The sequence below is a fragment of the Prionailurus bengalensis genome, chromosome B4 (assembly GCF_016509475.1).
Source record: "Prionailurus bengalensis isolate Pbe53 chromosome B4, Fcat_Pben_1.1_paternal_pri, whole genome shotgun sequence".
Taxonomy (NCBI): domain Eukaryota; kingdom Metazoa; phylum Chordata; class Mammalia; order Carnivora; family Felidae; genus Prionailurus; species Prionailurus bengalensis.
The window spans coordinates 135,604,132-135,672,833 of record NC_057358.1 but is presented as its reverse complement, the minus strand read 5'-3'; the positions used below and the strand labels follow the sequence as shown (position 1 = coordinate 135,672,833).

At 54.4% G+C, this 68,702-nt stretch overlaps 2 protein-coding genes and 1 non-coding gene across 3 annotated transcripts; 2 read left to right on the top strand and 1 right to left on the bottom strand.

The window, feature by feature from the left end:
- The first annotated feature begins 12,494 nt into the window (after nucleotides 1-12,494).
- On the top strand, nucleotides 12,495-40,586 carry LOC122472857 (NADH-cytochrome b5 reductase 3). Its single transcript, XM_043562794.1, has 9 exons — nucleotides 12,495-12,617; nucleotides 20,497-20,628; nucleotides 23,965-24,037; nucleotides 24,423-24,529; nucleotides 26,584-26,713; nucleotides 27,207-27,290; nucleotides 27,514-27,599; nucleotides 32,202-32,301; nucleotides 39,442-40,586. Exons 1-9 carry the CDS (start codon nucleotides 12,597-12,599, stop codon nucleotides 39,612-39,614), a joined length of 906 nt encoding a protein of 301 aa, XP_043418729.1. The 5' UTR covers nucleotides 12,495-12,596; the 3' UTR covers nucleotides 39,615-40,586.
- Nucleotides 40,587-44,356: 3,770 nt separating this feature from the next.
- LOC122474079 lies at nucleotides 44,357-44,506 on the bottom strand. Its single transcript, XR_006294780.1, has one exon. It is a non-coding gene; the product is annotated as a U12 minor spliceosomal RNA (small nuclear RNA).
- Nucleotides 44,507-44,784: 278 nt separating this feature from the next.
- POLDIP3 (DNA polymerase delta interacting protein 3) lies at nucleotides 44,785-67,438 on the top strand. Its single transcript, XM_043562793.1, has 9 exons — nucleotides 44,785-44,952; nucleotides 53,326-53,716; nucleotides 54,617-54,703; nucleotides 55,875-55,970; nucleotides 57,891-58,070; nucleotides 58,648-58,725; nucleotides 61,529-61,658; nucleotides 64,037-64,103; nucleotides 65,069-67,438. The coding sequence occupies exons 1-9, from the start codon at nucleotides 44,894-44,896 to the stop codon at nucleotides 65,244-65,246; spliced, it is 1,266 nt and encodes a 421-aa protein (XP_043418728.1). The 5' UTR covers nucleotides 44,785-44,893; the 3' UTR covers nucleotides 65,247-67,438.
- Nucleotides 67,439-68,702: the final 1,264 nt, after the last annotated feature.

Genomic DNA, 68,702 nt, shown 5'->3' with positions numbered 1-68,702 from the left:
CATATATCCAAGCAACAGAATGTTCTTCAGCCAGACCTTGGTTTCTAATGCCATTCTTCAGAAAGAGGAACCAAAGCTCCTTGGAGAAATGGCTGATTCTAAGCCTGGGGAAGGGTTTATAGGAAATAAGCCTGGGGCACCTTGTAGCACCAGGAACCAAGGAAATGTTTAAACACACACAATGCTGTGCTAAAGGGACGCGGGCCAACTGGAAGAGTTACCAATGGCCAAAGAAAGAAGGAGAGAATTGGACGATCAGCCAAAGTAGGAAAATTTCTTTAAAAATATAGCCATGAGGGTCGCCTGGGTGGCTCCGTCGGTTCAGCGCCTGACTTCGGCTCAGGTCGTGATCTCGCGGTTCGTGGGTTCGAGCCCCTCATTGGGCTCTCTGCTGACAGCTCAGAGCCTGGAACCTGCTTCAGATTCTGTGTCTCCCTCTCTCTCTGCCCCTTCCCCGCTCCCTCTCTCAGAGATAAATAAACATGAAAAACTTTTTTTTAAAGAAAAATATAGCCACAAGTCCATACTGTTATAAATCAATGATTGAATAAATAAATGAAAAGGGAAGAGGAGACAAATCTCGCAGATAGAAGAATTCCAAATAACTTATGCAGCTGCCCTGAACTTGGGGAGGTGGGGCATAACTCTCGCTCGAGTGTACAGGTGCATAGAGGCTTCCTCCCAGAGTGTAGATGATCTGATTGGATCCTTTGCAAGAACCCCATTAGGAGCATGTCATTATTGTAGCCATTTTACCGATGATGAAACTGAGACTCGGAGAGGCCAAGCTCTAGGTCACCCAAGTAGTAAACAGGGAACTTTGCAGCTCCTTGAGGGAGTCCTAGCCTGTTCCCCGCCATATGCCCTCGGATCTCACAGGGACTAGGGGTGTGATTGGCACTCAAAGAAATTGTCAAATGAGGGGCGCCTGGGTGGCTCAGTTGGTTAAGCTTCTGACCCTTGATTTCGGCTCAGGTCATGATCTCCCAGTTTTCGGGTTTGAGCCCCGCATTGGGTTCTGCGCTGACAGTGCGGAGCCTTCTTGGGATTCTCTCTCTCCCTCTTTCTCTGCCCTTCCCCCTGCTGTCAAAACAAACAAACAAGCAAACATTTTAAAAAATTGTCAAATGAGTGAAAGGAGAGGACAGGAGAGGGGACTGAGAGATCACAGTAGAGATTGGGTGCTCCTGAAGCCACTGCTGTGGGGCTGTGTGATCCCAGGCAGCTCCTGGACCTCTCTGAGTCTGTCTTGGGATCCTCATCTACAAGAAGGTGATAGGCTTTCCTGCCTCAGAGGTTGCTGTGAGAATAAAGTGAGGTCACTGGTGTGTCCTCATATGAACCTCATTCAAGACTCTAGAGGAAACACAACCTCAGCTCTAGAGTCTTCAGGAGTTATAAGTGGGGGGCTGGGTGGGGCTGGTCCACAGGTTGTGGCCAAGACGCCCATCTTCAGAAATCGGCATAAGGTGGCTGAAAGTGAGCAGCTCCCTGCTGCCTCCTCATCCCTGTGGGGCCCAGGGGCTTTTCTAGACCCACCTGGGTCTGTCCTCTGGCAGTGTGGCCCGCTCAGGAAGCAGATGCCATTAGAAACGTCTTTGTCCCGTTGTCCAAGAACCAAGCAGAGGTGGGAGTGGAAACCCAGCTTGAAACCCGGTGCAGCTGCCCACCAAGCCCTGGATCCCGTGGGGCAGAGAAGGGCCATGTCCCAGAGAGGGACCTCCCTAAGCCTCCCGAGCCTTGCCCCAGCCCTGGGTCCACCTCTCTGGTCAGGGCTGGGAGCCTTTATTCCTCCGTGTGTTCTCAAGGAGCCCTGACCGTGCTGGAAGCCCTCTTCCTCTCACAGACAGGCTGCCGGCTTTCTGCCCCCGCCCGGCCCTTCCCCCGGGGCAGCCAGCGCAGGGAAAGGGAAGGAGGAAAATACAGGGGAAGACAGAGCCCAGATCACCATCTCTGATCCTATCTCTCCACAAAGGCAAAGCGCCTGGCACCCGGTGGCTCCCTTCCTCCTTTGCATAGTCACCCAGCCTTCTGAGGTTCTCTGAGCACCTTGCCATCCTCCCCTTGCCCAGGTCACAAAGTAAGTCAGGAACGCAGTCTTTTCCAGCTCTAGGACCCAGTGGTGACTCCCAGTGGGTGGCAGTCAGCTCACTTCAACTGCCCTGTGGTCACTGGCTTGCTGACCCCTTCTCCTGGGGACCCTCCTGGGCCCACCGCTCACCAGCCCTGCGCTTTCAGTGGGAGTTACCCCGCCTCCAAGCCCGCCCCCACCCACCCCACCCCTGCTTGACTCCACCTCCCTCACCAGAATGGTGGCTAAGGGGAGGCACCTGACCCAAGATGGGCCAATCGGAGAGCGCCAGTCCCCAAAGAAGGCATATGAGAAAACGGACCAATCAGGGCCCTTCCCTAAGATTTCTTTCCTCAAACCAGTCTGGTGGGTGGCGGGAGGCGCGTCCCTGCGGGAAGGGGCCCAGAAGGACTGGAGAGAGGAAGCTCCCTGGATGAGAGAGGGAAAGATGTGCAGGAGCCAAGTCCTGCCAGCATCCAGGCCATTCCCAGCCTCTCCCAGGGCGCCTCCTTTGATTTGTTGAGCTCCTTCAAAGAGCCTTTAGTAAAGCCCTCCCTGGTTAGCGAAGTTTGAATCGGGTTTCTGCTCGGGCGGTAGGTAGCACATCACACGTGCTAAGGTCATGGACTCTGAAGCCAGCCAGCACTTAACCTTGGGTGCGTTCCTGAATAGCTCAGGACCTCAGTTTCCCCCACTGTAGCCCACACTTAACGCGGGGGTTAGCGGAGTTACAATAGCACCTGGCCACACCCGGAAGGCCAGACCGCCCCCCCCCCCCCCCCCCCCCCCCGCCGACAGTCCGCGATGGACACTGTGAGACAGACTCAGAATTGCCCCCTCTCTCAGTGGCTAACTTTGTTTTGGGGTGCAGCTCACCACGTATGGGACCCAGCACAGTGGTGCTGGAAGGTGCTCTGGAAGGGTGAAGGCTGTCATGCCCGGGTGCCCACCTCCTGCTCCCAAGGGTAGCTTCCTCCCAGGGCCTCTGGCTGCTCACACAAACAAACAGCCATTAGCCACGGGGTTGGACAGATCCGCCCAGATCTGCCTGAGCCCCGGGGTGCCCCCAGCTTGGACTCGGGCCGGGAATATCCTGTGCCCAACCTGGCTGTGCCAAGGAGCAACGAAACAGCTCTGTCGTGGGTTGAATAGTGTCCTCCAAAAAGATGTGTCCCCCCCGGGGGCACCTGGGTGGCTCAGTCGGTTAAGCCGCCGACTTCAGCTCAGGTCATGATCTCGCCGTCTGTGAGTTCAAGCCCCGCGTTGGGCTCTCTGCTGACAGCTCAGAGCCTGGAGCCTGTTTCAGATTCTGTGTCTCCCTCTCTCTCTGACCCTCCCCCGTTCATGCTCTGTCTCTCTCTGTCTCAAAAATAAATAAATGTTTAAAAAAAAAAAAAAGATGTGTCCCCCCAGAACCTCAGCCTGTGACCTCGTTTGGAAATAGGTCTTTGCAGATGTAATTATTTAAAGATTTCGAGATTAAATCATCCTGGATTTAGGGTGGGCCCTAAATCGAATGGCTGGTGTCCTTATGAGAAGAGGGGAGGACACAGACGCAGACAGAAGGCGGCGTGAAAATGGAGGCAGAGACCCCAGTGCCACAAGCTGAGAAACACCAAAGAGTTCAGGCAGCCGCCAGCGCCTAGGACAGAGGCGTAGGAACTAACTTCACTCCCTCAGGTCCTCCAGAGAGAACCAAACTCGATTTCAGACTTCTGGCCTCCTGAACTGTGAGCGAATAGCTTTCTGTTCGTGGAAGGCAGCCGTTTGTCGTCATTTGGTAACGGCCACCCTAGAAAACTCTCACCTGCTCACACGATGTGCCATCTGGCAGTCTGGCCGTGTTGCCAGGAAGCTTTGAACTTGGCTCTTTCTTTGCCCACGCAGTTCCACGTCTAAGCACGTACCTTTTACAAAATAATCGGCAAAACAAAGAGGTACATGCAAGGGCATTGCCCACAGTATTGTCCAAAATGGTGACAAACTAGGAAAGAGCTAGATACCTATGCATGGAGCTTAGTCACATAAAGGCTAGTACTCCACACAGTGGGACATCGGGCAGCTGTTAAACACCATTACATGGCACGCCTGGGTGGCTCAGCCAGTTAAGCATGGGACTTTGGCTCAGGTCATGATCTCACGGTTTGTGAGTTTGAGCCCCGCGTTGGGCTCTGTGCTGACAGCTGAGAGCCTGGAGCCTGCTTTGGATTCTGTGTCCCCCTCTCTCTCTGCGCCTCCCCTGCTCACGCTCTGTCTCTCAAAAATAAATAAATGTTAAAAACATTAAAAATATATATATATAGGGGCGCCTGGGTGGCGCAGTTGGTTAAGCGTCCGACTTCAGCCAGGTCACGATCTCGCGGTCCGTGAGTTCGAGCCCCGCGTCGGGCTCTGGGCTGATGGCTCAGAGCCTGGAGCCTGTTTCCGATTCTGTGTCTCCCTCTCTCTCTGCCCCTCCCCCGTTCATGCTCTGTCTCTCTCTGTCCCAAAAATAAATAAACGTTGAAAAAAAAATTAAAATATATATATATATATATATATAAAGTAAAAAATAAGCACCATTATGTGTTAATGTCCAAAGAGATTATGTAGTCATATATGAAAAAAAAAATGTTTCGAAACTGCCTATTCGCACAAAACAGATTTACTGTAGGAAAAGATCGCCAAATTGGACTTCATTAAAATTCAGAATTTCTGGTCATCAAAATACAACATAAAGAGGCTGATTTCGAAGGCCAGTTCTCCCACTAGGGGGCTATGAGACGTTGGGTGAACTATTTCAATCCTCTGCGCCTCAGTTTCTCATCTCTAAAATGGGGAGGCTGTCTTCGTGAGGTTTGTTCCAGTTAACTGTTATTGCGTGACCAACCACTCTAAAACTTAGTGGTGTGAAACAGCAACGGTCTTCTTACTCTCTCGCCTGTGTGAAATTGGAGCAGGGTTTGCAGGGGGTGGCTCAGCTCTGCTCCTCAGGGCGCCGGCTGAGGTGGCCCAACGGGGGCTGGAGGACCTGCTTCCAAGATGGCGTGCTCACATGGCTGGCCAGTTGGTGCTGGCTGTTGACTGGGAGGTCAGGTGAGCGGAGGGTCCGGGGCCCGGGCCCCTCTCCGCGGGGGCTTCTCTGTGGGCTGCTAGGACTTCCTCACAGCATGGTGGCCGGGTTTCAAGAGCAAGCATCTCAGGAGACGGGACGTGGAGGCCACCCATTTCCTATGGGCTGCCCCTCCCACCCTCGCCAATGGTAGAGTGTCACTTTTGCCATATTCTTTTTTTTTTTAAGTTTAAAAATTTTAATTTTTAAATTTGCATCCAAATTAGTTAGCGTCTAGTGCAACAGTGATTTCAGGAGTGGATTCCTTAGTGCCCCTTCCCCATGGAGCCCCTCCCCCCTCCCCCGACCCCTCCAGGAACCCTCAGTTTGTTCTCCATATTTATGAGTCTCTTCTGCTTTGTCCCCCTCCCTGTTTTTATATTATTTTTGTTTCCCTTCCCTTATGCTCATCTGTTCTGTCTCTTGAAGTCCTCATAGGAGTGAAGTCATATGATTTTTGTCTTTCTCTGACTAATTTCACTTAGCATACTACCCTCCAGTTCCATCCACGTAGTTGCAAATGGCAAGATTTCATTCTTTTTGATTGCCCAGTAATACTCCATTGTATATATAGACCACATCTTCTTTATCCATTCATCCATCGATCGACATTGGGCTCTTTCCATACTTTGGCTATTGTGGATAGTGCGGCTATAAACATGGGGGTGCGTGTGTCCCTTCGAAACAGCACACCCGTATCCCTTGGATAAATACGTTTGGTATTTATCCAATCCTCTGGATAAATAGTCGTGCAATTGCTGGGTCGTAGGGTGGTTCTATTTTTAGTTTTTTGAGGAACCTCCATTCTGTTTTCCAGAGTGGCTGCACCAGCTTGCATTCCCACCAACAACGCAAAAGAGATCCTCTTTCTCCGCCATCCTCGCCAACATCTGTTGTTGTCCGAGTTGTGAATGTTAGCCATTCTGACGGGTGTAAGGTGGTACTTCATTGTGGTTTTGATTTGTATTCACTTCTGCCATATTCTATTGGTCAAGAAGTCACAGAACCCAGATTCAAGGGGAGGGGACCCAAACCCCCAATCTCTCAAAGGGTGGAATGTCAAAGAATTTACAGACATATTTTAAGACTGCCAAAGGGCTGCTTATGAGGATTAAGTCAAATCATGTAATCACAGTCTCAAAGGATCATCCCATAGATGACTTCTTAAATGCAATAGGGCTTTACAGAGTAAAGCCTGGCCGTTGGCTGAGCCAAGTGGTCAAAGCTAGCCTCACAGAAATGGAATAAACCGACAGGATTGCTGCTTCTTAAAGAAGCCATGCATACTCCTGCCTCAGGGCCTTTGCACTTGCTGTTCTCACTGCCTGGAATGCTCTTTCCCCAGTTATCCACAGGGCTTGCTTGCTGACTTCCTTCGGGTCTCTGCTTCAATGTCATCACCCCAGGAAGGCCTCTCTGGCCCCTACATAAAATTGCTACCCCCGTCTCCTTCTGGCCCTGCTCTGCCTTTCCTTTTCCACCAGACATTACATGCCTTTTTTTTTTTTTTTTAATTGTTTCTGCTTTATTCTGTTTTCCCCCATGAGAATGCCAGCTCTTCAAAGGCATTTTTGTCTTGCTCACTGCTGGACCCCCAGCACCTAGAATGATGCCTGGAACATAGTAGGTGCTTGGTAAAGATGTGAGGAATGAATACGTGAATCTGGTGGTGGCAGCCCAAATGTCACCTCTTTTGTGAGGTCTCCCTTGATTTCACCCGCAAGTGAAAGGCCTTGACCTGGGGTTCCTCTGGTTTCAGCTTGCTGCTTAGGTGTGTCCCTGGGGACTGAGCCACAGCCATCTCTCAGTCCCCAGCCTGCTCTCAGCATACCAGAGACACTCAGGTAATCACGCTTCCAGCTCTCACTTCCACCTGCCCACAGACCCAGATGTGGGAAGCAGTTCACACGTGGCATCTCAGTTAACCCTCAACATGGCCTTCTGAGATATGCAGATCACCCCTGTTTGTGGACGTGTCCCGGAGAGGAATGGTCACTGGCCCTAGACGGCTGGTTTGGGCAGAGCCAAGCCTACAACCCCCGACTCCTGCTTTCCACGGAGCAGAGTGCGTGAGAATTACACACTGTCGGAGCACCTCGGGAGGACCTGAACCTCAGCCTCATCAGAACCTGAAGGGCCCCCAGGCTGGAAGCTGATACGGCAAGAGCCTCGGATTTATCATAAGAAGCCAGAAATCCTAAGTTGGCAATTAATTCAAATGAAGCCAAAACCCAGAACAGATTCTCCCGTGGGCTGGATGCCACCCTTCGGCCAGCACTTTGCGACCTGGCAAGTTCTATCTAGATTCTAGAACTTGCCTGCAAGTTCTGGCAAGGTTCTATCTAGATTCTAGATGGTCGTCTATTTTGTAGGCAAGAAAACAGGCCTAGAGAGGGGAGTGATTTGCCCAAGGTCACATGGCAAGAGCCAAGATTTTGAAAATTTCTGGTCTAGGGGCACCTGGGTGGCTCAGTCAGTTAAGCATCCGGCTCTTGGTTTCAGCTCAGGTCGTGATCTCATAGTTCATGAGCTCGAGCCCCACGTCAGGTTCCACACTGTGCAGAGCCTGCTTGGGATTCTCTCTCTCTCTCCCTCTCTCTCTGCCCCTCTCTGCTTGTGCTCTTTCTCTCTCTCAAAATAAATACACTTTAAAAACAAAAAAGGAAAGAAAATTTCTGGTCTAGAGAAGGCAGTATTTTATGGGGAGTGACCCGGAGCTCCCCACCCCGGAGTCAGTCCCTGCCATTCGCTGTAAGGCAGCCCAGGCCAACAAGGAAGAGGGAAAACAGATGCCTAATTCCAGGGTCAGGCGGCCATGGGGAGAGCTGAGTTTCAGAAGCAAATAGACCCGGGTTCAAACTCCAACCCAAACCCCCATCAGCTGTTGTGACATGTGGCCTCGGGCAAGGTTCTTCCCTCTCTGAGCCACGCTTCTCCTCCGTAAGCTGGGCACACGATACCCTGGGTAAGAAATGACTGGCTCCCGAGCTCGGCTGGGACTGTGCTTCGAGTACTTCCGAGGAGAACTGATGAGGTTGCCACATAGAATGCACGCCGCCCCGATTCCTGTTTCTTCAACCTCCCTTTGTGCCCACACAAAGACTGTGCCAGAGCAGGCTGCTTGGCTTCCAAAGAGGCCTCGGCAGAACAGGTCTGGTAACCCTGGGGCTGACCTCCTGTCCCAGCACACCCTCCCTGTCCCAGCACTTTCACACACGGAGCAGGCGGCTGGATTCCACCATTAATGCTTCGGCCTCTGGCTAGGTGGCCACCCCAGCTCTGCAGCTGCTGCTACTGTGTTCCTCTAGTTCCTCCTACGGCAGGAGGTAATTAGGGCAGAAATGCCTCCCGGGTCCCCGCTGCACAGCCCCCTGCCCCACCCTAGCCCTGTGTCCCTCTTTCCCCGCCCCGGAGCCATTCTCTCCTCGGGCCTGGCCCCTTCTGAACTCCAGATGCCGGACCCCATTGACTCTCAGGCCTTTCCCGCCCCCTCTCCCACAGCCCCTTAAACTTACCCGGCTCATGCCAAGCCAGAGGCCTCCTGCCCCCCTTCCTGAGCTGGTGGACCTCAGGCCCCATAGGTCCTGCCCCCTGAACGCTCTTTACATCCCCTGAGCATTAGTCTGAACCTTATGGCATGTCACTGGTCACTGCAGCTGCCCCCTGATTGGTCCCTGACCTTCAGTCTTGCTCGCCTCTGCCCACACTCCCCGCCTCCCACAGCCAGAGGAAGCTTTCTCTTTGGGGCTTGGACTCACGACCCGAGATCGACAGTCGCATGCTCTACCAACTGAGCCAGCCAGATGCCCCCCAGAGGGAGCTTTCTAGAACTGTCTGGCAAGGGCCTTCCAAGCTCAAGTCCCTTCTTCCAGGGCTGTCATCTACTCTGACAGAAGGGCAGCTCATCCCAGCATTCAAGGCCCACCAATGTCACCTGCCTCATTTCTTGCATCTGATAACACCTGCCACACGTGCTTTTATTCGCTACATCTGAGTTTAAAAATTATTCATCGGTACCCTGAAATTAGAATTGAACTGGATGTCCTATATCTTACTTGGCAACCCGAGTGTCAGTCCAAACATCCTAGACATCATGAGGTTTTAGTGTAATTTTTGGTGCAGCAACTGGGACATACTTAACTACTAAAAAAAAGTTCATTGTTTAACTAAAATTCAAATTTAACTGGGCACCCTATATTTTTATCTGCGAAATTTGGCAACCTAGAACTTACACAGATAACAGGGACCGGGGAGGGGGGCTGTCAGGGGTCAGAGAGCCCCAACCTGGACCCAGAAACCCTGCCCATTATTCTGCCTGAAAGTCTCCTTCCCAAACGCCCACCCTCGTCCATGGAGCCCAGAGACTCCTCGGGAGGGGCTATTCCACTACTGGCCACTTCTCTCCTCTCCCTGGGCCTCAGCTTCCTCTCCTAGCAAATGAAACTAATGGTTTCTCCATCCTCAGTCTCTCCCAAGGATCAAACACCTGACTAGAGTAGGGGATTCCCAGCTGGCAGGGCGTGCCCAGAAGGCAGGCTTGGGGGGAGTTTCTGTTCTTTGGCTCATGGAAGGACCTTGAGGAATGATTAGGATGGTCTTCCCCCAACCCAAAGCACCTTGTAAACCAGTTAAACCACCTCAGTGATAATTGATTCAGGCAAGCAGCATCCGCACATGCTAAAAATCACTGGATCAAAGTTTGTTGGGGATCAGGGCATTCACATAGCATCCAAGGAGAAGTTACCTTATTGCAGGTAGACCGGGCCGGGCAACAACAGGGAACAGTCCATCACCTGCCCTCTGATCCGAAGGAGACCTGCCAGGTAAACTCCACGCTTAGCCTGGGATTAAACCCTGAACCAGAAAAAAAAATAACAGCCAGAAAGGACATTACATGGGCATCTGGGGCAATGGAACGTGGACCCGGGACTAGGTAACAGTATTGTATTGATGTTAAAGTTCCTGAACTTGATCACTGAACAGCAGTATGTCAGAGAACAGCCTTGTTCTTAGGAGAAATGTGGTGAAGTATTCAGAGGTGAAGGTCACATATCTGCAATTCTCTATGGCTCAGCAAAAGCAAACATAGGGAGGATGGGAGAGAAGAGAGACAGGTCAAATGGTAACAGCTGGGGAATCTGATAGTTCATTGTACGATTCTTGCAATTTCTCTGTCCATTGGGTATTTTTCCAAGCCTGAGGGCACACCCAGAAATAAAATATCAGAATTAGAAGTGGTCTTGGGGCTCCTGGGTGGCTCAGTCAGTTAAGCATCTGACTTTGGCTCAGGTCATGACATCTGACGGTTTGTGAGTTCCAGCCCCACGGCCGGGTCACTGCTGTCAGCACAGGGTCCTTTTCGGATCCTCTGTCCCCCTCTCTCCCTCTGGCCCTTCCCTGAGCACACACACACTCTCTCTCTCTCTCTCAAAAATAAACATTAAAGGGGCGCCTGGGTGGCGCAGTCGGCTAAGCGTCCGTCTTCAGCCAGGTCATGATCTCGCGGTCCGTGAGTTCGAGCCCCGCGTCGGGCTCTGGGCTGATGGCTCGGAGCCTGGAGCCTGTTTCCGATTCTGTGTCTCCCTCTCTCTCTCTGCCCCTCCCCCGTTCATGCTCTGTCTCTCTCTGTCCCAAAAATAAATAAACGTTGAAAAAAAAAATTTAAAAATAAACATTAAAAAAAAAAAAAAAGAAAAAGTCTTAAAGACACCGTGCCCTCCCCCACCTCCCACAGAGGAAGACCCTGAATGGGGAAGGCCTGAGCCTGTCACACCAGTGAATGGCAGTTAAAACTACCCGCTTGATTTGAGTTCTAACAGCAGGAGGGGGCCACCTAATCAATGTCATCCTAGCCCCTCTCTCTGCTCCCCACATACCCCTCGACACTATGACCGCCCTACTGTCCTGCAGGAGGTGAGCAGTTCCCGTGGAGTCTGGGGAGAAATCTAGCCCTCCCTCTCCAAAGAAACAGAACTACTGTGATCTTAAAATTGTGATCAATAATTTTGATCAGCCGGTGGCTGGCTCAGTCGGTGGAGCATGCGACTCTTGATCTCAGGGTTGTGAGTTTGAGCCCCATGTTGGGCATAGAGATTACTAAATAATAGTAATATAATAATAATTAATTTTAAAATGTGACCAATACAACTGAAATCATGTCTAACTGATCTGCTCTCACATTTACCCTTGTAGTCTAAGGCAGCAGATCTCTTTCTCTGTCCCTCTCTCCACTGTCCCCAGTCCTCTTTTAAAACCAGCTGTTCACTCCCCCACAGGCCTAAATCTTCCCCACAGTCCCCCACATTCCGGTTCTCTCCACCCAGGCCCCCATACTGCCTCATCCCAACTTCACATCACACCACTGTGCCCCCAGCTCCGCTGTTCCAGTCCCTCTGGCTTTTGTGACCTTGTGTCTGTCCACCTTGTTCCTACCTCCAGGCTCTGCCCAGTTCCTTCTGCCTGGAAGGCCCAGTTCTCCGCCTGGCCAGAACCATGCTGCAGGAACACATCACCTGGCAGCCTGACCAAGTCAGATTATCGGGAGCTCACATCCGGGTCCAAGACCATTCCAGGAGGCTAGGGCCAGAGAGCCCCCCAGGGACCATCGTGGGCCTACACAGAGGAGATACTGTTAAATTCACTCATTCAACAAGTATTGAGCACCTACTGTATGCCAGGCTCTGTGCTAGGCTCCGGGCATGCATGCAAGGGACTTCAGAGCAGAGTCCTGCCCCCAGGGAGTACACAGTCCACTGGGATGCGGTGGGGCTGGGGGCAGACCATCCCCGATACAACACACGGGATGACTTCAGCTCCAAGCGAAGTGCTACGAAGACACAGGGTCAGCCTGGTGGGGGGGGGGGGGGAGGGGGCAGGGCAGGACTTGAGTAGGGAACAGCTGACCTGACAGCCAAACAGTAAGCCAGGGCTGGCCCTGGGGCAGCTGGGGATAGTGTCCCGGAGAGAGAGAACAGCACGTTCACAGGCCTGGAGGGGGCCTGAGCTAAACCGAGTCGGGAATATGGAGGCCTGTGAGGCCCAGCACCGCGCTCAGGGCCACCCTGCGAAGTTAGGCCAGGCGTGGCCTGGTGGTTTCCGGATTTTAAGTTCCGGATCCCATCGGGGGAGGGCGCCACCTTCCCCCTCTCTGGCGACGAGCGCGAGGGGAGAGGGGGGCCCTGGGAAGGCCGACGTCCCACCCGAGGCCGCCCAGCGGGCCCGGGCCCGGCCGAGCGCTAGCGGGGCGACCCCTCCGCGGGCCACGTGCCGTGCGCGGGGTCCCCGCCGCCGCCCCTTCCTCGCGGCGGCGTGAGGGGCGGGGCCGCCCGCTCGGCCCCGCCCCTCCTCCGAGGGTGACGCCGCCAGGGGGCGGGCCCTGGGCGCGGCGGCCCGACTGTCTCGGCGGCGGCGGAGCGAGCGAGGAGCGGCGCCACCATGGGGGCCCAGCTGAGCACGGTAGGCGGGGAGGGGGCGCGGGGGGCGCGGGGGGCGCGGGGGGGCAGGGACGGGGCCGCGGGGTCGGGAGCACGGGGCCCCCCCATCCGCCCCGCGCGTGCCCGGTGGGCGCCGTGACTCACGCCCCGGCCCTCCATGGCCGGGACCCAGCCCTCCTCCCGAGGGGCGTGCGGGCGGCGGGCACCCGGCTGACGGGCACTGGGGCGCCCGGCCGCCGCCCGCATCCCTCCGGGTCCCGCCCCGTGGAGGGCGGAGCGGGCTGCGCGTGAGCCCTGCGAGCGAGGGTGGGAGAGAGGGTGTGGCTGGGAAAGTTGGCGTGTGCCCGAGTGTGCGAGTGTGCACGAGAGTGCGTGTGAGAATGCGAGTGCGCGCGAGTCGGTGAGTGCACGTGTGTGGCCAAGTGTGACCATGACACGGCGGGGTGTGCTGTGACCTGTGAGCGTGCACGAGAGTGCGCGAGCGCCCACGGGTGTGTGTGTGTGTGTGTGTGTGTGTGTGTGTGTGTGTGCAGATGTGTGGCTGAGTGTGAGCATACGGAGTGGGTGTGGTGTGAGGTGCGAGTACAGGAGAGTATGAGTGAGAGGGTGTGTGGCCGAGTGCACGTGCGTGAGAGTTTCTGCGAGCGCGTGAATGTGGGAGGGGGCGCGTGCGGGCGATGCGGCTGCATGGCAGGGTTCGTGGCTTCTCCGGACACCGGTGACCACGCTGCACCCCCTGCCTGCTGCTGCGGGGCTGCAAGACTTGTGAGGCCCTCGCGAGGAACCCGGTTTCACAGATGAAGAAACTCGACTCACACTTGGCCGCCTTCCCATGCTGGGGGGGGTGGTGCTGAACTTGTGGGGCTCCAAAGTCCACCATCATGCTGTCACTTTTGGGACTCCCGGTGCCTCCCTCCCCCTCCTCCCCTGCCCGCCTCCTCTCTGGGATTTCTCAAAAGCCACAGTGGAGGGCCTGGGGATGGGTGCTCCAGCCTCCCTCCTGCCCCCCACCCCCGGACGTGCTCTGGTCCCGGGAGCTGGCTGGGCACCGGGAGCAGTGGCAGGGCGGGCGTCAAGAGGATTAGGCCCAGAGCCACTTGCGTCCGCAGCCACCTCCACCCCAAGCGCCTGCCTCTTCCCTCTGGCTCTGTGAGGCTCCTGCTCAGGATGAGGCAAATGGTTCTCTTGGCCCCCGGGTGTTTGTTCCTGCAGTTGTGGCCCAGCCCAGGACTCTGGGGGACATCCAGACCTAGGAGCAGCCTTGCCCAGGGCAAACCTGTGGGCATTACTGAGGGTAACGTCCTGACCCTCCTCCTTCGTTACTCAACCCCGCCCCCGGACCCCCACCCCTGCTGTTTTCCCACAGTGCTTCTCACTTTCTAGCTGGTGCTGGTTGGATTTGTCACTGTGCCCCCAGCAGGTGGCCGCTCCATACATTTTGCCAAGGCCCCCTTGCAACCCCCTTGTGAGTTAGGAGACTCACCAGCTCCACGGCCCCCTCTGTCCAAGAGGTGGGCAGGGATTGACCTGCTGGGGTCCCCACGTAGCCCAAAATGCCCACAGCAGACCCTAGCCGGGCCTCCTGGCACACCAGCTCCACAGGGTCTGCGGGAGGCTGGCTCAGGCTCTGGGCACCAGACTCTTATCTGGGGTGTACAGGCTTTGCAGGAGGCCTCCTCCTATACTCCAGGGGGCCCCAGCTCAGGGACTGGCACTTGGGGGAACATCGGGGGTTTGGCCTGCCAGCCGGGACCGTGGCTCCCCTGCCCCCGGCACATCCGTGAGTGCTCAGTGGGCCCCGATAGACCGCCACGACAGGTAGAGTCCCAGGCTCCCTCGCTGCCCCCGCAGCTCTGTGGCTCTTCCGTGGCCCTTGCCCCTAGCTCCAGGGGAGCGGGACTGTGTCTCCTCCACGGAAAGTGGCTCTGCTGTCCACCTGCCCCTCCTCCTGGGTGCACTTCCCCCACGGTTCCGAGCCAGGAGCCCCCCGCTGCAGAACTTCCTCCACTCCCTCCCACTTCCTCCCACTTCCTGAGAAGGGGACCCAGAGGGAGGTGGACACTCAGATCCCAGCGGGGCGGCTGGCGGGTGGCAGGCAGGTAAGCCTCAGCACCGGGAGCCGGCCCCCCGGGAGGGCTAGGCCTGTGCTCAGACCCCACCTGGGTAGAGCGGGTGCCCGGGTCCCAGTAGGGAACTCCACAGAGTGGGGCAGCTGGGCAGGGTGCCGTGTGGGGGGCAGCAGGGTTGCCCATCCCCTCAGCAATGGTGGGTGAGCTGGGGGCGCCCTGGAGACATCCTGGGACTCTGGCTGCCCCTTTCCCTCTCTCTTTCTGTGTCAGCAGAGGTGAGGAAAAGCAGGTGGTGGGTTCCCCGGTGGGCCGAGCACGGCCTGCGGGGCACCAGGTCAAGGCCTGGGGGGCAGCTGTCCCCTAGATCCCCCCGAGGGGCTGTGGTGATTGTGTGTGTGCGCGTGTGTGTGCGCGCATGTGTGCATACACATGTGTACGTGTGTGTGTCTGAGCAGCAAGGCCGAGGAGGAGCTGGGGTGGGGCCTTGGCTTCCACCATCTGCCTCCTGTTTACTCTGTCCACGACTTGCAGGGGTGGGGGTGGTACCGTGGACTAGGAGGGGCTGCAGAATTCATTCTGCCCCCAGGTTGTAGGAACAGGGCATCCCTACCCCTTGTGAATCTGGTAGAGCCTCCACCTTTAACTTTCCCCGGACTCCCTTTCCCCGGACTGTGTCTGTCTTCCCCACTGGCTTGAGCTCCTCAGGGGCAGGGTCCCCTGGCTGGTGTTCCCCGAATCCCCCGTGAGTCCCGATAGGTGTGCTCACTGGGGTTTATGGCCTGAAGGACTGACTGACAGCGAGGGTCTGCCCACAGCTGCCTCCCCAGGTAGGAGTTCGTACATATGCAGAGTCCACAGGCGCAGAGAGGCAGGGCGGTACGGTGACTCAGTGCGTGGACTCGGTCACGTGCCTGGGTTCACATCCCGGCCCTCGGGCCAGGTCTTTCACCCAGGCCTCTGTTTCCTCGCCCGAAATGGGGGTGGTATCAGCTCCCGTCGCCTAGGCTTGAGGATTATGTGAGATAATGGGAGCAAAGCAGCTGTACCTCGCTCTGCATAGCCCAGTTTTGGGGACCGGAGGCTGCAAGGAAGGCTGCTGCTGACATTTATCAGCTGCCCACACGGGCGGCTCCTTCCGGCCATGGCTCTGATCCTAGCATCCCTCCACGCGGTAGGCGTGCCTCACCAATGTGGAGCTGCCAGGAAGCCAGGATCGAAGCGAGGATCATAGCCACCCCGGCCTGTGCTCTGTGGAGGACTTTGGGTCTTCAAAGGGACAAGATGAGCTGGTGCCCCGCCCTCACCCGGGAGGGATCTGGCCTCTTGCCCTGACTCCTGAAACTTCCAGGCAAAATAAAGAGTCAGACAGAGACTGGGGTGGGGGGGAGGGGGAGGTTGTTGCTGTCCCTTCACGAATTTATCCACACATGTTTATTGAGTGTCCCTGCTCTGAGCTCTGGGGATGCAATGGTGATGAGACCACAGATTCCCCCACCCCCCCCCCCACCCCTGCCCCTTCTGGGGCTTCTGATCTAGGATCTGCTGTTTCACGGCGACTGTGACCACACGTAGGCTCTGGCCCAGCCGTTTGAGCCACGGCTGGCATCCCGGGTATGCAAGGCTGGCACTTGGAAGCTGGAAGGTCTGGTCTAGGGCTGCGGCCTCCACCCAGGGCCTCCCTGAGCCTCGGTTTCCTCATTTGTTAAATGAAGAATGCAGTTGGCCTATTTCCTACCGCTGTGGGTCAGTGAGGAAATGCAGGGGAAGGTTCTCTGCAGATTGTACAATGAGCTACAGGCCAAGCGGCTGTGTTGGGGGAAATCGAAACCCCGGGGAGCACCAGACAACTCCAGCTGGCTCTCACTGTCCTTCAAGTTCATCTCCAGGGCTCCCTACGATGCAAACCTAACTTCACTCCACTTTCTCCCTCACCAGTGTTCCCCATGGATATGGCTTCTCCGCTTGACATGGCAGGGCCCGTAGCAGAGGAATCTGCAGAATAGTCCTCAGTCCCAGGGGAGTTTAGAGAGGGGAGCAGGGGCTATGGGAGTCTGCTGAGGGCCTGATGAGCTAGGGAGGGGCCAGTCAGGGAAGATTTGACATTTAGACTGGGGTCTGAGGATGAGCAGGAGCTTCCTGGCTGGATGAGGGAAGAGGAAGGGCATCTGGGGCAGAAAGAAGAGTGTGCAAAGGCCTGAGGAAAGGCTTTTGGCCAGTGTTACGGCCACATAGCAGGGGCCTTGAGTGGAGGCAGGCAGCGGGGAGCCATCGTGGGTGCTTGAGGAGGGGACGGGTGGCCTGTTGGTTTGGCAGTTGGGGCCTCATCACGAGAGGCAGGGTATGAGGCTGTGGGATTCGGGCCTTGGGCTCTGTGGCTGGGGCACAGAGAGGGCACCTGTCCTGGGAGGTGGCTCGGGAAGGGCTAGACGGGCCTGGGGTTGAGTCCTGGCTCCACCCTTGACTTGCTGTAGGACCACGTGCAAGGCACTTAACGTCTCTGAGAAACAGGGACAGTAGTATCACTTGTGAGTGTGGTCCCCCAAGGATCGGCTGTGGTGCACCTGGGACAAGACACTGACCTTCTCTGGGCCTCAGTTTCCTTATCTGTAACCTGGTGATAATCACAGCGCCTACAGCCAAGGCGAAAACGAGGATTATCTCAGGGAGCTCACGTCCCACTCCTGGAGCCGTGCCAGCTTGGGAACGTTTGCTGCGTCCGCTCTGTGCACGGCCCTCTCACCTGTCTTCCTGTCCTCCCCAGCCCTGGAGGAGACCGTCCTCTTGCAGTTGAGGGGGGTGGGGCCTGGAGAGGCCAGGATTCTCTCCTGAGGTCCTGAGCTGGGGCTTTAACGAGGGCCTTTAACGAGACCCAGGATGGGTAGAACGCTGTGCGGTGCCTGGGACGCGGTAGGTGCTGGTTAAATGTGCGGCCGCCAGAGACCCCTGCCGCGTGGTGGGTGGGGCTGGAGAGGGGAGCCTTGGCTGGCTCCCACAGCCCGTTCCTTCGGACCCATCAATCACAGACCAGGGGCTCTGTGGGGTGAGACCTGGACCGCACTCAGCCTGGAGGCCCTGCCTGGGAGAGAGGCACCTTGTTCTAAGCCCGACAAAGCGCGCCTGTAACCACAGCCCACAGCCGCAACAGGGTAACTTGAAGCCGCCGGGCCGGTTTGGGGAGCAGGGGCCAGGCCTGGCGCGGGATCTTGGTGCTTCTGCCCTTCCTTCACTTGGGTATTCCGTCTCCCCAGTGGTAGAGGCCCACCGAGGGTGTCAAGAGAAGCTCCTGTGTGTGCGCCCACATCCCTCTGTGGCCTGGGTACCCTTGTCTCATCTCATATCTTGACTCCCCCAGGAGGTGGGCCGAGCGGTAGGCCTTACCTTCCTTCTACAGATGAGACACTGAGGCTCAGGTGCTCGGCCAGAGCACCCTCCCTGGGTTGACACAAAGTGGGAATCCCGGCAAGGCTTCCAGGAAGCCAGGGAGCAGTAGGGTGGGCCTTGAGAGAGCAGGGTCCTCTCACCCAGCCCCGAGTAGGGCAAGGACCACCTCCAAGTCTATTCACTACCTCAGGAAGCCCACAAAGGAAGCAGAGAGGCCTCCGTGCCAGCAGAGAACTTGGCTCTGAGCTTCCTGGCAACCAAGGCAAAAAAGGGATCCAGTAGGGTTATGATAAGAAGAACACATGGTCGTTTGGTGAGAGAACCGAAGTCAGGGAGGTGTACTGGTCATGGGTGCCGAACAAAACCTAAGACAGCTTTCTGGAGAAGCAGTGTTTTGTGCTCCCAGCCTCACTGTTTGAACCACCGTTGTGGCCTTCTCCCCACCCCAGCCCTAGTTTTATTTTGAAGTTATTTCAAACTTACAGTGAAGTTGCAAGAATGCACGAAGAATTCTTGTAAACTTTTTGCCCAGATGGCCCAACTGTAAACGTTTATTGTATTTGCTTTGTTAGGTGTGTGTGCATATTTTTTTTTTTTTTTAATTATCTGAGAGTAAGTTACAGACACAGTGTCCCTAAGTACTTCAGTGGGTGCCTCCTAAGAGCAAGGATGTTCTGTTGCCTAATTATAGGGCAGTGATCAAATCAGGAAAGTAGCATTGATCCAATGCTCGTGTCTAATCTGTGGGTCTTAATTCATATTTTGCCAATTGCCTCAGTATTGACGTTTATAACTATTTTATTTTTGGCCCAGGATTCAATCCAAAACCACACATCACATTCCGTTGTTCTGTCTCTCTGGCCTCTGTGTTGGTTCCCTAGGACTGTGTAAAAAATCACCACAAACTAGCGTAAAAGAAATGACTCCCTTACGGTTCTGGAGGCCAGAAGTCTGAAATGAAGGTATTGGCAGATCACCTGTCTGTCTGGAAATCTAGGGGAGGGTCCTTCTTGTCTCCTCTTGCTTCTGGTGGCTGTCGGTGACACTTGTCACGGAGTTTAGGGCCCACCAGGGTATTCCAAGATGATCTCGTCTCAAGACCCTTAGTTGAGTTGCATCTACAAAGACCCTTTTTCCAGGTGAGGACACATTCCCAGGATCTGGATGGATTTATCTTTTGGGGCCACCGTTCAACCCACTAGAGCTTTCTTTAATCTGGACCGGTTCTCCACCCTTTCTTTGTTTTTGTTTTTTTTTGTGTGTGTGCCATTGACATTTTTGAGGAGCCCTGGCCAGTTACTCTGGAGAATAGCCCTCACTGTTTCCTCATGGCTGTAGACAGATGAAATGATCCCAATTCACAGACGGAGAAGCAGCTCGGAGAGGCTAAGTGATTTGCCCAGGGACAAAAAAACAGCTAGAAAGTACAGGTGGCCAGTCGTCTTTCTTTGCAAGGTTGTTCTCTCCAAATGAACCTAAGCAGTGAGCTATCTGCCGTGAGATTTGGGTTTTGTCTGTTTTTCAAAAATCGAAACCACCTCTTAGGGTCTTTCCGAGGTTGAGATGTGGGGGGCAGGGCGTTGGCAAGGAGGAGCCTCTGAGGGTCACACAGCACGGTGAGCGTGGGCCGGTAGTTGAAGAGTGTGACCGAGGAAGCAAGTGGACTCAGGTTCAAATTGCAGCTCCCCACCCACCAGCTGTGTGAGTGTGGGCAAGTTGCTTCACCCCTCTGAGCTGTTTGCTCATCTGCAACCCTCTGAGGGTTGTCCTGGGATGAACACCTGTGTGGGGCTCAGCGTGGTGCTGAGCAGTAGACTCTCAGAGCTTCAGGGGACCTTGCAGGTCACCTGGTCCAGTTCAGAGAGGGGAAGGGACTTACCTAGGATCACACAGCCAACAAGGAGCAGAGCTTCCCAGTGTCCAGTTCAGTGCCTCAGCTGTCCCCCACACCTGAAGGCGGAATCCTGGGGCTCAGGGGTTTGTCCGTCTAAATAGAGCTAGCACTTGAGATCACTTAGTAGGACCAGGGAAACTGACTAAAGGAAGGGAAGGAGGGAGGGAGCACAGGCACACAGTGCTCAAGGTTAAGCATAGTTACTTGTGAGCTTTACTCTGAGCTTCCTAGCAGCCAGAGTGAAAAGGGATACGTGCCCAGTTAGGTAGCTTTCTTTGTCCTGGTTCATCTGGGAAATGGAGCTTTTCCAGTGACTTAGGAATAACTGATAGGTTTCACGTGTCTTGTTTTTGTAACTTCTCCCAGCCGACGCCAAAGTAGGTGATGGGGTTCCCTGGATGAGGATGGTGGGGGAGAGGGTGCTCCTGGAAGAGGGGACAGCATGAGCAGAGAGAGGCCTGGAGGTGTGAAACAACTGGTGTGTTTGTGGGAAAGACAGGCGGCAGGCCCCTCCCCGTGCCCACGCTGACCTCGTGGGTCTGTCACTGTCATTTCAGTTGGGCCACGTGGTCCTCTCCCCAGTCTGGTTCCTCTACAACCTGCTCATGAAGCTGTTCCATCGCTCCACCCCGGCCATCACCCTCGAGAGCCCGGACATCAAGTACCCGCTGAGGCTCATCGACAAGGAGGTGAGTGCCAGTCACCATAGGGGCAGGGTATGGGCCCCCGGAGGCTCCTCTGTCTCCCTGCCTGCATCACAGTGTTTGTTGGCACCTGCTGTGTGCCCAGGGCATGCCCCCCTCCCCCCCCCCCCGAAGTAGGTCCTATTGTCTGCCCATCTCACAGATGGGAAAATTGAAGTGATGTCCCTTTCTTTTAGATGTTATTTTTTTAAATGTTTATTCATTTTTGAAAGACAGAGAGACAGAGCACAAGCAGGGGTGGGGCAGAGAGAGAGGGGGACACAGAATCCGAAGCAGGCTCCAGGCTCCGAGCTGTCAGCACAGAGCCGGATGTGGGGCTCAAACCCACGAACCATGAGATCATGACCAGAGCTGAAGTTGGACACTTAACTAACTGAGCCTCCCAGGTGCCCCGAAGTGATGTCCCTTTCTAAGGCTACTAGTAAGCGGCAAAGGGATTTGAACCTATGTCTCTGACCACGGAGCCTGTTCTCTGAACCACACTCTCTATCCCACAGAAGGTCAGAGCAAGAGGGACCCCTCAGGACTTTTGGGTCTAAGCACCCATTGAACAGATGGGAAAACAGAGGGCAAAAGAGGAGTAGGGGGGTATCGGAGGTCACACTGTGTGTTAGGGGAAGGACCAGGACTCAGGCCTGCCCCTTGCCTTGGTCCCACGTGCTTCCCGTCCCGGTGCCCCTTTCCTTAAAGCTAATGACTCCTCCTCGCCCCCACGGCCATCGACTCGGGGCCTGGTGCTTCTTGGACTCAGATATCTTTTGCCTCTGTGCAGATTCCCTGCGTGACCTCACGATCCCTCTGTGTGGCTCCCCCTGCCTCTCTGGAGGGCTTGCTCCCGCCCTCCCTGTTGGACGCTTTTCCGTTTCAAACTTCTGATCATGATTTAAAACCACCCTCTCCCTCCCTTGCCCTGCCTCCCTTTAGCGGCTGCTCTTCTCTCCCTCATCAGAACCCCTCCCTTGTGCTATTTCTGGCCACCCGCAGCTGCCTCGGAAGGGGTGTGACAGGGAAAACTGAGTCATGGAGCAGAGAAAGTCACCTGCAAGGCCCTGAACCCTGGGCCCCTGCTCCACCCTAGGCTCCACATCAGTCCCAAGTCCCCGAGGCGCAGAATTGGGGCTTCCTGAGCGGCTTTCGTACCAGGAGTTCATTGAAAAGTCAAAAACCAAAGAGGAAAAAAAACCCGCCACTTCCCAGATGAGACCAGATTTACCCTTTCAATAGGTTTTGTAGACATTTTAACAATTAAAAAAAAAAAATTTTTTTTTAACGTTTATTTATTTTTTTGAGACAGAGAGAGACAGAGCATGAACAGGGGAGGGTCAGAGAGAGGGAGACACAGAATCGGAAACAGGCTCCAGGCTCTGAGCTGTCAGCACAGAGCCCGACGCGGGGCTCGAACTCACGGACCGCGAGATCATGACCTGAGCCGAAGTCGGCCGCTTAACTGACTGAGCCACCCAGGCGCCCCATCATTTTAACAATTTTAATTCCAGAAGTAATGTATGATTTATATGTGTTCACTCTAAAAATCCTGTTTATAAAGTATGAATGCCCCATCTTTCCCATCCCCCCCACACCACCCCTGTGCAGAGGGTCCCATTCATGGGCCAGTGTGAGCCTTCTTCTGGACATCACATTCACGTATATATGATGTATGGAGTTTTAGGTGTGTACTTACTTTCTCTTTCTTTTAATAGCCTGATTAAAAAAAATTTTTTTTTCATTATTTTTGAGAGAGAGAGAGAAAGCACGTGAGCGGGGAAGGGGCAGAAAGGATCTGAAGCGGGCTCTGTTGATAGCAGTGAGCCCGACATGGGACTCGAACTCACGGACCGCGAGATCATGACCTGAGCTGAAGTTGGACGCTTAATCGACTGAGCCCCCCAGGCTCCCCTGGTTCATTATTATTATCTTTTAAATTTGTTTATCTTTGGGAAAGCACAAGCCGGGGAGGGGAAGAGAGGGGGACAGGAGATCTGAAGCGGGCTCTGTACTGAGAGTGGAGAGGCTGATGTGGGGCTCGAACCCACGAACTGCGAGACCGTGACCTGAGCCGCAGTTGGGCGCTCAACTGACGGAGCCGCCCAGGTGCACCCCTAGTTCATTGATGACTGTCTCGTATTTCCTCATAGGGACGTCATACAGTGGACCCCCCCAGTTCCCTTTGACCGGGCCTGTGGCAAATGTCCTAGCAGTTAAATCTGCCCCCACGCCCGTTATAGCCTAGTGGTGGCTTTTTGGGGTCAGCAGGTGGGTCGACTTTGGGAAACTTTCGCCGAGCTCCCCCACAGGCACAGGGAGGCCCCCACCGCCTGCCCTTCCTGGGCCCACTGACTTGCACGGTCCCCTTGAACCTCTGGGGCTCTACTGCTCAGCTCATCATGGCCAGCAGCCGAATGCCGGCACCGTGCGGAGCTCTGCACCGATGTTCGCGTGCGACTTCTGCTGTGCCTTGCTAGCGTTGGCCGGCACAATAATTATCGGTGTTTTTCCCTCGTTTCTGTTCTTCTTCCAAAAACTGGCATGTGGGTTTCTGACCTGGAGCCCCAGGACCAGTTGAGAACGCTGGGCTCCGTTCCCAGGAGGCCTGGGGCTCAGTTTGCATGGAGTGCAAGGTTTCCGGGGGATGCGGCTTCGGGCCTGGGCTGCTGGGGCGGGGAGACCGCTGGCTGCCGAGCCCAGTGTCCTGAGAGGTGGCTGGGCTCTGGCTTCCTGAGATCAGACCCCCGGGCTCTGCTTGCACACTTCAGGGACGCTCAGAGTGATGCTCCGTGCCTTCGGAGAAGTCTGTTGTCCCCAGTGATGACACCGTGTCCACGAGCGCACGTTGCCACATCGCCTAGTCTCACGTGGGCGTGAACGTGTGCCCGACAGCTGCCTGCCGTCCGGACGGCCCCTCCACACCCATGCTCCTGGCTGCACCGGGTGCAGGGGAGACCCCACGGAGGCCTTGTCTCGGCCCTGCCCCTAGTTTGCCAGCCCGGGGCCCGAGCTCTTCCTGCCACCCCAGGACACTGTCCAAGCCGACGGCAGCCTTGGGTCCTCTCTCTTGCCCCCAGAATTTCCTGAGCCATCTGGCAGCCTTCCTTTGGGATCCGAGTTCATTCCTTACCCCGACCACCTTGCTGTGTGGCCCCGGTTGGGTCCCTGCCCTTCTCTGGGCCCGTGAGAGCAGAGGCACACCCAGCGTTGGCACACGTGTGTGCAGCTTGTGAGTCCACGTGAATCAGCATCGCTTCTCACACTGGGCGCTGGGAGCTCGGCGGTCGGGGGTCCCCCTGCCCCGGGTGCCGTCTAACAGCTCGGGCCTCCCTGCAGGTTATCAACCATGACACCCGGCGGTTCCGCTTCGCCCTGCCGTCGCCCCAGCACATCCTGGGCCTCCCCGTCGGTGAGCGCAGCCCTGACCCAGCCCGAGTGGAACCGGGTGCTGGGCCGCAGGGGTGGGAGCTTTGCCCTTGAACTAGGGAGAGTGGGGAAGGCTTCAAGGAGAAGGTGACAGCCATGGGGGCCTCCAGGGATGAGCGTCAGCCGGAGAGGGGAAGTCGCTGCCGTCCCCGGCAGCGGTACCAGCGTGAGCAAAGGTGTGGCTGCAGGAACTGGGACGTCGTGGGAATCCCCGTGGGGGCGGGAAGGGGGTCGTGGAGCCGAAGCCAGGCCAGGCTTTCAGTACGGGGTGGGGCAAAGGGCGGTGGGTTGACTAGCCTCAGTGGACCCCGCAGAGACAGTTGGCGGCCCCTCCAGAACTCCCAGAATCACCCCTCCTCGTCCTGCAGGCCAGCACATCTACCTCTCGGCTCGAATCGATGGAAACCTGGTCATCCGGCCCTACACTCCCGTCTCCAGCGATGACGACAAGGGTTTTGTGGACCTGGTCATCAAGGTGAGGTCTCAGGGCCATGACCGCGTGGGGGCAGGGGTGACCTGGTCTCTGAAGGCCCAGTGCCCCCTTGCACCTGGTTTCTGAACGATTGGCAAACTCTGGCTCCCCAGCAAAAGCCAATATGGAGGCCTTGGCAGAGGGCAGGCACTGGGGCTCAGGATGAGTGTCTTCAACTCAGGACAGATCGTCTGCAGAAGAGAAACCAGGAAGGTCAAGCAGCTCGTGCAGGGCTCACCTTCCCGCTCTTGGACGGGCAAAGCCTGGGGCGCTGGGTCCCTGGTGGTGGCCCCAGGGTGCTCGCTTCACTGCACTCGGTCACGCGGTCTTGTGACCAGCAGGTCCTTTCCTGAGCACACTTTCCTGAGGAAACGGCCCACGGGCCCCTCAGGAGCAGTGTGAGGAGCTTGGGGCTGTTGTCTGGAGACCTGGGATCCATCGTGGGTCAGGGCGGAGCACACACTGTGGAGACGCAGCCTTTAGAACCAGAGAGGCACAGAATAACCAACAAGGATCTTAAAAATCATCGTATTGAGTGGAAAAAGCAATGCCAACCACAGCACAGTACACTTTTGTGAAAGTTAGAAGCACAGGCTTTCCAGAATGATCCATGTTCTTGGATTACACGTCCAACTACTATGAACCAGCCCAGGCCTGGATGTGGGCTGTCGGAGGCCCTCCCGGTATGGGCCCCAACCCCCATGGCCACCCCGGCTCAGCGTTCCTGTGGACCAGGCTTACTGTCCTACCTCTGCTGCGTGGGTCCCCTCACTAGGCGCTTCATGGTGGAGGGACCGGCAGAGACCCCCCTCTGGGCCAGAGCTGAGGCCCAGGGGCTGTGAGGGCAGGAAGGGAGCAGGGTCTGTCAGCCCAGGCTGTGGCCTGGGTCCCTCCTTAGCTTGGGGTCATTTTGATCCTGCTGGGTGCCCAGGCCTAGCCTCGGGAGCCTGTCTTTGCCTGGAGAGCGGACCCCCTTGCTCCAGGGGACAAACATGTGAGACTGAGCGCCTGGAATGGCACCAGAGGTGAGGCAGGTGGGGTGATGGGCGCTGCTCCCCTGGGCAGGCAACAGGGGGGTGAGATGTGGGGGCCGAGGACGCGTTGCCCAGACAGAGAGGAAGGAAAAGGACCTTCCCGGTGCAAAGGCCCTGAAGTCAGAAGGAGGCTTTTAGACTGACGCAAAGGGCGGGGGCTTCAGAGGACAAGAAGGGGGAGGTTGGGGGGCAGGCAGAGCCTTGGGGGCCCGGTAAGGTTTGGGCCTTTATCCAGAAGGAGAGGGAAGGCGGTCCGGTTCGGACCTCTGTTCTTGTTGGAATCACTCTAGCCGGATGTGGAGAAGGTGTCGGTGGGGGGGATCCAAGTAGAGGATGGGAGACTCAGGAAGACCAGACCCTCCTGCCTCAGAGACCTTGCTCCCTGCTCCCCGTTGGCCAGAGTCCTGGCCCACATGCCTCTCCCTGTCCCCGCACCCTCCCCAGCCGCCCCCTCCCTGCCCATCACTCCTGCTTGCCCCCCGAGGCCCAGCACCCTCAGCCCTGGCCAGGGCGAGGTGCTCACCCTCGGTCTCCCCGTGTCTTTCTTGTAGCCCTTCCCTTCTTCCAGAGGGGAAGTCCCAAAGGGCACGGCGGGGTGGGTGGTGGCGGTGGGGAATTGTCCCAGGAGCGCTGTCTCTATGACAGCACAGAACGGAAAGAGCTGAGGACACACAGGAGGGGTGGGGCCCGGGTGGGGCCCAGCCCATCTCCCCAGGGGCTTTTCTGCGCTGACCTCGTGGGAATCTCCTGCAGGGAGGGGGCACGGAGACAGTTCTCCGCAGAACGTTGATGCAGCAGGCCCTCGGGTTGGTCGCCTTGTGCAGCAGGCCGAGGCTCTGTGTTCCCGGGGGATGTTGGGGAAGGGCGGACTCCGGGGGGGGCTGGCACGCAGACGGCTGGCCGGGGCACTGCGTGAGAAAGCCACACACAGGCTGCAGAAGAAACCCAGAAGAGGTTCCTCTCGTCCCTCTGTGGCCCGGAGCTTACCCTGGTGACCCTGCGGACTGTGGGAATGTCTTGCAGGTTTACTTCAAAGACACCCATCCCAAGTTTCCTGCTGGGGGCAAGATGTCCCAGTACCTGGAAAGCATGAAGATTGGGGACACCATTGAGTTCCGGGGCCCGAACGGGCTGCTGGTCTACCAGGGCAAAGGTGATTTGGGTTGGAATCCCGGGGCCCCGCGGGTGCGGTGAAGGTTGGGTGCAGGGCCCCAATTCTGCCGCTGTCTGGGTGGGTGACTCTTGTTGGGCAGGCCGTCTCCTCTCTGGGGCCTTGGTTTATTCGGCCATAGAGGAGGGAGATTGACCAGCACAGGGCCTGCACACGGGCTGCCCTCGGGGGCCAGATGTGGCCCCCAGACCAGCTTGGTTTGTCTGAAAACAAGTGAAAGCTTCAAGCTGGAGCACGTCCCACTCCCCAGCCCCCCCGCTGCCCCCCAGTACCGTCTGCGGTGGGAGTGAGGGGCTCACCCCTGCACTCCCCTTGGCCTGTAGCTCCGCCTTCCCATCGTCTCCCTGCCCCCAGCTGGCTGCCCACACCTCAGGCCCCCGAAGCGGGAGCGGGTTCCCCGGCCCGTCCAGCCCCAAGTACCGCTTGTTTGAGAGCTGGGGTCTCCCCGTCTCCTTCTACCTTCTCCTCTCCCCAGGAAAGTTTGCCATCCGTCCAGACAAGAAATCCAACCCCGTCATCAAGACGGCGAAGTCTGTCGGCATGATTGCAGGAGGCACCGGTATGTGGACCCAGAGCCCTTCGCTGAGCCCCCAGCAGGCAGATGTCACGGGTCAGGGTCAGGGCACAGATAGAAGCAGTCGTGAGCTCCCCAAGGTCAGGAGCCCGGGCCCGGTTGTCCTGGCACCTCCCCTCCACCCCACCCCGTGCCTGCCTGGCGCTGCTGGGCCTGTGTGCCCATACACAGCTGGTACTCACAGCGCGGGGGGGCTGCTGTTTTGCAGGCATCACTCCGATGCTACAAGTGATCCGCGCCATCATGAAAGACCCAGATGACCACACCGTGTGCCACCTGCTCTTCGCCAACCAGGTCAGTGAGTGTTCCTGACACAGATGCGCGGGCCCGGCTCCCCCAGAGGGGCTGCCGGCCCCTGCGGGGCACCCACTGGGGGGTCTGCACGGCTCTGTGGCTGAAACGTGAGGGTCCTCTGAGCGTCCTGTGCACGGGTAGCTTTCGCTGTAGCTGGTGGGCGTCAGGCTTTACAGTCCAGAGCCCAGGGTCTGACCTGAGTGGGGCTGCTCGGAGGGGGGGCGGAGGGGGTGATGCTCCTGGAGCACCCCCCACCCTGGGGTTTGCTCCCTGGCTGCTTCCTCTGAATCTCAGAGCTCACTCCACAAACAGTGAGGAACCTGGCAGTGAAGGGCAAGAACACTGGGCTGGGTGGGGGCTGGCCTGGAGCCAGAGGGGCCGAGAGCACACGTGCATGCATGCCGTCCCTGAGCTGGGGGTGTTGGGGCGGGGTTTGGACCCGGTCTCTCTGGCTCCTGAGTGCGTGTCCCCCTGCCCAGGCCTGCCGTGTGGCCTTGGGCAAGCCACTTGCCGTCTCTGGGCTCTGCTCCCTCATTGTGGAATGAACTGATGAAGCCAGGTCATCCCAAGGGTCTTTCTAGATGCATTGTTTTATGACTGAATGTGTGGGTTTTGCAGAGTGATACTCCTTTGGGGCAAAGCCAAGGTGAGACACCCATCCCCCAACAGTGGGGGGGCCATGCCCAGCCCCCTGAGCCTCTCGGATGTGGTTCAGGTCAGCTTGCCCCAGGGCCTGTCTTTGAGGAACCAAGCTCAGAGGGGGAGGGGCCTGCCTGAGTCCTTGGACCCGCACAGCTGCAGGACACAGCTCTGAGGCCCACCGAGGGGGCTGCCAAGGGGCCCGGGGGTGGGTGGGAAGAGCCAGTGTTCCTAGGTGGTGGGGATGGGGTGAGGTGGGATGGGGGGGTTCCACTTGGTGCTGCTGGGTTAGTCTCTGGAGGCCGTCAGTCCTCTGTCACCTGAACAGGACATCCTCACGCCTGTCGGCCCACTGGGCTGGGCGGCAGAATGATCTCCACTTTATATAGCTCTGGGCTCAGAGACCCAGAGAGGTGCTGGACCTGCCGGTCGCACAGGAAGGAGCGGGACCAGGACTCGAGGCAGAGCGTAGTGTGCGAGAGCAACTCTATTTTAGGAAATACTGTCTTGTTTTACGTTTTCGAAGCCTTTGTGATGTGTGGCTGAGCGGAAGCCGCTGGGTCCCGTATCTGGTTTTGCGTTCCGTTGGGGCAGCGTGGCAGGTCACGGAGCCTTCGGGAGTCCCAGTGTGCGCCGTGACGGAAGGAGAGTGAAACGTGCACACAAGGTGCTAGTGTTCTGGGAAGACAGAGTGTCCGTGCGCAGCCAAGAAAGTTTGAAAAGAGAGAGTAACAGGGTAGAATTGATCGTGCTGCTAACACATCTGTGATGGAAACAGTGGCTCCAAAGCCACACACGAGAACTGGGCTTACTGGGGCTTAAGCATTTCCAGGTGACACGATGGAACATCCAGACTGTGCCGGAACATGCTAGAACACGTGGCTATTTACATGTAAGTTAGCGAAGATTAACTAAGATGGAAAACACCCTCTCTCATGGGTTCCGTAGCCACGCGTGGCATGCGGTTACTGTATCGGGTAACACGGATCCGGAACATTCCCACATCCGTCGTGGCAGAAAGTTCGGTTGAATAGCACTGGCCGAGGGACAGGGCCGAGTATACACGAGACTGTCCAGTTGGTGCAGGTGGCGCCTCAAACCCGAGGAGAGAGATGGAAAGTGGTGCGTTAGAGGCACTAGGTGAGCCTTTTTGTGAGTGTTGAATGAATGAATGGGGATGGGCCGTCTAAACAAAACACCAAAGGAGAGCCCATCTGCTTAAAAATGGAAAAAAAAAAACCCTATAAATGAGGTAGATAAACAGCTGGGGAAGAAACCCAGGTTGCAGCACCACTACAGAAAGAGTCTTTTCAAACTAAAGAGATAGAGCTAGGGATACAACGTCTCTCTTTTTTTTTTTAACATTTATTTATTTTTGAGACAGAGCATGAACGGGGGGAGGGCCAGAGAGAGGGAGACACAGAATCTGAAGCAGGCTCCAGGCTCTGAGCTGTCAGCACAGAGCCTGATGCAGGGCTCGAACTCACGGACCGTGAGATCGTGACCTGAGCGAAGTCGGACGCTCAACCGACTGAGCCACCCAGGCGCCCCACAACGTCTCTCTTTTTGAAATGATAATGAATACGGGCACCTGGCTGGCTCAGTTGGAAGAGCGTGAGACTCGATCTCGGGGCCATGGGTTCAAGCCCCACACTGGGTGTAGAGATTGCTTAAAAGCAAACAAACACACAAACGTGAGATCGACGCTCCGTGCCTCTGATGGGCAGAGCTGTGAAACGGTCATTACACGGTGCTGGCAAAGCTGTAGGAAGACAGACAGTCTCGTCGCTGCTGGTGTGAGAGAGGCCCACCTAGGGAATACGGGGCTGCAGGTATTGAATCCCTTCCCCACGTGGAATTTTCTGCCCCAAGCTCCACTTTTGCAGATTCATCTAAGAACTTGGCAGGGCAGTGAGGATGGTCAAGGAGACATTGTTTGTGAAGGAGGGTGTTCAGAACGATTTACATGTCCTTCAGCAGGGAACAGTCCGTTGGTCCAGCACAAGCTGGGCAGCTGGTAAGGGAAGCGTTGGTGCTCAGAGGCCGGTGACAGGTGGGGGGTCTGCGGTGCGTTCTTTCCTTAGGAGAGCAGGTGGCGGGGCGCCTGGGTGGCTCAGTTCGTTAAGTGTCCGACTTCAGCCTAGGTCACGATCTCGGTGTTCCCGAGTTCCAGCCTCAGAGCCCGAAGCCTGTTTCAGATTCTGTGTCTCCTTCCCTCTCTCTGCCCCTTCCCCACTCATGCTCTGTCTGTCTCTCTCAAAAATAAATAAACATTAAAAAAAAAAAAAAAAGCAGGCGGCAAGGTGGCCTGAACGCCCTGGTCCTATTTTTGTTAAAAAGAAAGGATATGTAGTTATTAGAAAACAAAGTCTAGGGGCGCCTGGGTGGCTCTGTCAGTCAAGTGTCTGACTTTTGATTTCAGCTCAGGTCATGATCTCATGGTTTGTGAGATCGAGCCCCGCGTCAGGCTCAGTGCTGATAGAATGGAGGCTGCTTGGGATTCTCTTCTTCTCTCTGCCCCTCCCCTGCTCTCTCACATGCACGTGCTCACTCTCTCTCTCTTAAAATAAATAAATAAATAAATAAATAAATAAATAAATAAACCAACAAACATAAAAAGAAAAAGAAAACAAAGTCTAAAAGATACACTAAAAATTCTAACGTGTTATCTCTATCAGGTAATGGACTGACCTGATAAGACTATCGGGTGATTTTTCTTTTCTTCTATATTTTCTATAGTTTTTCACACAGAGCTTGTCCAGCCTGAGCCCTGGCCCTGTTCTCACTCCCATCAGCACAGGCACGGCCCCCTGCCCCCCTTAGAAATGGGAGAAACGATCAACATCCTCCTCCCCGAGACACTCAGCTTGTGCTTCCTGCCTGCAGCCCATTTCCCAGAGGGGAACACTGAGGGGTCAGGACTGCAGGGTCCTTATGAGACCAAGTACGGCTGGGTCAGCCCCTCCTGTAGCAAGACGCCCTCCCCGCAGCGGGTAATCAGCAAATGTTCATCGCTGTGGCTTCGAATTATTTGTCTTTTCCTGCCCACCTCTCGATGCCACTAAGCGCCCCCAGTAGTCCCTTTCGCTGAGCCTGTCCGGGTGCCGTTGGTCACGTGGGACAGAGAAAATACATCTCTGCATCTCTCGTTGTCTGCCTCCGTGGGGAGGGCCATTCTGCCCTGGCCCAGGGGCTCAGTAGTGCTTTGTGAGTGGGCGATCCCTTGGCCCCCAGTTTAATAACAGTCCCATGAGGTCAGTTAGGCTGCCCACTGATTGGAGGAGCCCCTTCTATCTTCTGTGATCTGTGAACGCATGAGGCAAAGGCCCATGGTCAGAGGGCCCATGTGAGGAGCACGCCGATGCCCCTGGGGAGTCCGGGAAGGCTTCCTGGAGGAGGTGGTACCAGGCTGAAGGACAGGGTCACGTGGGGCCAGCCGGATGAGGCCGGTGTGAGCAGAGAGTGGGGAGCTGTAGGTCGAGCAGGGGGTCAGCATGGGCGAGGCTGTGGAAGGAGCGGGTGTGACCTGGGGAGCAGTGTCTCCGTGTCCCAGTTTACGGATATACAGCCCGAGACGCCAGAGCGCAAAGAGGCTTGGCCGAGGGATGAGGGTGGCGGGACCGTTGGCTCTTTCAAGTGGACGGTCAGGACGGTCCGCCCCTGCTCTGCGGTTGCGTGTGCCCGGCCTCGTTTGCTCGCTCTCCCCGCTCCCGCTTACAGGGGGCACGTCTCCCACAGCGCTGGGCGCCTTCCGCAGACGCCGTTTGTAATGAACGTCTGGTCTGCAGCTTTGATCCGCTCCTCCGGCGAGGTGGGCAGAGCGGGGCGGGGGTTTCTGGGGGTTTCTGGGAGTCTGGCTCGGCTCTGCCGGGCCGCTCCCCAGCAAGCGCCGCCAAGTGCGTGGCCCCCAGCGGGTGGGATGACGAGCCGTCCCTGCTGACCACTGGGCCCTGTCCCCCGCAGACTGAGAAGGACATCCTGCTGCGGCCCGAGCTGGAGGAACTGAGGAACGAACATTCTGCTCGCTTCAAGCTCTGGTACACGGTGGACAAAGCCCCCGAAGGTGAGGGGAGGAAGCGCTGAGGGGGCCGGGGCCGGGGTGGGGGGGGGGCACTGGACCCTTCCCGGGGTTGAGCCTTCTGCACCCTTCGTCTCCAGTGGTGCTCAGGATGGCCGTGTGCAAAGGAGGTACCCTTTTATGATGCCCTCTCACAAAAATGAGGAAGGAGGGATCAGAGAGGGGAAGTAAGTGTCCCACAGCACACAGCTAGAAAGCACCAGAGCCGGGGCTTGAACCCACATCCTCCTCCCCCAGAGCCCAAGGCCCTCCCTGGCTGCCCCGCCCCCCACCGGACAAAGAAAGTTGGCCTTTCTCCCCTTGGTCGGGGGCTCCCTCTGGGGCAGGTCTTCAGGGTCACTGCTGGGGTTGGGGGCAACTGCCCCGCTTTGCACTTTGCACCCTGTAAGGCACGTTACGCCCATTTTTTTCCCTGGGCAGCCGCTGGGGTCAGGCCGACGCACCCTTACCCTCATTCGACCTGTCCGGGTAGGCTGTTTGCCAAGGTCACGTAGGAGGCAGTGGATGAGGGCCACCTCCAAAACCCGAACCGAGGCTGCCCCCTGGGAGTTAAATTCCGCTTCATTCTCCCGCTTTGGGTGGAGACGTGGGTACGGGAAATACCTGAGTCTCTTCTTTGCTGTGAGAAAAGCAGCAGGTCGGGCTTCTTGGCCGGTGGTCCTGATGGCGTCTGGCTGCAGGGTTGGGAGCCTGCAGGGAGGTGGTGCAGCCTCGGAGACCCCCACTCCCTCCAGAGGCCCCTCAGCCAGCCGTCCTTCCATGTCCTTCCTTCGTGTCAGGCTGCAGCCCCACGGGCCGGGCCTTTCCGCTTTTCAAGAGAAGCAGCGCCCTGCATTTTCATGGGAAACTTCTAAGTGGTGGGAAATGGACATTTTTGAAGCATCCTTAGGGCACCGGCGTGTGATGTCATTCGCATCCGCCCCCCCCCCCCCCCGCCCCGGCGTCCACCTTCCCCGGAACCGGGCAGACGGGCTCTAGGGGCAGGTGCCCATCTCATGAGTGGGAGAAGCCACCCTTCAGGGTTGACAGATCGGGTCCTGGGCCTCCTGGCTGAGACCTAGGCTGGGATGTAGGTGAACTGTGGACCGGACGGCAGTGCCCTGAGGCCCCTCGCCAGCCGGCCGCCCTGGACCAGCCCATCCAGGCTCCTGGTGGAGCCCTCGCTCTGTTCAGGAAGCCAGCTTGGCCCCGTGAGCTGATGCTCTCGTGGAGGAAGATGAACACGAAATAGGTTTATTAGCACGTTATAGAGCAGAGGACCTAACCCTTGGGCAACAGCAGGATTAGGGGCACTGACCGTGCCGTCAAAAAATCTGCATATAACTTTTTTTTTTTTTTTAACGTTTTTATTTATTTTTGGGACAGAGAGAGACAGAGCATGAGCGGGGGAGGGGCAGAGACAGAGGGAGACACAGAATCGGAAACAGGCTCCAGGCTCTGAGCCATCAGCCCAGAGCCTGACGCGGGGCTCGAACTCCCGGACCGCGAGATCGTGACCTGGCTGAAGTGGGACGCTTAACCTACTGCGCCACCCAGGCGCCCCAACTTTTTTTTTTTGATGTTTACTTATTTTTGAGAGAAAGAGAGACAGTGCGAGTGAGCAGAGGAGGGGCAGAGAGAGAGAGGGAGGCACAGAATCCGAAGCAGGCTCCAGGTTGAGCTGTCAGCACAGAGCCCGACGCGGGGCTCGAACCCATGAACTGTGAGATCATGACCTGAGCCGAAGTCGGACGCTTAACCGACTGAGCCACCCAGGTGCCCCAGCATATAACTTTTGACTCCACAAACACTTAACTACTAAAATAGCCTACTGTTGACCAGAAGCCTTGTCGATAACAGCCGATTAACACATATTGTGTGTATTTTTACACACCGTATTCTTACGATAGAGTAAGCCAGAGAAAGTGGTATTAAGAAAACCGTAAAGAAAATATATTTACTGCACTAACCGGAAAAAATGTAATGTAAGCGGACCCGTGCTGTTCACGGGCAAACTGTAGACTCCGGCAGGGAGGGGTGGCAGGAGCACAGGTTCCTGGAGTTTCTCTTTTTTTTTTATAGTAAAGAAAGGAACATTTAGCTTGTATTTGTGTCTCACTGGAAGTCGGGGGCGTGGGGGGGGGCGGGAATGAGAGGAACGGGAGAGGTTTACTCCCTTCTGGTTACAGTTTCTAGTGGCGTGGGAGGGTAGGCTCCACCCGTGGCGGGGCGGGGCCTCCTTGTCCCCGCTGCCTGCGGAGGAGGGGCCGGCGCTGACCCCTGCTGGTGGCACACACCAGAGCGCGGCCTCCTGGGGGCTGTTGTAAGGGGCACCCGCTACCCGCCAGAGGAGGAGCTGGGCTGGGTCGTCTCCTGGCACCTCGCACTTGCCTTTATTGTTACCCTGACCCACAGTTCAGGAGGAGTCGAGGTGTTGCCACAACGTTAGGTAGAAGCTGAAATTCTAGGTGCCACGAGAAAGTTGGTGTAGCAGGCGGGCAAGGGCCGTCGTGGAACTGAGTGAAGGAATGGGGCCTGGGGCCAGCTCACGTGCAAGTGCGGCTGGCCTGTGCAGTACACGTGTAAACAAAAACGCACTATTTAAACAAAATCCGGGTCAGTTCGCGATGTCTTCTATAGCCGCGCATTGTACATACTAGCAAATACAGCTCAGTCCCGTGCATATCTTTAAAAATAAACTTGGGGCGCCTGGGTGGCGCAGTCGGTTAAGCGTCCGACTTCAGCCAGGTCATGATCTCGCGGTCCGTGAGTTCGAGCCCCGCGTCGGGCTCTGGGCTGGTGGCTCAGAGCCTGGAGCTGTTTCCGATTCTGTGTCTCCCTCTCTCTCTGCCCCTCCCCCGTTCATGCTCTGTCTCTCTCTGTCCCAAAAATAAATAAACGTTAAAAAAAATAAATAAATAAAAATAAAATAAACTTATACCGGAGCGCCTGGGTAGCTCAGTCGGTTGAGCGTCAGACTTGGGATCAGGTCACGATCTCACCACTTGTGGGTTCGAGCCCCGCGTGGGGCTCTGTGCTGATGGCTCAGAGCCTGGATCCTGCTTCAGATTCTGTGTCTCCTTCTCTCGCTGCCCCTCCCCTGCTCGCTGGCACTCTGTCTCTCTCAAAAATAAACATTAAAAAGTAAAATAAACTTACACCAAAAATAAAGTCAAAAGAAACTTCTACCTCCTCCACCCACCTCTGCCAGCCCCCTCCCCTGCCTCTGGCAACCAGCAATCCGTTCTCTCTGTGAGCTTGCGGTTTTTTGTCTTTGGGTTTTTTCTTTCTTTCTTTTTTTTTTTTTTTTAAAGATTCCACATGTAAGTGACTCATACGGTGTTTGTCTTTCTGTCTGACTCATTTAGCATAACACCCTCGAGGTCCATCCATGTTGTCACAAATGGCAAGATGTCATTCTTTTTATGGCTGAATAATATTCCATTGTATTGAAGGGGTTCAGGTCTCACCCACACCCCTCCCCTCCAGAATGTGCCACTTTGGCACATGGGTTATTTTGAACTGAAGGCACTTGAGACCCTGTTGGGCTCAAGAGAAACTTCTGTCCCTTCCTCAACCACACAGAAGAATCTAAATTGAGGGTCTTTCCAGGGCGCCTGGTGGCTCCGTCGGTTAAGCGTCTGACTCTTGATATCACCTCGGGTTATGATTTCTTGGTTTGTGAGTTTGAGCCCCACATCGGGCTCTGCACTGACAGCACGGAGCCTGCTTGGGATTTTTCTCTCTCCTGTTCTCTCTGTCCCTCCCCTGCTTGCCCTCTCTGTCTCAAAATAAATAAAAATAAACTTAAAAATAGTAAATAAATAAATAAATAAATAAATAGGGGGTCTTTCTCAGAATGAGGGCTATTATCAGAGGTAAATTTTATCTGAGTGACTCATCTGTATGGCAGGGCAAATATCTAATAAACAAACATCCCTTCTTACCCTGCCATGAAGTACATTCCCTCCCTCTGAAGTCTCAGACGCCTGCCCCCTTCTCCCGGGTTCAGAATGACTTATGGACCTCATTTTGCCTGACTGCCTTTGGAATTTCCATGTCTGTGTGGATTCCCTGTATATAGGCTATTAAATTTGATTTTCGCCTATTAAGCCCTCTCGTGTCAACTTGATTCTTAGTCCAGCTAGAAGGACCTTTCAAGGGAAAGGAATTCTTGCTCTGTGAAAGCATTTGTAGCATAATTTCTTTATCCATTCATCCATCAGTGGACATTTAGTTTGCTTCCATATCTTGGCCATTGTAAACAATGCTGCAGTGAGCATAGGGTGCAGGTATCTTTTCGAGTTAGTGTTTTCATTTTCTTTTTTTTAATATTTTATTTTATTTTTGAGAGGTGGGGGGGAGGGGCAGGAGGAGAGAGAGAATGGACCCGAAGCAGGTTCAGCACTGTCGGTGCAGAGCCCAGTGCAGGGCTCGAAGCCATGAACCCTGAGATCATGACCTGATCTCACAGGCACCCCAGTGTTTTCATTTTCTTCGGATAAATACCCAAAAGTGGAATTGCTGGGTCATAGGGTAGTTCTGTTTCTAATTTTTTGAGGACCCTCCATACTGTCTTCCACAGTAGCTACACTCGCTCGCACTCACAGTGCACAAGGGTTTCCTTTTCTCCACATCCTGTCCAACACTTGTTTCTTGTCTTTTTGATGGTGGCATCCTGACAGATGTGAGGTGTGCTTTTGGATGGAATGTCCTGTAAACGTCCGTTAGGTCCATCTGGCCTAATGTGTCGCCTAAGGCCAATGTTTCCTTACTGATTTTCTGTCTGGGTGACCTAGCCATTGATATAAGCAGGGTATTAAAATCCCCCACTCTTACTGTATTGCTCTCTCTTTCTCCCTTTAGATCTGTTAGTGTTTGCTTTATGTGATCAGGTACTTCTATGTTGGGCACATAAGCGTTTACCAATGTTACATCATTGTGGGGTTGACCTCTTTACCATTATGTCTCTCCCATCTTTGTCCCTTATTTACTTCAGCTTTCTTTTCGTTTCCACTTGCACAGAACATCTGTTTCGGTCCCTTCCCTCTCGGTCTGTGTGTCCTCCCAAATGTCTAAAGTGCGTTCTTGTAGGCAGCACATAGATAGGTCCCGTTCGTCTGTTTTCGTGCAATTTCAGTGTCGTTAACGCAGTGTTCTATTAGTTTCAGGCGTACAGGGTAGTGGTTCGGAAGTTCTATACGTTACTCAGTGCTCGTCACGAAAAGTGTGCTCTCCATCCCTTCACCGTGTCACCCAGGCCCTCACCCTCCCCTCTGGCCACCATCACTGTGTTTCCCACAGTTAAAAGAGTCTGTTTTGGTCTCTCTTTTTTCTTTGTTGGTTTTTTCCCTAAACTCCACTATGAGTGAAATCGTATGGGATTGTCTTTCTCTGACTGCCTGATTTCACTTGGCATAATACTCTCTGGCTCCATCCATGTTGTAAATGGCAAGATTTCGTGGCATCTCATGGCTGAATAATATTCCCTCGTATATATGCACCACATCTTCTTATCCATTTATCCTATCAATGGACGCTTGGGCTGCTTCCCAAGGTATCTTGGCTGTTGTAGAGAACGCCGCTATAAACACTGGGGTGCATGTATCCCTTTGAATTAGTGTTTTTGTATTCTTTGCGTAAATACCCAGTAGTGCGATTTTGGACCATAGGGTAATTCTGTTTCTAATTTTTTGAGGAACCTCCATACTGTCTTCACAGCAGGTGCACCACTTTGCATTCCCACCAGCAGTACACAGGGTTCCCTTTTCTCCATGTCCTCGCCAACACCTGTTGTTTCTTGTGCTTGGATTTTAGCCATTCTGACAGGTGTGAGGTGATATCTCATTGCGGTTTTGATTTGCATTTTCCTGATGATGAGTGATGATGAGCATCTTTCCATAGGTCTGTTGGCCATCTGGGTGTCCTCTTTGGCAAAATGCGTATCACGTTTTCTGCCCAGTTTTTAGTTAGGTTGTTTTCTGGATGTTGAGCTGTATCAGGTCTTTATATACTTCAGACACTAACCCTTTATCAGATAACTCCTTTGCAAGTATCTTCTCCCATTCAGCGGGTTGTCTTTTAGTTTTGTGGGCTGTTCCCTTTGCTGTGCAGAAGCTTTTTATTTTGATGTCGTCCTAATAGTTTATTTTTGCTTTTGTTTCCCTTGCCTTAGGAGACATGTCTCGAAAAATGTTGATATGGCTGATGTTAAGAGAAATTCCTGCCTGTGCCTTCTTCTAGGAATGTTATGGTTTCAGGTCTCACATTTAGGTTCTTAATCCATTTTGAGTTTATTTTTGCACACGGCATAAGAAAGTGGTCCAGTTTTGTTCTTTTGCATGTGCCTGTCCCGTTTTCCCAACACCGTCTGTAGAAGAGACTGTCTTTTTCCCATTGTATATATATTTTCCCCCCTCAGACCAACAGCAGCCCAGTGCCCTGTCGAGGCTTTATTTGACACCACTCCCATTGTACATTCTTGCCTCCTTTGTTGAAGATTAATTGACCATATAATCATGGGTTTATTTCTGGGCCTTCTATTCTGTTTCATTGAACTATGTGTCTGTTTTTATGTTGGTATAGATAGGTCTTGTTTTTTATCCACTCACTTTTTTTTCCTCTAATTTTTTTATTTTTTACATTTATTTATTTTTGAGAGACAGAGACAGCACAAGTGGGGGAGGGGCAGAGAGAGAATGAGACACAGAATCCGAAGCCGGCTCCAGTCTCTGAGCTGTCAGCACAGAACCCGACGAGCAGCTCGAACTCCCGAATCGTGAGATCATGACCTGAGCCGAAGTCAGACGCTTAACCGACTGAGCCACCCAGGCACCCCCACTCAGTCACTTTTGATTGGAGAATTTAGTCCATTTATGCTTAGAGTAATTATGGGTAGATACTCACTTACTGCCATTTTGTTAATTATTTACTGGCTGCTTTGTTCTGGGTCAGCCAGGCTGGGGCAGGGGATCAGGGCAAACGTTTGCTTCAGATCAACCTCTTCATTCTTCAATGTTTGTTGAAAGAAGGGAGGAATTCACAGCACAGCAGTTTAATGGTCAGGGGGAGGCGGTTTGGGGTAGGTGGGCAGTCGTTGGTCAGTCACACGGCCACACTGGGACTCACCTTGTCTCCCGCCTGCAGCCTGGGACTACAGCCAGGGCTTCGTAAATGAAGAAATGATCCGGGACCACCTTCCGCCCCCGGAGGAGGAGCCGCTGATACTGATGTGCGGGCCCCCGCCCATGATCCAGTATGCCTGCCTGCCTAACCTGGACCGCGTGGGCCACCCCAAGGAGCGCTGCTTCGCCTTCTGACGGCCAGGCCCTGGCTGCTCGCACGCCTGCCCCGCACACTCACCGTGCCCCGTCCACAGCCGCCCTCCCCGCCGTTGTTCTTTAACGTCATTTCCCGCCACATCTCCCGCTGCGGCCCTGGGTGCAGCCCGCCCTGCCTGAGCTGCGGTGGTGACTCCGCTGGGCTGGTTCCCCCGAGGGACCCCTTTGGGAGCAGGGTGCTGTTACAGGCAGGCCACCTCCAGCCACCATCTGGCCCTCTTCAGTTCTTACCCGTGATGCTCAGCCCTGGCCCCGCCCTGCCTCCACCCCACCCACCCACACACTACTAGGCCAAGGCTCCCAGCACTGCGATCCACCCACCCCTCCCAGAGCAGACCGCAGTCTGGAAGCAAACACAGGTGTACGGGCAGCCCAGAGCTGCAGGTGCCAGGGACCCCCCCCAGCCACCCCTCACTACCTGCTCTGGGTCACAGCCACCTGACACTACATAACAGATAAATGCCAAAAAGTGCTCTCGGCAGGGACTGTGGGGATGAGAGTCTGCCCCCGCGCCAGCGCCCAGGCAGGCCCCGCCGGCAGGGAGCTGGGCTCTCCCGGGGCTGGAGCAGGAGGAGGAGACTGGCCCACCGGCCCAGGGCTCCTCCCGGGGACACGCAGGCCCTCCGGAAGCCTCGGCATTTTCTGCAACACACCTTAACTTCGGGCAGCTTTGGGAGTTCCAAGCTGTCGGCCCAGCAGTCTCATGGGCTGCCTCTGGGCCCTGGGCCCCCAGCCCTGATGGCAGAGCTGAGACGATGTTTATTTATTCCTCTGCCCCAAACCCGCCCGTCCTGCTGCCTGCGCCCCAGCATAGGGGAGTTTGTCTGAGCAGCGTTCTCAGTGACCTCAGTGTTGCCTTTAGACGAGGGTGGGTGAGCCTCTTGCGTATCGGCTTTTCCAGAATCATTTATGAGCAGAAAAGACGTTGAAATAAAACTTTGCTAATACTAACCCTTCTGGGGCTCCTGGAGGCTCTGTGACTTGTGTCATTGTGGGGACGGTGGCGGGGGGGGGGGGGGGAGGAGACAAGAAGGGGCTCGGCACTTATTTCAAACGTGTGTTTGTGTTTGTTGTGTGAAGTTTGGACAGTACGGAAAAATATACCCGGGAGAAAAGACACCGGACGTCCAGAGGCAAACGCCGACCGCCCTGGTGAAGCCACGTGGCCCACCTGAGGCCGCTGCTGTTGCCCTGTGTCACACGGTCTCCATAAGCCACGTGGATCATGATCCGTTATGTAGCAGATCCCCTGGGGTTGGACAGCTGGATTGTTTCCCACCTGTGGATTTTGAAAATGACAGCGGCTCTCTTCAGCCTCCTGTCAGATGACTTGTTTTGTTTTTTGAGGATAGATTCCTGGAGACAGAAAGCTGGGCCAGGGCGCGGGGACACTGGGGTCCAGCCTTTCAATGGCCCTGCTTTTGCCCAGCCTTAGTCATGTCATCTCAGCCATGCGAGGAGCCCTCTCCGGCCCTGTGCTGGACAACTCCGTGCGTCTGCACTGTTTCCCTTTTTGCTTTCCCCTCTGGTCGGCCCTGAGAAGCAGGGTTCATTTGAGTAAGGCAGGTATTGCTCCCCCCGTGGAGGGCTCCAAGGGGGTCCACTAGCCCCCTCGTGCCTTTGTGTCCCATTCAAGTGCTGGGGACTCGGCCGCGGCTGCCCCAACACACCCTCCCCGGCTACCGGGGCACTGGTGAGAAAGTCCTAAGCCAAGTACCAGATGGTGTCATGAGTGAAACGGTAAATGCCAAGACAAATTAGGCCACGAGGCAACGTGGGAATGAGGGCTGGTTTCTCTGAAGAGACAACGAAGCTGGCTCTGCAGGGATAGGTGTTCAAGGTGGCAGGAACAGGGAGTGCCCAGGCGTTGGGTTTGGAGCAAGCTTGTGGGATTAACGTCAAGAAACAGATGGAAGAAAGCAGGTGGCTGAGGGGACAGCGGAAATGAAGCTGGAAAAGAGGCAAACTAGCAGTGTTCTAGAGGGTGTGACCAGCAAGCGCAAAGGCCATGGGGCAGAGGTCTGCCGGATGGCTTCAGGAACACTGTGAAGGTCGGTGTGGCTGGAGGGGAGTGGGGGTGGGGTGGGGAAGTGCACTGGAAGAAACGCCTGAAGCCAAGCCACAGGCCCGGGAGCCCCTTTTTCCTCTCTTCTCTTACCTCTGTTCTGGCCCTGGCCCGCATCCTGGAGCAGGGCTGGGCTCCTTGGGGCAGCAAAGGGCTTGGCCTGGGAATCCCTTCTGCACCCCTGCCATGTGCTGGGGACTCTGCAGAGCACTGGACTCGCGTTAGGTCTCCTCAATTCTGGTCCCTTTTGGAGGATGAGAAAACAGCCCTGAGGGCCAGAATGTACACCTGCCTGAGCTCACGAAGGGCTGTTCCCAGGAGCTGAGAAGGGCATGGGTTGGACCTGGTCTCTACCCTTTCACCTTTCACCCGGTCTCAGTTTCCCACCCATAAAATGGGTGAGTGATCACGAGTCTCTACCCTCTCTTGACTCCCACCCTTTCAGAGTAACATTTACAGGGGCGCCTGGAGGGCTCAGTCGGTTAAGCATCCGACTTCAGCTCAGGTCATGATCTCACAGTTCATGGGTTCCAGCCCCGCGTTGGGCTCTGTGCTGACAGCTTGGAGCCTGGAGCCTGCTTCAGATTCTGTGCCTCCCTCTCTCTGCCCTTCCCCCACTCGTGCTCTGTCTCTGTGTCTCTCTCAAAAATAAGGAAACATTAAAAAACAAATTAAAGTGACACTTATAACAGACCCTTTTAGCCTCCTGAAGTGAATTCGCAGGTAATATCACCAGCCTACACACAGAATTTTATTTTATTTTATTTTTTTAATTTTTTTTTTTCAACGTTTATTTATTTTGGGGACAGAGAGAGACAGCGCATGAACGGGGGAGGGGCAGAGAGAGAGGGAGACACAGAATTGGAAACAGGCTCCAGGCTCTGAGCCATCAGCCCAGCGCCCGACGCGGGGCTCAAACTCACGGACCGTGAGATCGTGACCTGGCTGAAGTCGGTCGCTTAACCGACTGAGCCACCCAGGTGCCCCCACACAGAATTTTAAAAAATCAACACAAATCTCCAGCTATATTATAAAAGAGCAAGAAAGAAAAGGAACTTACAAAATGATGCACATTTCAGTGTGTAAATGCTGGCCCATGTCCCCCAGAAGGAGGGTGGGCAGGGGTGTGCCCAGGCGCGGAGTCCTGGACTGTCACAGCCCCTAAATGCAACCTGACTCCCCCAGTCCCCCGCTGACAGGGGCCCGGATTTCCCAGGCGGGGCAACGTTCTTGGTGGGTTTCCAAACAAAGCAGGACCCAGTTCCTCTGGCTATGGCGCGGCTGCATTCCCGGCAACCCCGTGCCTGTTCACACTGGGCAAAAAGTCCTGCGTGCTCTTAAGCGAAATGGAGCGAAGCCCGGGCTGGGAGAACCGTAACAGGCCTCACCCCCCCTGGAATGCCGCAGGCGTGGGGAGGGCCCACGCCTCAGGACTGCCACACCCTAGTCCCCAACCGCCACGTGACAGGATTCCCGGATCCCTGTCCCGCCGACCAGCCGACACCACCCTATGGAGCTCCGAAATGCCTCCGGGGAGGGCCACCCGCTGACAGCTGATCTCAATTCTTTACCTTACTGAACTGGCTTAAAAAATAACCCCTCGGTCACTGTTTTACATCGCCCTTAAGGCGTGTCGGGGCCTTAACTCCCGCGGTCCCCTGGCCCCTCCCTCGTTCCTCTGCACCTGCCCAGCAGGCGAGCCTGGGACCCTCCCTTCCTCTACCTGGTCCCCCTCCCCGCAATTCCTGGAAGGAGGAAGGAAGGGAGAGGCTAGAGGTCCCGCTCTGGAGCTAAGAAAGGGAAGGCCAGCCAGCACCCCACCGCGGCTGCGCTGATGGGACTTGGATTCCCTTCCTCGGTCTGGTGCCCAGCCCTCCAGCTTTATCAGCCCTTGCCCGCAGAGCTTCTGATGCCAGTCTGAATGGTGGCGTGTTCTGTCGACAGTAACTCCGCTGGCATCACCGGACTGAGAAATTAGTAACTCCGTACAGTACGTGCTCTTGGCTGTTCTAAAGACGTTGCATGTATTATTATTATTATTTTTTCTACTGATCAAGCAACAAACATATTGGACACTCACCTCGTGCCGGGCTTAGCGCTGGGTCCTGGGGCGGCCTCTTCTATAGCAAAGGCAATTCCGCGTGTCCAAGATTTTCAGTCTGTCACGCAACCCCCGCAACGACCTGCTATTTGCCCCATTTTATAGATCAAGTAAACCGCAGCATAACGAGGAGAAGCAATTTGCTGGTGAAAGCCATACCGCCAAGAAGCGCGGCTCGAGGGGACCCAAGGGGTCCTCCAGCTGTCACCCCGTGAGCTGCAACGCGAGCGCCTACTGTATGCAGCCGGTAGCCGCAGGCATCTTTCGCTCTAACCCACAAGTAGGCAGCTGTCCTTATTCTAGGGTTCCAGGGGCAAGAAACTGGCTACGGTCGCCAAGCGGAAGGCAGTCCGTGAATCACTAAATCGAAAAACCGGGCCAGCTTAGCAAGACAAAAAAAAAACCGGGGATAATAAATGCCAAGAGCGGGGCTGATAGGCACAGAAAGACCTTTCTACAGTCCGAGCTGTTACTTCGCAAGAAACTACCTACTCTTTTAAAACTGACATTTAACCAGAAGACACCGGTCTGTTTTTTCAGTGATTAGAAGGGGGACGGGCAGATCGCGACTCCCAGGCATCCCGCAAAGTAGGCGGGTCACCTTAGGGGCAACCTTTACCCGCTCAAAAATTCGTCTCACATTAGCAGTGAGGATTCGGGCGTCACCCCGAATCGTTATTTTCCTTACTCATAAGTTTAAGGCATAAAGAGGGAAGCGTGTTACTCCCAGGGTAATAAATTCCATTCTCATTTGCCCTACGGTGAGTATCAGAGTCGAGCATTGAACTAAGAGCCCGATTCCTTTGCAGTTCGTCTCATTCACTAGTTAAGTTTTTATGTCGCTTTCCATTTTATTTCTTCGTCTGAGGAGAACAGGGAGCCGTAGGCCCCCCGACCGCCGTATGCAGATAAGCAGCTAGCGTCGCAAAGGCTCACGGGGAGCTCTCCGCCCCTTCCGGTTTTTGCCCTGTTGGAGTTGTCGCGAGAGTTCGTCGGCCGAACGCCGGAAGCAGCTAGTTGCTCCTGAGCGGCCGAAGGGGCGGGCTCGAGGGCTGGAGTGTAAGCGGCTCGCGGCTCGCTCGGCGGTGCAAGATGGCGGACATCTCCCTGGACGAGCTCATCCGGAAGCGCGGAGCTGCGACGAAGGGGCGGTGAGCAGCCTTTTCTCCCTTCGGTGCTCAGGGCCCGCGGCCTAGCGGGGTTCGGGGCGGGGGAGGGAGCGGCCCGGGAGCGACGCGGAGCGCCGTCTGCGCCCGCCCCCTGCCGCAGCCGCGCTGCTCATTGGCTAGGCCCCGCCGCCGCTGCGGGCCCGGCCGCCCGACCGTCCACTGGCTGGAGGCGCCGTCGCCCTGGCGGGCCAGGGAAGCCGCTGGCCGCGGCGGGGCCGGGGCGCCCGGTTCGTGGGAGCGGCCCCGGGGGTTGGGGTGGGGGGTGGGGGTCGCGCTGGGGCAGGTCGCGCGGGGGGAGGGGCCGTCCCCGACGGAAGGGTCTGGGGGGGGGGGGGTCTCCGCGCACGGCCCCCTCCCGTGGGAAGACCTGCACGTGCGCCCCGCCGCTCCACGATATCTGCTCGGCCTTAGAGTTAGGACGACTGAAGTGTAGCGGGGAAGTGAGTTGCTCGGACTCCTCCGATCTGTTACCGCCACCGCCGAAGCCGAGTCTCAAACCCAGAGCTTCACTTCCAAATCTTGCGTGCGCTTCCCGGCCCCGCTGCCTCTAACACTCGCCTCCGAGGTGCGGCGTTTCAAGTTCTGCAAGCGCTTTCAAGTATCTCTTGTCCCGTTTGCTCTTTTCGCAACCGTACCGGCCAGGTACTGATATTTTCCCCATTTTGCAGATGAAGAGCTTGAGGCCGGGAGAGGTTATAGAGAGACTTGCCCGAGGCCACGAAGAGCTGAGAATCGGGGCTGAGTGCCCTTTAGCAGCTGGCTGAGTTGACCTCAGGCCTGGGCAAAAAAAAAAAAACAGGTGGAACTGGCTGGAGGTTAGAGCTTCTCGATGCTTGTAACTCCCAGTTGTCAGAGTAGACTGTTCTGGATCTGAGTGAGGAGACGATTTGCAGTGATGTGCCCCAAACTTCCTCTGGACCCTTAAGTATTGTTAGTCCTTTCCAGCCTTTATGGGCTCCAGTTCAGCTGTATGAAGAAGTAAGTGGGAACGTGGCCAACAGTTCTCCAGCACTAATTCAGGTGTCTTCCTAAATTGGCTGTAAAAAACTGGCTGTAGATATTGTTTTCTCCCGAGTCATTCACCCAACAGATGTTTATTAATATCCCCCTGGTGCCTGTGGCTAGAAAATAGATCCTTGCTGTTGCTAACTGAAAGGGAGATTCCCCCCCAGCCCCCCACCCCCACCCACATATCCACTACACCTGCTGCCTCCTCTGCAGAACTCAGCAGCCAGCACTCCACCTGGCTACTCCTTTGCAACAGGCGCACAGGAAGTATTCATTTGCGCAGCTGTTCCCTCCTAGGTCTTCCCCTCCAATAACTGGTGTGGAATTGGTGCTGGGTCCTCTGGCCACTTGTGAATCCATCTGGGTTTCATAGATTTGCTGGACAGTTGCTGAATGGACCAGCTTCCCAGGACACGCGCATATGCCATCAGCTCCCCCACGGCCCTGACTGCGGGCGGTCTGTACTGTCTGTTTGGTCTGTACTTTTTTTTTTTTTTAGCGTGGAGGTGCACAGAGTCTCGTGTTGGGCACTGGGTGGGGGATCCGTGGGATGAACACCTGTCTGCGAGCAGGCAGGCCCGGTGCCCTTCTGGACCCATTGTTGGGTTCTTTGCCTCCCTGGCGAGATGACTTCTGAGCTGGGCAGCTCCCTCGTTTGTAAGAGTGGTTCCTGGCAGGTTGCTGAGAAGATTAGATAGAATACAAAAATGTATATATATTTTTTTTAATTTTTTTTTCAACGTTTATTTATTTTTGGGACAGAGAGAGACAGAGCATGAATGGGGAAGGGGCAGAGAGAGAGGGAGACACAGAATCGGAAACAGGCTCCAGGCTCTGAGCCATCAGCCCAGAGCCCGACGCGGGACTCGAACTCACGGACGGCGAGATCGTGACCTGGCTGAAGTCGGACGCTTAACCAACTGCGCCACCCAGGCGCCCCCAAAAATGTATATTTTATTTTTATTTTTAAAAATTTTTTTTTTCAACGTTTATTTATTTTTGGGACAGAGAGAGACAGAGCATGAATGGGGGAGGGGCAGAGAGAGAGGGAGACACAGAATCAGAAACAGGCTCCAGGCTCTGAGCCATCAGCCCAGAGCCCGACGCGGGGCTCGAACTCACAGACCGCGAGATCGTGACCTGGCTGAAGTCGGACGCTTAACCGACTGCGCCACCCAGGCGCCCCAAAAATGTATATTTTAAAGTTTGTACCAGGTAGTGAGTGTTCAGCAAATGTTGGCAATTATTGTGGATCTTTCCTTAAAGGAGTAGATGCCCAAACCCCTCCCCCCCCATGAGGGTTGGGGGTGGGGGGGTCGGTAGGTAACCCTGGAGTCAAACTGTGAAGTTTGAGTTCCCTTCTCTCACTGTCCACGTGAGCTTGTGCAAGTTACTTAACCATTCCTTACCTCTCTTATTTTTAAAATGTGGACAATTCTTTTCTTGGGTGACTGTCAGGACTAAGTGAATTAATCTGTCTACAGTACTTTCAGAGTATTTGATGGTTCTAAGTGTTTGATACATGTTAGTTATGGTCATCATTATGGAAGGCTTTTAAGTAAAGAAGCAACATCCAATTTTGTGCCACGATACATGAGATAGTATTACTTTGCTATCATGTGAAGATTGGAGGGGGGACCGTGCAGACAGAGACTAGTATGCGTGCTGTGTTTAGATTAAACCTGGTGGAAACTTCATTTTTATTTTACTTGCAAAGCCAACAGAAGCTACAGCCAGGGTGTCCCTGTCAAGAACTGAAAGGTCTGAGCTTATTTCAGTGAACAAATGTCATTTCCGACAGTAACTGTATCCTGTCCTACATGCTTGCTGGAAGAACTGTCCGCTTCCTGGGACTGTGGAATGATGGTGCATGGAGGTCCCAGGAAGAACTTTGTGCCTGATGGTTTATGTGGAACCTGTGACTGTCCCCGAAAACTTTCTTCTTCTTAGTGGAAATAGCAAACGAACCGGTGGAGATGTAAATCACCTCTTTCCCCACAGGTCATGGAATGTATTCATTCTTTAGAGCAGTCTTTCTGTTTTGTGTTCATCACACTTTGTGAGCCAAGAAAGGGGTCATTCTTGTTACTACCTGCCCCCCCCCCCCCCATTAATCAAAAGATTTCCATGATTAATGTGAAAATAGAGAAAGGGAGAGAATGATACTTCACTCAGCCGTGGCGGGGCGCTGTCCTTCCCCCTGCACAGAACTCCCTGGGGACTTCCGTTGCTCAAGGCCCACGGATGAGTCTCCCCAGGAGGGCACTGGGCACCAGCTGCAGTGCGGGCCCGTTCTCGTCGTTTTTTCCTTAAGATCTGAGCATACTGCTGGTCACGTTAGCAAAGTCGCCCACTCTGAGTTTAGCTCGCAGATGACAGCTGTCCGTCCACTGCTGCCTCCTGGTTAGGGAAGGTTCATCTAAGGTGGCAGGCAGCCTTAGTGGGAAGGTTGGACCTTGAGTATGCTGGAGTTGAGCAGCTCTGGGCCAGATGCCCTGTCTGGGGAGTCCTGGGAGCCACGGGGAAGGAGGTTGGTCTGCTTTTCAGGCCAGGGCTCTCTGTTCCTGGTACTTGGGGTTTGTTTCCTTGTTGAAATAAGATAAAGGAATTGTAGACCTGAAGCAAAGAGGAGGAAAGTTAGTCGTTATGTAACTTGGAGGGGAAGAACTGTGATTTAAAACAAAACATCTGCACAAAAGAGTCTCTTGGAGGGTAAGGGGATGGTATCTTGTTTCTTTGTGTCCGTGAAGCCCCTGATTCAGAACTGACTCTCGTGTAACAGAACTAAAATGTGTTTCCTCCACATAAAGATGACCTCGACACACATGAACCCTGACCCAGAGATGCCCGTGGATTAAAATCCACTTTATAATAACAACCCAGGGCCCCACTAATGGGCCCGGATCCTTGGACTAGACGTCTGTCCAGAGCCGGCTCGGGTCAGGGTGTGGGGGAGAGCACCCGGGTTCCAGTGAGGTCCGGGGCAGGCGCTGAGATTCCGGGGTGGGGGCATTGGCTCTCACCCACAGCGCTCTCCCCAGGACCCCGGAGCCAGGGCAGAGCCGGGTGGGGCAGTTCCGAGTCCAGAGACTTGCTCAAAACCTCCCCCGCCCCTTCCCAACAAGTGCTGAGGCCAGAACGTGTTTCGGGGACCTCGGGGCGAGTCTGCAGTGAGGCTGCAGGCGGAAGCCGGGCCAGACCAGAGGCTCCGCTGAGGGGCTGGGCTTTGTTAGGGAGCCCTCGGGCGGTTCTTGGAACCGGAGGGTAACACCGCGGACTCTGTGTTTTGGAGACCCGGACCTAGCGGGAGTGTTTATTTGAAAAATTCCTGATGACTAATGCCTGCCTTGTACCCAGCGCTGCTGCCCGCCGGGATGAATGGCTGTCCTTTCATGCAGGAGGAGGGGCGGCGATTATAAAAAGCCTGCACACTGAAGCCCCTAAAGCTGCTGGGAAAGGAGCTGAAAGGACTGGGGATTGAGTGCGGGGGACTGCGGGGAAGCGGCCCACTCGCGCTCCCACATCCACAGCTACATGCCCTCCCTCCCCGATGGACCTTTTGTGCTGGTCACGGAGGTAGAAAGACCGGCCCGAGGCATCTCGGTGGCCTTTCCTGCCAGACAGGCAGTGTGGCACGCGGGGCCAGAGTGAGCACGCCGTGCCACGCTCGGTGTGTGTGTGCTCACCCCCTGCTCACTAGGGAGTGTGCTGTGGTCCTGGACGGGTCTGGGGGCCTAAGATCTTCCTTAGCCTGGGACAGCACCCCCCCTTCTTCAACTCCTCGGTCTCTGGTCTTTATCCTTGACCCATGCTTCATTTATTGGTGCTTTAAGTAGATGCAGTGAAGACCAGCCTTCACCAGGACATCCTCTGTGAAATGTGGATAATAACCTAATCCTCACAGTTGTGAGCGTGAAAGGAGAATATACGGGGGTGGGGAAGCTGTAGGGTCCCTGACACCACTTGGCGGGAGCTCACAACTGGAAAGCTCTTTGAGCCTTTTTTTTATTCCCCTGGTGCGGGCTGACCCAGGTGAGGAGATGGCAGGGTTTACCGAGGCGCTTAGTGCTGCAGGAGGTGCGGGCTTGGGAACAGGTCCTTGTGATTCAGCGCCGGCAACTTGGGCTTGACCTCCGCCAAGGAGGGAAGCTTCCGGCCAGCCGGGAGGCGGTAAGGGAGAGGCGAGGAGGGAGTGCTCAGGAGGGCAGGAACCGGGGAACCCACCGGAGCTGCCAGGGCAAAGAGGCTGCAGGCTACGGTGGGCTGTCTGTGTGACCTTTGACACCCTCTGCTCTTCCCAGACGCCCGGGGGGCCGTGTCTAAGTCTTCTCGCTGCCCCACAGGTGTGTCTGGCGGCTCGTGGTGTCCCCACAGGCGTGAGCCTTCCTCTCCTAGAGCGGGAGTGCTCCTCACCATGCTCTCTGTGGTGACTCGATTCCCCAGCCCGAAGCCTGTGGCTTCAGAGAGGTCCCCTGTGTGATAAGCAGACAGTTTTATCTGGAGTGCTTTCCACTGACACTGGTTTCTCCTGGATCTGGGCAGTAAGGTTGATCAAAATCCTTTTCCCCATTTTATGAGTAGGCCTTCAGTCGTAGCTCCTGGTCTGCACGGACAGCCTGTTGCTTTTCTTTGATGGGTGTAGGGAGATGTAGGGAGCTGAAGGCATTAAAAAACAAACAAAAACAGTGGGCTCACCTCACCAGCTAGTTGGGCCTGCGGGTAGGGCTTTATTAGGAAGCGTGTGTTGTTCCCTCCATAAACACCAGGGGCCCCTCCAGTAGCTGTGGGTTTCGGTGCCGCCAGAAAGCCCAGCTCCACTATTGCCGAGACCTCGCTGACCATGAAACTGAGGGCAGGCCACTCCAGGGGGGTGGGGGGTGCTGTCTGTTCCTCTCTCCCTCGTCGTGCTTGCTGGCCTCCCTAAACACCCCAGCCCTTTGGCTTTGCCTTTTTTTTTTTTTTTTTTTAAGCCCCTGCCTCTACAGGAGAAAACGGGACAGGGACGGACAAGCAGCCCCACCCCCACCTTAAACCTAATCGGATCAGTTCTGTAAATGATCCTTTCCCTCTCTCTTCCACCCAGTTCCTGTATAGACCCACTGGAAAGTATTTAAATCCTAAAATAATTTGCTGTTTTCCAAAGAAAATTGGTCCGCGCATCACGGTCTCGGGCAGTGTTCTGGCATGCTGGGGGCAGCAGGTGTGTCTCCTCCAGTCTAAGGATAACTGGGTGAAAGTCCGGGCTTGCCTTGGCTGGTTCTTTGGGTACGCTCCTGCTGTGAGCACGGGAGCTGCGGGACAGTCCCCAGGCGGCTGCGGAGGCCCGCGGGAGTACTAGGAGGCCTCCTGGGAGGCCTGGACACAGATGTGGGAGGCCATACGGGAACTTGTTTGTTCAGCAGAATTTTGCCTTCTGACCCCAGGTCCGAGATTCTGAACACTGCCGTCTAATCCAGGACCACCTATGGAGTCAAAAGTGCAGATGCCCAGGCCTTCACCCAGATTTTGGATTTAGGAGCTGTGAGGACGGAGTCTAGACAGCTATGTTTTTAAGCAGCTCCACCAGAGTTTCTAACTTAGCTCAGCCAGGTTTCAGCACCGCCTGTAAAGCACCGGGCCCTGAAACAGAATGAGCCCCGATCTCCCCTCCCAGTCCAGTGGGGAAGAGAAAACAAGCAGATGGAGTTGGAGGCACAGAGGAGGGCTGTCCCGGAACAAGCAGAGAAGGAGGGTTTCCCTCAGAGGAGATGTTGCCTTGGGAGCCAGAGTCCCAGGCAGGGCACCCGCCGCGAGGGTGGGGGCAGTGGTGGTGGCGGCAGCGGCTGGAGTAGACCGGCCTCGTGGTGTGGTGGGCAGGGGGGGTGAGGGAGAAGCTTGCGGACCCCAGGAAGGACTTCCAGGATTGTACTTGGAAGAGCCTTCTCTTTACTCACGAGCCACTGAAGGGCCAACAGAGGAACCCCGCAAGCAAATGAGGCCTGTGTGATGGAGTTTGGTTCATTTCCGATTTTAACAGTTTCTGGATTTGACGACATTGTTGTTGAAGAGTGTGATAAACACGTACTTGGTTTTATCCCTGGTTCCTGGCCCACAGTTCCTAAAACCCTGAGTTATAAGGGTGGTAGGACCATCTTTTGTTCTAATGAGGTAGCTTTTGCTGGGTCCCTGGCTAGCTTCAGAATGGGGGCTGGTCACCAGGAAGACCTAGGCATGGTTCATTGGAACTTGGAGTCCTCCCCGCCCCCCGCCCTCCAGGGAGACGGAGGCTGTCCTCAATGGCCAGCCATTCGACCTTGCTTATATAATGGAACCTCTATAAAAACCCCCGTACGGTGGAATTTGGGGAGCTTCTGGGTTGGTGAACACGTGTATGTGCTGGGAGGGTGGTGCACCCCAAGAGGGCATGGGAACTCCGCACCCCTTCCATTGGGCTGTTTCTGAGTTGTATCCTTCATAACAAACTAATGGTAGCACGTAAACTGTTTCTGCTGCATTCTGTGAGCCACTCTAGCAACTTACCGAACTTGAGGAGTGGGCGTGGGTCCCCTCAGTTTTAGTCTGTCAGAAGGATGGGAAGCCCGGGACTTGGGAGTGGCATCTGAAGTGAGGGCCGTCTTGGGGGACTGAGCCCATAACCTGTGGGGTCTGTGCAGACTCTGGGTATGTTGTGTCAGAGTTGAATCATAGGACACCCGGTGATGTCTGGAAGGTTTGAGAAGGGTTGATGTCAGGAGAACACCCACACTTTTGGTGTCAGAAGTGTTGTGAGTGGAAACAATTCAGACAAAGTGGCTGTTTTTCTTTTCTACCTGTTAGCGGGTGGCTCCTGCTCCCAGCCCAGTGGGGATCTGGTGCTGGCCCTGGAGACCTGGACCACCGAAGGCAGGCTGGTGTCTTCTGTTTATCATTGAATCTCTCCAAGCCTGTTTGACCCACCCCACGGGGTGCTGAGAGGGCTGACTGAGAGCAAGCCTGTGAAGAACTTTGGAAACTGAAGTTGTTCTTCCCCTGTGTGGGGTTACAATATTTGGGGGATATGCCTTTTTTTGGGACCAGCATCATTTGGAGGTTATTGTTCCTAATGACGTCTCAGACCACCTGGTCTAGGGAGGAAACCAGTGTGTTACCTGGTGATCGAAACCGCCAGGCCCCTCTTCCGAATTTTATTTGCAATGCAAAGTTAAAAGTCATGAACCAGAAAAGCAGTTTCAACATAAGCCTGTTTGCTCAGCGAGCAGACTTCTGATTTCTCCAGAAACTCCCTCTCTTCCCAGTAGCACGATGGCTCTACCTCCATGGGCCGCTCTCGACACCCAGATCCACTTAATGTGCGATTTGTACTTGCAGTCTCAATGCCAGACCAGGAATTGGAGGTGTTCGATCTCGTGTTGGGACCCAGCAGAGCCTTCTCAGCCAGCCAGCACGCACAGCCACCTTCCAGCAGAGGTTTGATGCCCGGCAGAAGATCGGCCTCTCGGACGCCCGGCTCAAGCTGGGGGTCAAGGATGCCCGGGAAAAGCTTCTGCAGAAAGATGCTCGGTTCCGGATCAAAGGGAAAGTGCAGGATGCCAGAGAGATGCTGAACTCCCGCAAGCAGCAGAGCGCGGTGCCCCAGAAGCCCCGCCAGGTGGCCGATGCCCGGGAGAAGATCAGCTTGAAGCGGAACTCCCCAGCCGCCTTCATGAGCCCACCCATTGGGACAGTGACCCCTGCCCTGAAGCTCACCAAAACCATCCAGGTAGGCGTGGCTCTCCTGGGAAGGCGGGAACAGGCGGTGGGGGCCAGGAGTGTTTGGGCAAAATGACAGCTCTCCCAAGTGTTTGGATAGTAACCCTGTGAGGGAGGCGGGGTTTTCAACGAGTGTCCCGGAGAGGAAAGGGGGCTGCGGCAGAAGTAAGTGACGTTCTCAAGAGAGCTGGCGATGGAGGGAAGAGCCGGGAGACGACGGACGCCATGGAGCACGCGCTGTGTGGCAGGCACTTACTTATTTCTCCTGCAACTCTGGGATCATTACCCCAGTTGTTTGTTTTGTTTTGTTTTTAATTTATTTTTGAAAGAGAGAGGGCGTGAGCTGGGGAGGGGCAGAGAGAAAGGGAGACACAGAAGGCAAAGCGGGCTCCAGGCTCTGAGCTGTCGGCACAGAGCCCGACGCGGGGCTTGAACTCACAAGCCGTGAGATCATGACCCGGCCTGAAGTCAGACGCTCAACCGACTGAGCCACCCAGGCGCCCCATTACCCCAGTTTTATAGAGAAGACTCGAGGTCTCAATTGTGAATTATGGTGCCCAGAGCTAGCACAACCGGTGAATGGGAGGACCGGGTAGGAGCCTGGTCACACCCGACTCCTTGTCCCGTGCCCTGGCCGCTAGCACAGCTGCCCAGGGGGGGCGAAAACAATATCCTTCAACCTTCGCAGCAACTTTGGTTGACAGGAGTAGCGGCTGCGGATGTATCGAGCCAGGCTCGTCGAGCAGGATGACGAGGCTCTCTGTCACTCCTGCTTTGGACATGAGGCACTCTAGGGCTTTTTACCACAGACCCAAACTGAGCGCTACCATACTTCACGTTCAGTGATTCCTGACGCATGGAGGACACGTGTGGACCCCAGGGGATGAATTCTGGTCTCTGGGTTTTCTAGGTTCCACAGCAGAAGGCCATGGCACCCCTTCACACCCATCCTGCTGGAATGAGGATCAATGTTGTCAATAACCACCCGGCCAAGCAGGTGAGAGAGTGTCTGTACACGCGTGAGTGTATGTGCACACGTGTGTGTTTTGATGGACTCTTCTGAGTGGATGAACTGAGGCCTGGCCAAGGTTCCCAGTGTGAAGAATTGGAGAAATTATATTCAGCTTCTTGCAGTTTATGACTTTTAAAAAGAAACTGCTCATGGGGGTGGGGGGGTGAGTATTTAAGGGGCAGAGAGGCAGATTGAAAGTCTTCTCTTTTTTATTATAAAAGTAGTATGTGCGGGGGGCGTCCGGGTGGCTCAGTTGGTGAAGCGTCTGACTTCAACTCGGGTCATGGTCTCACGGTTCGTGGGTTTGGGCCCCGCGTTGGGCTGTGCGCTGACGGCTCAGAGCCTGGAGCCTGCTTCGGATTCTGTGTCTGTCTGTCTCTCTCTCTCTCTTTCTCTGCCCCTCCCCAGCTTGTACTCTGTCTCTTTATCTCTCTCAAAAATAAACATTAAAAATAGTAGTATGTGCTTAATACAGAACACTGCAAGATAGAGAAAGATTAAAAAGGAAAAAAAAAGTCCCTCTTGGTCCTGCTCTCCAAAGCCAGCTGCTGTTGAAATTCTGCCCTGGTTCCTTTTGTTTTAAGTGTCATTATTGTTCAGTTAATGCATAGCTGTAGTTGTGGTTATATTATTATTCGATTTTCTGTCATTCTGTTTGCACTTTATAACTCAAGCACTTCTCTGATTCACATTTACTGTGAACGTTTTTAATAACTGCATAGTCCTTTGAGTTGATGTTCCAGTTTACTTAAGCCATTGTCCTGTAATTTTCACTGTTAGAAATCCTTCTGTGAACATGGTTGTGGCTGGAGCTCTTTCTAGGGGTTGGATTTATTTCTGTAGGCCAGACTGCCTGGGATGGACTTTCTAAGCCAAGATCGTAAACAAACATCGCAAGTGTTTCTAGGTGTTGCCCACTTGTGGAGAGGAAACTCTAATGTACCTGGAGGTTGCAGCACTTTCGTGGGGTCCTTGTGGGTGAGGAGCCAGCCTATCAGGATTTGAACCCTGGCCTCCCGGGCCAGTCTCCCCAGGCACCCCCCAACACACACACCCGCTTTTCCATCCATCATTCACCTCCATGTCTTGCTGTCCTTGTTCCAAAGGTCTGTCGAGAGCCTGCAGGCCACGTTAGCTGTTCTTTCTTTCTTTTCAGAATGTATACGACCTGGAGGACGATGATGACGCTGTAGCTCCCATTCCCAGTAAACAGATGAAATTTGCAGCCTCCAGCAGCTTTCTCCACCACGTGGTAAGGCATTTTATGTTTTTCCTGCACTCGCCATGCATAGCAGATCGGGTGGGTGGGAGACGTGGGCGAGTGTATGGCCTTTCAGTTCCGAAATCTTTCTTCCTTTGGGTCCTAAGGTTTTCAGAACTGGAACTGATCCAGTGGCTGGTTTCATAAGTGCTGAGACCAGAGTGGCCGGTGATCGTGTTCAAGGGCCCGCAGCTAGTGAAGTGTGGGGCTACAGCCTCCAGTTGCTGCTGGAGGCACTTCGGGGGAAATGTGAGATCACATGGGAGGGAATCCCGTTTTCTTTCCTCTGTGGCAGAATGTTCTGTGTGTTCTCCTTCCCTCCAATTCCATTTTTTTTTTTTAATTTTTTTTTTTCATCGTTTATTTATTTTTGCGACAGAGAGAGACAGAGCATGAACGGGGGAGGGGCAGAGAGAGAGGGAGACACAGAATCGGAAACAGGCTCCAGGCTCTGAGCCATCAGCCCAGAGCCTGACGCGGGGCCCGAACTCTCGGACCGCGAGATCGTGACCTGGCTGAAGTCGGACGCTTAACCTACTGCGCCACCCAGGCGCCCCACCAATTCCATTTTTGAAACTGGACTCCCTCAGTCGGTGTGAGCAAGAATAAACGACCTTGCCTGTGCTCTCCACCACGTGTAGCCCGCTTGCAGGGCAAGACTGGGTGCTGGTCAGATGCCACGCAGAGAAGCAGAGAGAGCAGTATCTGGAATGGCAGGGAGGCCAGCGTCAGCGGGTATAGCCAGTTACGGGGAGGGCGGCCAGGGGCCACCCGAGCCAAGGGCCTTTGTTTGGCCTGCAGAGACCCAGAGACTCCGTATTGTCACTGCGCTGAAATGTGTGGGCCAGTTTCCTGGTTGCCACTGAAGTTCTTAAAGTGACACGTGAAGCTGAAGGTTGCCGATTTGTTACAGGCACTGGGCCTTTGCACTGGTTGCATTGCTGAGGTCTGCTGCCGGGGGGGTGTCGGCTGGCTCGGTCCGTGGCTCACCCTGATTGAAAAAATGCAGGGTTTGCGTGAACCTGTTTAAGACTCCCCTTCCCGCCCACCCGGTGAGGTGGGTACTACTGTGGTTCCTGTTTTACAGATGAGGAATCAGGCACAGAGAGGTTAAATACAGTCAGTATCACCCAGCTTATAAATAGTGGATCTGAGGTTCCAGCTCAAGCAGTCTGGCTCCCAGGCCCTGCGTATAACCCCTACACTCACTGCACTGGCTCTCAAGACTCAGCAGCTTGAGAACTGTGGAGTCGAGCGTGAGGAGTGGACACGTATTTGATTCAGAGAAGCTGGTGAATCAGCCCTGCCGCTTCTGCCTCCGACGTCTTTTTCCTCAGACGCGCTAACACCCGGGAGTTGACTGGCTTATATATCCAAGGGACCACATCCCCCGTCAGGGGCAGCAGGGGAGGGAGGGAACTGTGTCTGCTGGTCTGCACCTGCCAACTCTGGCAGCCTGTCCCTGACGGTCTGGGAGCTGATCGGGCCAGGGCTCTGCATGGTGCCTCTGTGTGGTCGAAACGGGGACCAAAAGTTTCGGGAGTCTGGGCCTTCTTAAGAGTGGGTTCCTGTGCCTAGCCAGCGCAGAACTGATAATCAGCCCATTGTGTGAGAAGCAGGTCTGGGAATGAACTTGACCCCAAACTTGTTGGCCTATGGCTTCAGATCAGGCCTGCATGGAAGTTTCTCACCAAGGACTTCTGCACTAGAGAGTGGCTTCTGTGAGCACAAACTGTGTTTCTCCCCTCCCGCCCATTCCTTGGGGGAAGTCCCTGGCAACCTTCTTTGGCTCCAGACCTCTAAGGGAGTTGCAGAGCCGGGAGGGCTCGGGGGTGGCGGTCGTGAGCCCCTTAGGGCTTTTCTCTCCCCTTCTTCTCTAGCCCCTCAGATTCCTGTCTGCCTCTTGTTTAGGCCGGGCTGAGCAGTTCCAAGTTCTCCGTGTCCAAGGCCCTCCCTCTCACCAAAGTGGTTCAGAATGATGCATACACAGCTCCTGCCCTCCCCTCCTCTGTTCGAACAAAAGCCTTGACCAACATGTCTCGGACGCTAGTGAACAAGGAGGAGCCTCCCAAAGAACTGCCGCCTGCCGAGGTGAGGTGAAGGTGAAGGAGAGAAAGCGAGCATACCAGTGGAGAGTCAGGCCGTGCTGGGTGGGCAGTGTGTTGTGCGTGTCGTGTCGCGTCCTCACGGCACCTCCGTGAGGTAGGCAGACGTGGCCACCTCCATTTCACAAGCGAGCAAACCGAGACCCGGTGGCCCCTGCCCTTCGGTTGCTTGCAGGCGAGTGGGGTGGACAGAGATGCAGACGGAGCGATTTTGTCTGGCGGTAGAATGGAGGTCTGTCCAGAGGAGAGCTGCTGGGAGCACTGAGGACAGAGCATTGGTCCCCTGGGCAAGCAGGGAAGGCTTCAAGCAGAAGGTCCACCTGAGCCGGGTGGGTCTTGAAACATGAGTGGCATTCCATGGAGAGGCTCAGAGGCCTGAAAGTGTCTGGCATATCGGGGAGGCGATGAGAGGTTCCGGCCCTTAGCATGGGGTGGTGGGGCCTGATCGTGACGGGCCCTCTAGGGGGGTTTCCTCTGGGCCTTCCTGGCCGCTGGCCCAGAGCACATGCTGCTGTTGAGTGCATAGCTGTTGTGTGACTTCTGGTAACTGTCTTGTCTGGCAGCCTGTCCTCAGCCCCTTGGAAGGCACCAAGATGACAGTGAACAATCTGCACCCTCGAGTCACTGAGGAGGACATCGTGGTGAGTACTGTATCCTGCCAGAATCTTACATCTCAAGCCGCTTCTGTGTCAGGGGCCCCCAAGACCACCGCCAGGTTTGCTGGTTCTTTAGGAGGGCTCACGGGACCCCGCGTGGAGTCACATCAGGCCCAGGGTTTATTACAGGATCCAAAGCAAGATCAGCAAAGGGAAAAAGGCTCGTGGGGCAAAGGCCGGGGGTCCAGGTGCAAATTCTGGATTCTTCTCCCGTGGAGTCAGGATGCACTCTCTTTCCCAGCAGCGAGTTGTGACGCGTGAAACCAGGGAAGCTCATTGCAGATTCAGTGCCAGGGTTTTTATCAGGAACTAGTTACGTAGGCACCCTCTGCCAGTGCGTACCAGCATTCCAAGATGCCCCGGAGGAAAGCAGGTGTTCAGCATAAACCACATCGTTCGCACAGTTTAGGCTCAGTGAACCACTCTTATCGATTAGGGTGGTGGGCGTCCCAAATTCCAAGTTCCCAAACACCAGCCAGGACGCAGCCTTGGAAGCCGGTCTTTGAGAAGACAGCAGTCGGACCGGCTGTGTCAACTCTGTTCTTCACAGCTTCTAAATCAGGGCCAGGGCACCATGCTGGATGGGTCTCGAATGAGATCCTCTTGTTCCGTGGCGTAAAGTCCGGTGGTTCCTATCTTCCTGTGAGCCTTTGGAACTTCTGCCTCCTCCAGGGGTTTTCACGATGATTCCAAAGTAAAAGGAATGGGATGGGTTGGTGTTGCTTGGTGGTTGGCTTTTCTAGATTGCCCTGGTCTGTCCTGTCCCACCCTTAGTTCACGGACAGAACCTAAACCTGGGAAGCAGGCGGCCGGGTCCAGCCGGCACTGCTTGTCTGCCTCGTTTTCATTTGGGCGCCAAAAAGCCCACCATTAGTTTAAAAGTCCAGGTCCCCTTGGGGCGCCTGGGTGGCGCAGTCGGTTAAGCGTCCGACTTCAGCCAGGTCACGATCTCGCGGTCCGGGAGTTCGAGCCCCGCGTCGGGCTCTGGGCTGACGGCTCGGAGCCTGGAGCCTGTTTCCGATTCTGTGTCTCCCTCTCTCTCTGCCCCTCCCCCGTTCGTGCTCTGTCTCTCTCTGTCCCAAAAATAAATAAAAAACATTGAAAAAAAAAAAAAAGTCCAGGTCCCCTTTTAGCTGTGAACTGTCAGATCACGGAATGAACGCACCAAATTCAGTCACAGCCCATAGTGGCCGCCTCGCTTGACAGTGGTTTCGGTTGTGAAACGTGACTGCTGTGGGATGGCTTTGAGAAGGAAGCAGGCTCACCAGTGAATGGTACGCACGGTGGAGGTTGTAGCCTACTTTGCCTAATACTTCACGAATTAATAAGGGATTAAAACATTTTTTTTCCTGATTACAGAAGTAGTAATAGCTACCATATATCGAACACTTGTTTTTGTTTTTCTTAAATTTATTAGAGAGAGAAAGATAGGCACACACACGCGGGGGAAGGCCGGTAGGGGGGGTGGGGGGGAGGGGTGGGAATCCAGAGCAGGCGCCGCGTTGTCAGCACAGAGCCTGACACGGGGCTCCATCCCAGGACCATGAGATCGTGACCTGAGCTGAAATCAAGAGCCAGACGCCTAACCGACAGAGCCACCCAGGCGCCCCTATTGAGCACTTACTAGGTGGCAGGTACTTTGTATGCAGGGTCGTGGAAACTGACTGCCTGTGCTCACCACCACGCAGGGTAACCGCTGGTAGTAGCCACCCTCCCGTCTTTACCGACACAGGTAATGTGTGGAGAACAGCAGTAATGAAGTTGGGATCACACTCAGTATTCAGTTCCACATTTTGGTTTTGGAATTTAACATTTTCCACTTTATCATTAAAAACAAATCATTCCTTGGGGCGCCTGGGTGGCTCAGTCGGTTAAGCGTCCGACTTCGGCTCAGGTCACGATCTCACGGTTCGTGGGTTCGAGCCCCGCATCGGGCTCCGGGCTGACAGCTCGGAGCCTGGAGCCTGCTTCGAATTCTGTGTCTCCCTCTCTCTGTGCCCCTCCCCCATTCGCACTCTGCCTCCCTCTGTCTCAAAAATAAACAAACATTTAAAAAAAATTTTTTTAAATAAAATAAACCAAATCATTCTGTGACTTTTTTGTAAGCCTTTTTGTCCTCGTAACAACCTTGTGAAGGGAGTTACTAGTGCAGAAACGGCATGGGTGGGAGTCGGCCTCCGTGGGCCATTTCCATGTTCCCTCTCTGGCCTCACCTCCTGCTCTGCAAGACACGATGAGGCGTCAGAGGACATGGTGCTGGCAGTGACACGTGTACAAAGCACTGCCCTGAAAAAATGACTTCACTTGGGCTTTCAGCAGCCCTGGGAAGTAGGTGAGACCTTCCTCCCCCCCCCCCCCCCCCCCCCCCCCCCCCCGAAGAGAAAACTCATTGTCAGAGAAGTAACTTGCACATTCCCGGGTGACATAGCAACCACTACCTGTGATGAGCCTACATGTTCCTTTCCATGACAGAGCTCTCAGAGAAATTCTCTGTTGAGAAGTGGATGCCGAAGCAGGACTTTGGGATGCCCTGCTGGGGGCGGAGGGACTCCAAGGCTTATAAGCCCAGACCCATTTCTTGCTGCCAGCTCAGCTTGTCCCCTCATCTGGTCCCAGAGCAAGAGGCACCTAAAATGGCACCTCCCTGAAATCCTGGGCATTGGGCATATTCAACTGGAGTGTAGCCACCAGTCTACCCAGAGTCCCCTGGAGTGTGTGAATGGCAGGCAGGCAGTATAATGGCCCCACATTCTCCTATGATGATGCTAACCCCTCTTGTTCTTTGCAGGAGCTTTTCTGTGTGTGTGGAGCCCTCAAAAGGGCTCGGCTGGTTCATCCTGGGGTAGCAGAGGTGGTCTTCGTGAAGAAGGATGATGCCATTACGGCATATAAGAAGTATAACAACAGGTGTTTGGATGGTGAGTCCGGGAGAAAGCAGCCACCTTACCGTCCTGCTGCTCGTTGCTGTCAAGCAGCAGGCCATCAGAGTAGGCCTTCCTCTGAGATGGGGGGCGGGGAGGGGCTCCTGGTTCGTTCATCCCTCTGGGATCTCCTCTGCACCAAGAACATAGGGACGTGCAGCACCCTGGGCTGCCTGTTTTACAGGTTTTCATCCAGCTCTAGTACATAACTCTAGCAAGCAGAGAAATACCATTTCTCCACGGATAGTTCTCTTAAGAGGTCTTGCCGGGGAAGCCAAGAGTCCTAGCCTCCTCCTTCCAGATGTTGGTCTGATTACTGCTAGGAAACGGTTCCTAAAAGGCCTGAAGCCTTGTCTAACTGTTAGCACCTGGGTGAGCTCCGCTTCTAGGGAGTAAGCTACTGATTTTACCGAATTCAGAGTCACATTGTTTATCTCGGGTTAGCCTGTAGAGAGAAACTCTGTCTGCCATGCCACTTTTCTCCACTGTTCTGTTCTTTCTGTGTTTATTGAATAATTTGTGTATTTATTGCGTACATCGATGCAGAGACTAATAGACAGCTGGTGGGGTTTTGACTTGCGTTTCCCTGATGGTGAATGATGTTGAGTGTCTTTTCATGTGCATATTCACCATTTGTATCTTAGAGAGATGTGTATTTGGGCTGTTTGCATACTTGTTGAGTTTAAAAGAATTTTTTTTAACGTTTGTTTCTTTTTTTTGAGAGGGTGGGGATAGAGGGGTAGAGAGAGACAATCCCAAGCAGGCTCTGCGCTGTCAACACGGAGCCCAGTGCGGAGCTTGATCTCGTGAGCCGTGAGATCACGACCTGAACTGAAATCAGGAGTCAGATGCTTAACCAACTGCGCCACCCAGGCACCCCTAAAAGAATTCTTTATATATTCTTAATATGTCTCTTATCAGATAAGTGATTTGCCAATAGTTTCTCCCATTCTGTAGGTTGTCTTTTCACTCTTGTATTCAATGTATGCATTTACAGGTGTATGTTTTCCTCTAAGCAGTGCCTTAGCTACATCCCATATATTTTTGTATATTGTGTCTTTATTTTCATTCACCTTTGAGTATTTTCTGAATTCCCTTGTGATTTCTTCTTTGACCTATTGGTTATTTAGAACTGTTTTGTTTAATTTTCATGTATTTGTGAATTAGTCAAATTTCCTTCTGTTCCATAAGTGTTCAAGGAGAATATGTGCTTTGCTGCTGGTAGATGTCTCTTAGGTCTAGGTGACTTAGAATCTTCTGTTTCCTTTTTGGTCTTCTGCCTGGTTGTTGTATCTATTAATGAAAGTGAAGTATTGAAATCTTCAGCTATATTGTTCACTTATTTAAATTCTGCTGGTTTTGCTTTGTGTATTTGAAGGTCTGTTGTTAGTTGCATTTATGTTTATAATGGTTTTCTTCCTGGTGAACTCACCTTTTATCATTACAAAATGTTCCTATTTGTCTCTAGATAACATCTTTTGTTCTAAAGTCTGTTTTGTCTTATATTAGAATAGCCACTCCAGCTTCCTAGGGTTGCTATTTGGGTGATATGTTTATTTCCATCCTTTTACTTTCAACCTTTTTGTATCTTTGAATCTAAGGTCTGTCTCCTATAGATGGCATATTGTTGAATTTTTTTTTTTTTTTTTTAAATCCGGTCTGACTGTCCCTGCCTTTTGATTGGATTAATTAATCCATTCACATTTAATGTGGCTTTTTTTTTTTTTTTTTACATCATATGAATATTTTCTAGGGTGGTATTTTAGTTCCTTTAAAATTTTTTTCACCATATTTTTTGAGTCACTATCTTACTGCTCAAGGGTGTATAGTGTTTGTTGTAACTTATCAGAGTCTATTTCAGATAAATACCGAATTCTAGTGAGATATAAAAATGTTACTCCTACTTGGCTGTCTTCCTTCTTCCCCCCTTTCTTGTGCTGTTACTGCAGTGCTAGTCACATAGCGTGCAAAGTAGCAGCACAGTACTTGTCCCAGTTAATCCTTCATAGACGAAGTAGAAGTGTGTATATTCACTTTTGAATTTTTTTCACTTAGTTTCGTCACGTAAACATTTTCCTTTACTGCTTCACAAAGAAGTTTAGACTGCGTCACAGAGTTCAGTGTCTCCCTTCCTTTCAGTTCTCATCTTCTGCTAGAAGCAAGGAATGGTGGCCACTTTGCATTTTGGTGCTGTCATTGCTGAGGTTTCATAGCCCTCAGCCGGGGATCCCCAAAGCCTGGCCGCTCCATCCCCGGTCACGGTCACGGTCACGGAGCCAGAGCTGCCAGTGGTGGGTGCAGAGGTCACAGCCCTTGGCCTTTTGTCCTAGGCCGAAATCTCATGGCGGAGCTTTCTCTTTTTTGCTCTTTTTCAGGACAACCAATGAAGTGCAACCTTCACATGAACGGGAACGTTATCACCTCAGACCAGCCCATTCTGCTGTAAGTTCCAAAGGCAGTGGTGCTGGGGACAGAGTGGAGCTTATCTCCTTGTTTTACTGTGTGTGATTGTCTCTTCTCCTCGGGGTAACTTGCCTGCAGAGCCGCTTTCCTCTGTTCCGTTTCCTCCGCTCTGCTGGCAGGTGGTCAGTCGGAGTGCTGAATTTTGTACAGAGTGAGACGTCTTGTCATTTCCGCAGGGGTTGACCCCACGAGCTAGCGTTAAGACCTTGTCCTCAGCTTTATAATTTAGAGATACCTCAGAAGGAAGTGGAGAGCAGGCCACTTGTGTCCTTTGTACAGCTGTGTGCACCACCCAGGTGATTGGAAAACTCCCACCTCCTTGTCATTGACCCTGATGGAGACGGTACCCGGTGCCAGCCCTGTTTTTTTTTTTTTTTTACACCTGCACATACATGTCTGGCCCAGGACTGAAGATTTTTCAGAGCCTGAGATGCATAAAATGTAGCCTGGCAGGACATCTTTTATAGATGAGGAGACAAAAACCTCAGGAGGATAGTAGACCTGCCAAGGTCGGTGGGGCAGGCAGACGGACGTTGAAATTTAGAAGGACCAGGATTTGAACCTTAGATGTTGAATTGTGTGATTTGGACAAGTTTTTAAAGCTGTGTTCCAGGAATAAGTTGTATTCTGAAAAATGAGGGTTTTAATGACCTAATAAGTTTGGGAACCATTACGCTAAACGGAGTGAATTCAGTTTCTGTACTTCAAGACTTCTCCAAATCCATACTAAGCTGACGTGTGTGACCACCCCTCAAGGACATACGGAGTGTTTCCTAAACCTAAAACCCCTGATCACAACAGGCTACAGAATGTAATGAGATCGAGGGGTGTGGAGAGCGTTACGTTCAGCGCCCAGCTTTCGTAACCTGCTTGGTAAATGGTGGGTTCCCTCCCCATCCGAGGGGGAACTGACAAGGATTTTGACTCTTCTCTGCTCTCCACAGACGGCTGAGTGACAGCCCCTCAGTGAAAAAGGAGAGTGAGTTGCCTCGCAGGGTGAATTCTACTGCCTCCTCCAACCCTCCTGCCGAAGTGGACCCTGACACCATCCTGAAAGCGCTCTTCAAGTCCTCAGGGGCCTCTGTGACTACACAGCCCACAGAATTCAAAATCAAACTCTGAGCAGGGGAGTGAGGCAGCCAGAAGCAGGGGCAGAGGAGGGTGGCTCTGTTTCCTAAAGCGAAGCTTGTGACCAATGGGCCGTCGGACTGGAGGCCCCTGAGCGTGGGAAGGGTCGCCAGGGGTAGAGAGCTTCCTCGCTGGACGGAACCCACCTTTCTGTGTTGTGTGCTCCTCTGTGCGTTAATGTTTCCTGTAGTCTGTCTCTTCTCCCTCCACCTCATCACCAGGGTAGGCTTGTGTGGCTCAGAGCGTCTCTACCCCTAATTTGAGCCCCTAATTTGAACTGATTCCTTGTCTGAAAATGATACCCTAAATTCTCTGGGTGGCTTTCGTGTGGCCCCATGGAGTGCAGGGAAGGGCCTCTTTGAAGGACACTTCTTTTCTCCAGGAGGCGAGGAGTTGCCTCCCCTTTCTTGTTTTTAAACTTTCAAGCGGAGTGAGGAAGGGCGCCCCTGTCATCCTAGCGGAAGCCAGGTCCGCTCCGGAGCTGGGCCGCTCACCTGCCTGGTCACTGCAGGCGGCCTGGGTGCTCTCACCGCGACTGGCTCTAGACCCGTGCGGTCGGGAGGGGCCACGCGGCAAGGGCGGCGGGGGGTGCTGCTGCGCCACTAGGAAGAGCCTTCCCGGCCCTTGGCTTCCAGGGCCTGTGCCGTCTCAGGTGACTTGGTAATTTCTCGAGTTCACGGTTCCCATTCTTTGGGTTATGCCTAGTGCCCCGCCCCAGCTCTCAGCCTTCTCAGTATCGTTGCGGGCAGGGGCTGGCCACCTTCCCAGTGCTCACCTGGCACGGCACTCTTCATACCTTGGGTGCAAGGCTTGGGTGCAAACGCCAGCTCTCCACTAGTTGGGTTTGTCTTTGTTTTTTTATATAAAGGTCTGGCTATTATTGTTCTGTGACACTGAGGGTCTGGGGGATTATTTGAATGGGAGTAGTGTCTTGCTCCTGGCTTTTTCTGGCCTCAGATGCCTACAGGACAGTGGGGATGCTGAGAGAGGCACAGATCCAGCCACCACCAAGGGGCACTGTTCCCATTGTTGGGAGTGACCCATCCATTCGTGACCAGAGGGGTCTTTTCCTGCCTTGGCAGTGAAGGGCACAGGAGTGGTGGGTGGCCTTGGTGGCGGGGCGGGGGGGGGGGGGGGTGTTGAGAGAGCAGAGCAGCCCTTCCAGGCAAGCTGGTAGGTTGTTCCCTCAGCGTGGTTCCAGGCAGTTGGGGCAAAACCGTAGCCCCCAGGGGCAGCCCCTGAATACCAGGACAGCATGGCTCCAGGGGCATTCTCCGTCTCCGCTGCTGCTTTGTTGGGACTTCGAGGGAATCCAGGCTGGCAGAGCTGGAGCGAGCTGGGCAGCAGGGCTCTGGAGCGCTACAGAATCCGTAGCGAGTGCTGTGAAAGGCACAAGTCTAGGAAGTAAAGGGGACCTGAGACACTAAAGAGTCTTTCATGGCCTGCTTGGGGCCAGCCCAGTGAAGAAGAATCTGGAAACTCATGTTTTCAGAGTTCTGTCGGTAAGCGGGAAGGACTCAGGCTGTGAACACTGTGCAGCCCTCCAGCTCTGAGGTTCCTTGGGCCTTAGGAGTCCAAGGAATGTACCTGACGGTGCCCCAGCTTCCAGTTCTCTCAAGGATGCTGCTTTTGCTCCTTTCTTCCCTTCTCCCCACTTGGCACCGGTGCAAACTTCGTTCTCCTCAGCAGCTGGAAGACATTCCTCCTACACTTTCCCCTTCTTGATCTATGAGAGCACCCACAAGGCAGTAGGACCTGGTTTTTCAGGTACTGGGGACAGTCGGATCACTCCTTGGACTCTGCTTCAAGTAGGGATGGTAAATCGCCTGCCTGCATATGGCTTCACCCTCCCCCCCACCGCCCCCGCCAGTCCCGCCCGGGCCAGGTGCTCCGGTGATCACAGAGTTCACGGAGCCCGGCTGCAGCCTCTTGGCCATCTGGGCCCTGTCCTCCGGACGGCCGTGTGGTCCTTTGCAGGGTGGAGCCTGTTGGCCTCCCGTGCTTCGTAGGGTGTCGTCATGGGAAATGGAAGAGAAGGTGATGGGCCAATCCTTGTGTCCCTCCACCTCCCACCCCTCCACATTCCTCACGTGTATCTCTTGTTCAGAAGGAGAGGAAGAGACATTAAGGGATAGAGGAGACTGTATGTTACTTACCCATTTCTGAATAAATATTTGTTATTCCTACCTTTGAGCTGTCCTTTCTTAAAAGATTATGAGTGGCCTTGTGGGACTTGGCTCTAGAAAACAGGAATCGGCCTCTGCTTTACTCCTCACCAGCTATGACCTTGCGCAGCTCCTCACAGGACTTGCCGAACCCCAGTTTCCTCAGCCTGGGACGTGAGCATGAGCCTGTGACGCACCAGGCACGGTGCCTCCGTACATCCTGGGCCTGAAATGCCTCCCTGGGTATCCGGCATCGTCAGCCCTAACGTAGAATCAGGTCTGTTCGTGGCGAACAAGAGAGCCCGAATTTGGCCTTGGTTTGAAGTTCAGCTCATCAGCGAAATTGACCTTAGACCAATTACGCATTAGAAAGAAAGTAATTCGTTGATGGTTTGTGTTGTGTGTGGTAAAATACACATAAGATTTACCATCTTAACCATGTGTGAGTGTGTGCTTCCGTGGTGGTAGATACATTCACATTGTGCACCTGTCACCACCATCCTCCCCATAACTCTTCCTCTCGTAGAACTGAAACGCTATTCACATGAAACAGCAACTGCCCGTCCCCACCGCCCCCCCCCCCCTCCAAACCCTGGCAAGTATTAGCATACTTTCCGAGATTCTGACTACTCGCATAGGTAGAATCCTGCAGTGTGACTGGCTTATTTCATTTAGCAAGATGTCCTCAAGCTTCTTCCAGGTAGCATACATCAGAATTTTCTTTTTAAATTGACGAGTCCTACGTGGTACGCGTATACCGCATTTTTCTTACTCATCTGTGGACGGACAGCTGGATTGCTCCCATTTTGTAGCTATCGCGAAGAATGTTGCTGTGGACATGGGTGTACAAATTTCTCTTTAAGACCCTACTTTCAATTTTGGGGGTCCATACCCAGAAGTGGAATTGCTGAATCATGTAATTCTATTTGTAATTTAAGGAACTGCTATTTCAGTTACCACAGTGGCTGTACCGTTGCACATTTTCACATGGTTTTATTATGGTATTAAAAGTGGAACAGCTCCTCTTCTCGAAAGGTGGGATGGAAAACTTACCTTGATCCTTTCCACTAAATACAGCCCTGGGAATTTTATTTTATTTTATTTTATTTTAACATTTATTTATTTTTGAGACAGAGACAGAGCACGAACGGGGGAGGGGCAGAGAGGGAGGGAGACACAGTCCGAAGCAGGCTGCAGGCTCTGAGCCATCAGCCCAGAGCCCGATGCAGGGCTCAAACTCATGGACCGTGAGATCGTGACCTGAACCGAAGTCGGACGCTTAACG

What these genes read in the sequence shown, in the direction of transcription:
- LOC122472857 (XM_043562794.1), top strand. Translation starts at nt 12,597, where the DNA reads ATGGGGGCCCAGCTGAGCACG. An exon ending in TGGGGGCCCAGCTGAGCACG is followed by an intron (nt 12,618 to 20,496) that starts GTAGGCGGGGAG and finishes CTGTCATTTCAG; the next exon opens with TTGGGCCACGTGGTCCTCTC. An exon ending in TTGTGGACCTGGTCATCAAG is followed by an intron (nt 24,530 to 26,583) that starts GTGAGGTCTCAG and finishes AATGTCTTGCAG; the next exon opens with GTTTACTTCAAAGACACCCA.
- POLDIP3 (XM_043562793.1), top strand. Translation starts at nt 44,894, where the DNA reads ATGGCGGACATCTCCCTGGACGAGCTCATCCGGAAGCGCGGAGCTGCG. An exon ending in ATAACCACCCGGCCAAGCAG is followed by an intron (nt 54,704 to 55,874) that starts GTGAGAGAGTGT and finishes CTTTCTTTTCAG; the next exon opens with AATGTATACGACCTGGAGGA. An exon ending in TCACTGAGGAGGACATCGTG is followed by an intron (nt 58,726 to 61,528) that starts GTGAGTACTGTA and finishes TGTTCTTTGCAG; the next exon opens with GAGCTTTTCTGTGTGTGTGG.